The sequence below is a fragment of the Chelonoidis abingdonii genome, chromosome 14 (assembly GCF_003597395.2).
Source record: "Chelonoidis abingdonii isolate Lonesome George chromosome 14, CheloAbing_2.0, whole genome shotgun sequence".
Lineage (NCBI taxonomy): Eukaryota > Metazoa > Chordata > Testudines > Testudinidae > Chelonoidis > Chelonoidis abingdonii.
Genome location: NC_133782.1, coordinates 38,322,090 through 38,391,935, shown reverse-complemented (window position 1 = coordinate 38,391,935; position 69,846 = coordinate 38,322,090). Strand labels below are relative to the sequence as shown.

At 49.2% G+C, this 69,846-nt stretch overlaps 3 protein-coding genes, 1 long non-coding RNA gene and 1 pseudogene across 5 annotated transcripts; 1 reads left to right on the top strand and 4 right to left on the bottom strand.

Moving 5' to 3' along the window:
- Positions 1–11,993: 11,993 nt before the first annotated feature.
- Positions 11,994–17,430, bottom strand: LOC116821544 (major histocompatibility complex class I-related gene protein-like). Its single transcript, XM_032774862.2, has 6 exons — positions 16,910–17,430; positions 16,195–16,470; positions 15,615–15,884; positions 15,147–15,434; positions 14,475–14,579; positions 11,994–14,141 (listed from the first exon to the last, which is right to left on the bottom strand). The coding sequence occupies exons 1-6, from the start codon at positions 16,977–16,979 to the stop codon at positions 14,014–14,016; spliced, it is 1,137 nt and encodes a 378-aa protein (XP_032630753.1). The 5' UTR covers positions 16,980–17,430; the 3' UTR covers positions 11,994–14,013.
- A 382-nt stretch (positions 17,431–17,812) lies between these two features.
- Positions 17,813–19,606, top strand: LOC142047744 (uncharacterized). The gene is made up of 2 exons (XR_012657020.1): positions 17,813–17,948; positions 18,501–19,606. It is a non-coding gene; the product is annotated as an uncharacterized LOC142047744 (long non-coding RNA).
- A 6,803-nt stretch (positions 19,607–26,409) lies between these two features.
- LOC116821543 (H-2 class II histocompatibility antigen, E-S beta chain-like) lies at positions 26,410–31,190 on the bottom strand. Of its 2 annotated transcripts, none has more exons than XM_032774861.2 (6): positions 30,694–31,105; positions 30,273–30,548; positions 29,568–29,837; positions 29,195–29,482; positions 28,650–28,754; positions 26,410–28,075 (listed from the first exon to the last, which is right to left on the bottom strand). In XM_032774861.2, exons 1-6 carry the CDS (start codon positions 30,761–30,763, stop codon positions 27,948–27,950), a joined length of 1,137 nt encoding a protein of 378 aa, XP_032630752.1. In that variant the 5' UTR covers positions 30,764–31,105; the 3' UTR covers positions 26,410–27,947. The 2 variants fall into 2 exon arrangements, with proteins under 2 accessions (XP_032630752.1, XP_074928487.1); XM_075072386.1 differs by having other exon boundaries at positions 28,065–28,144; positions 30,694–31,190.
- Positions 31,191–48,403: 17,213 nt separating this feature from the next.
- LOC116821541 (H-2 class II histocompatibility antigen, E-S beta chain-like) lies at positions 48,404–52,891 on the bottom strand. Its single transcript, XM_032774860.2, has 6 exons — positions 52,493–52,891; positions 52,071–52,346; positions 51,491–51,760; positions 51,110–51,397; positions 50,583–50,687; positions 48,404–50,228 (listed from the first exon to the last, which is right to left on the bottom strand). The coding sequence occupies exons 1-6, from the start codon at positions 52,560–52,562 to the stop codon at positions 50,101–50,103; spliced, it is 1,137 nt and encodes a 378-aa protein (XP_032630751.1). The 5' UTR covers positions 52,563–52,891; the 3' UTR covers positions 48,404–50,100.
- A 7,783-nt stretch (positions 52,892–60,674) lies between these two features.
- Positions 60,675–69,047, bottom strand: LOC116821546 (DLA class II histocompatibility antigen, DR-1 beta chain-like; annotated as a pseudogene).
- Between the last annotated feature and the right edge of the window lie 799 nt (positions 69,048–69,846).

The following is a 69,846-nucleotide window of genomic DNA, read 5'->3' as shown; positions in this document are numbered from 1 at the left end:
TCCAAGTCAATGGCCTAAGAGAACCTCCTACAAGAACTTTAAGTAACTGCTTTTGATAGTTAAACTGATCCCTTTTATTAACTAGGAGACCATGCAGGCAGAAGCCCAGCAGCAGAGTGGGGGCTATCCAGTTTATTGTGCTGAGTGCAGCATTTATGATTACCTGCCCTGTGGACGGGTGGCGTATGTGTGCAGTCGATGAAGGAGCTCCTGATCCTCGGAGACCACATACGGGCTTTGGAGGCAGAGTGGCAGAACTGAAAGAGCTAAGGGAGGCAGAGAGGTATGTTAATGAGGCTTTTCCGGACACTGTAGAATTGTCCCACCTCCGGTCAGACAGCCCCTGCGCTGTTGAGGAGAATGAAAGGCCCAGGGAAGCAGAGCAGTCAATGGGAGCAGAGGGAAACCTTCCCATAATTGGGACCCTCCTTCCAGATGGTGCTGGGGTTGCCTCTCGCACTAAGGTTACCTCTCCGGGGGAGGGAACTCCAGTCACTAGGAAAAGGCAGATGTTAGTAATGGGAGTTTCGATCATTAGAAACATAGATAGCTGGGTTTGTGATGACCGAGAGAACCGTATGGTGACTTGCCTACCTGATGCAAAGGTTGCGGATCTCTCGAGGCATCTAGACAGACTTATGTGTAGTGCTGGGGAGGAGCCAGTGGTCGTGGTACATGTAGGTACCAGTGACATAGTGAAGGGTAAGAGAGATGTCCTGGAGGCCAAATTTAGGCTACTAGGAAAGAGACTGAAATCCAGGACTCCATGGTGGCATTCTCAGAAATGCTCCCAGTTCCACGCGCAGGGCCAGGTAGGCAGGCAGAGCTTCAGAGTCTTAATGCGTGGATGAGACGATGGTGTAGAGAGGAGGGGTTTACGTTCATTAGGAACTGGGGAAACTTTTAGGATGGGGGGAGCCTATACAGGAGAGATGGGCTCCACCTAAACCAAAGTGGAACCAGACTGCTGGAAGTAAACATTAAAAAGGTTGCAGAAGAGTTTTTAAACTAGGAGATGGGGGAAAGCCGACTGCTGCAGAGGAGCACGTGGATCGGACAGAGACTTCTCTAAGAGAAGAGTCTATTGATAGAGATTCTCTGAGTTATAGTCAGCAGCAGAGGATGGAAGAGGATAATGTAAGGGTCAGATCAGATGAGAAACATTCACATAAAGAATCGGACACATCAGGAAAGGGCAGACAAATAAAGAGTGACAAGTTTTTAAAGTGCTTGTACACAAATGCTAGAAGTCTAAAGATGGATGAACTAGAGTGCCTCGTGATAAAGGAGGATATTGATATAATAGACATCACAGAAACCTGGTGGATTGAGAGCAATCAATGGGACACAATCATACCGGAGTACAAAATATATCAGAAGGACAGAACAGGTCGTGCAGGTGGGAGGAGGGAGTGGCACTAGGTTTGAAAGAAAATGTAGACTCAAATGAAGTAAAATCTTAAGTGAATCCACATGTTCCATAGAATCTCTATGGATAGTAATTTCATGCTCTAATAAGAATATAACATTAGGGATCTATTATCGACCACCTGACCAGGACAGTGATAGTGATGATGAAATGCTAAGGGAAATTAGAGAGGCTATCAAAATTAAGAACTCAATAATAGTGGGGGCTTTCAGTTATCCCCATATTGACTGGGAACATGTCACCTCAGGACGAAATGCAGAGACAAAATTTCTCGATACCTTAAATGACTGCTTCTTGGAGCAGCTGGTACAGGAATCCACAAGGGGAGAGGCAACTCTAGATTTAGTCCTGAGTGGAGCACAGGAGCTGGTCCAGGAGTTAATAATAACAGGACCACTTGAAAACAGTGACCATAGTATAATAACTTTTAACATCTCTGTGGTGGGAAGAACATCCCAATGGCCCAACACTGTGGCATTTAATTTCAAAAAGAGGAACTATGCAAAAATGAGGGGGTTAGTTAGACAGAAGTTAAAAGGTACAGTGACTAAAGTGAAATCCCTGAAAGCTGCATGGGCCCTTTTTAAAGACACCATAATAGAGGCCCAACTTCAATGTATACCCCAAATTAAGAAACACAGTAAAAAAACTGAAAAAGAGCCACTGTGGCTTAACAACCATATAAAAGAAGCAGTGAGAGCTAAAAAGTCTTCCTATAAAAAGTGGAAGTCAAATCCTAGTGAGGTAAATAGAAAGGAGCACAAACACTGCCAGCTTAAGTGTAAAAGTGTAATAAGAAAAGCCAAAGAGGAGTTTGAAGAACAGCTAGCCAAAAACTCCAAAGGTAATAAAAGAGGTTTTTAAGTACATCAGAAGCAGGAAGCCTGCTAAACAACCAGTGGAGCCCCTTGATGATCTAGATACAAAGGCACCGCTTAAAGACAATAAAGTCATTGCAGAGAAACTAAATGGATTTTTTGCTTCAGTCTTTATGGCTGAGGATATTAGGGAGATTCCCAAACCTGAACCAGCTTTGGTAGGTGACAAATCTGAGGAACTGTCACAGATTGAAGTGTCACTAGAAGAGGTTTTGGAATTAATTAATAAACTTAACATTAACAAGTCACCGGGACCGGATGGCATTCACCCAAGAGTTCTGAAAGAACTCAAATGTGAAGTTGCGGAACTATTAACTAGGGTTTGTAATCTGTCCTTTAAATCAGCCTCTGTACCCAATGCCTGGAAGATAGCTAATGTAACACCAATATTTAAAAAGGGATCTAGAGGTGATCCCGGCAATTACAAACCGGTAAGTCTAATGTTGCTACCGGGCATATTAGTTGAAACAACAGTAAAGAATAAAATTGTCAGACACATAGAAGAACATAAATTGTTGGGCAAAAGTCAACATGGTTTTTCTAAACGGAAATCGTGTCTTACTAATCTATTAGAGTTCTTTGAAGGAGACAAAAAACATGGACAAGGGGGGATCCGGTGGATATAATATACTTAGATTTCCAGAAAGCCTTTGACAAGGTCCCTCACCAAAGGTTCTTATGTAAATTAAGTTGTCATGGAATAAGAGGGAAGGTTCTTTCATGGACTGAAAACTAGTTAAAAGACAGGGAACAAAGGGTAGAGATTAATGGTAAATTCTCAGAACGGAGAGGGGCAACTAGAGGTGTTCCCCAAGGGTCAATCCAAGGACCAATCCTATTCAACTTATTCATAAATGATCTGGAGAAAAGGGTAAACAGTGAGGTGGCAAAGTTTGCAGATGATACTAAACTGCTCAAGATAGTTAAGACCAAAGCAGACTGTGAAGAATTTCAAAAAGATCTCACAAAACTAAGTGACTGGGCAACAAAATGGCAAATGAAATTTAATGTGGATAAATGTAAAGTAATGCACATTGGAAAAAATAACCCCAACTATACATACAATATGATGGGGGCTAATTTAGCTACAGCAAATCAGGAAAAGTATCTTGGAGTCATCATCGATAGTTCCTGAAGATGTCCACACAATGTGCAGTGGCAGTCAAAAAAGCAAACAGGATATTAGGAATCATTAAAAAGGGGACAGAGAATAAGAAGGAGAATATATTATTGCTCTTATATAAATCTATGGTACGCCCACATCTTGAATACTGCATACAGATGTGGTCTCCTCATCTCAAAAAAGATATACTGGCAATAGAAAAGGTTCAGAGAAGGGCAACTAAAATGATTAGGGGTTTGGATTAGGGGTTTGGAGAGATTAAAGAGGCTAGGACTTTTCATCTTGGAAAAGAGGAGACTAAGGAGGAATATGATAGAGGTATATAAAATCATGAGTGATGTGGAGAAAGTGGATAAGGAAAAGTTATTTACTTATTTCCATAATACAAGAACTAGGAGTCACCAGACAAAATTAATGGGCAGCAGGTTTAAAACAAATAAAAGGAAGTTCTTCTTTACACAGTGCACAGTCAACTTGTGGAACTCCTTGCCTGAGGAGGTTGTGAAGGCTAGGACTATAACAGCATTTAAAAGAGAACTGGATAAATTCATGGAGGTTAAGTTCATTAATGGCTATTAGCCAGGACGGGTAAGGAATGGTGTCCCTAGCCTCTGTTTGTCAGAGGGTGGAGATGGATGGAGGAGAGAGATCACTTGATCATTGTCTGTTAGGTTCACTCCCTCTGGGGCAGCTGGCATTGGCCGCTGTCGGTAGACAGGATACTGGTCTAGATGGACCTTTGGTCTGACCCAGTAAGGCCGTTCTTATGTTCTTATGTAAGGGGTTACTAGAGAACTAATTGGGTTCAGCTGGTTCCAACTGCTTGAGACCTTTTTAAACCCTCCCCTGTGTGGAACAAGGGAGAGCGAGAGAGTGAAAGAAGCAGGAAGCTGCCTAGGTTGGGTGCAGCAAGACACCAAAACCTCCCAGGAAGGAAGGCTACACTCCTTCCCCAGAAGGGAAGGAAATCTAGCACAAGGGACTGACTGAGGAAAGGAATAGCCAGACCCGGTGCTACCTGGAAGGATTTGCCATGCCCAAGCCTGTGTCAGGACTGAGCCTGCTGAGGAGAAGAAGGTACTTTGCCAAACATGGTGTCAGGGATGGGATGTGGTGAGTGAGTGAGTGAGGAGCTGTGGCAAGCCATCTCAGGGCAGGGTAAATCACACACACACACACACACACACAAAAATGGAGGATGTAGCGAAGGCGTTGATACAGGCCACTGCAGTCCAGCAAGAGGCTACCAGGGTACAGAGACTGCCCAGCAACAGTCAGTATGCGTCCAACAGGAGACAACCCAATTACTGATGAACCAGTCAGCCCAAGATCAAGCCACCCTGAATGAAGTAGTGAACCAGCTGAAAGCCCTGACGCACTGGCCCCAGGGAACCTGGTCACTGTGGGCAAGCAACTATTTACAGAAAATGACAACGGACAACAATATAGTGGCATATCTCTTCGCGTTCGAGAGGACGGCACTGCGGGAAGCCTGGCTCCATTTCTGTGTGAGGAGGCCCAGAAGGGCTATTTTGATAGGACCACAGAAACAGTTCTGGTTTACCCCCAGATGAAGGCAGAAATCCTGGCAAGGTCAGGCATGACACCTGCCATAAGGGCCCAGCACTTCCACGAGTGGAAATACCAGGACAAGAATAAAGCACCGAGGTCCCAGCTATTTGACTTAATCCAGCTCGCCCAGAAATGGCTCCACCCCGAGACCCATGGGCCAGAGAAGGTAGTGGAAATCCTAGAGTTGGACAGGTACGTGAGGGAATTGCCGCCGGCCATATGAGGGTGGGTCTGCCAAAATGATCCCTCCTCCTATGATGAACTAGTTGCCCTCATAGAGAGACACTTAGCAGCCCAAGAACTTTCTTGGACCACCGGGGAAGGAAGGCACCAGAATCAGAGACAAGTCTCTGCGCTGAGGTCCCAGTTTGCTCTAGCCCCAGACTGGACTATGGAGGGGAGGAAAGAGGCAGAAGAGCAGCTGGCGGTCCTGGAGAGACTTGAGGACTGGGGGAGAAAGACTCGGGGGAGAAAGCCCAGCAGCCTGAAAAATAGGGGGCTGCCCCGAGTGGAGTACCAATGTTATGCCTCTGGCGAATTGGGGCATATCGCTGCCCAATTCCGAATCTAGAAAAGCCCATGCAATGTGAACTGGGAGATATAGGGGGACCATGTCATCTAATAAGTCTAGTCGGGGTTGCGATGGTCCCTCATAGATACACTAGGCCTGACCAAAATTAAGATGAATGGTATAGAGACCACAGCGTTAGTAGACTCAGGAAGTGCGATCACGTTGGTCTCAGGGAAGCTGGTCAGGCTGGACTAACTATCCTGGGCCAAGCACTCAGGAATATCCTGTGTGCATGGGGATGTCAACTATTATCCAACCATCCCTGTAAAAATAGAAGTTCTCGGAAACCTCACTAAGGTGACCATGGGAGTAGTTCCGAATCTCCCCTACCCAGTCCTTATCAGACGAGACTTCCCGGGATTTGATAGCCAACTCATCGGGGATGAGGCAGAAGAAAATAAAGATCCTGGAACCCAGGGGATGGCCCAGATAGTTAACGCCTCCCTCTCCCACCGCGGCCTTCCATAAATTTGGTCAGGATTTGTTCTCCCTGCTGGGGAAAATTAAGAAGACTCAGAGAGAATGGAGGGAGGATAAAAGGAGGAGGACAAGGATCCTGATCCAGTACCAGAAGTCTATGCTTGTAGGGGAAAGAGGTGGCTCAACAGACAGTGGGACTGGGCCAGTGAACAACAACCCTGTTGTTGGACCTGGTTCCCTCGGGACTTTCCCTGAGGGGGAGATGGAGGTAAACACCCCTGAGTTTGGACAAATGGGGACCGCACTTGGGAATTTTGGTCAGGATCAGGCCAATGATCCAATATACAACAATATTCATAAAGAAGTAATCAAGGCAAATGGGGTTCCCATGGAGGGGAGAGTTAAGAACCCGGGGCCATATTATGTGATTAAGAAAGATCTGCTATACAGCGTAGTCCGGATTCAAGAGCAGGTCGTAGAACAACTCGTGGTCCCACAGAAGCATCGGAGGGGCGTGATGGATCTGGCCCACAGCCATCTGTTCGGGGGCCATGTAGGGGTAAAGAAGATCCTTGATCAGATTCTACAGAGGATTTCTTGGCCTGGCATTTATGCAGTGGTCCGGCGATATTGTACATTCTGTCCAGAATGCCAGATACATGGCCCTGACCACACTTAAGGGCCCCTTTGGTACCTCTGCCAATTATTGGGATCCCATTTGAGTGAATAGCTATGGACCTAGTAGGGCCATTGGAGAAATCAGCCCAGGGCCATCAGTACATTCTGGTAGTACTAGATTATGCCACCTGATACTCTGAGGGCGTATCCCTATGGAACACCATGTCCAAGACCATAGCCAAATAATTAGTCCAGATTTTTTCCAGAGTAGGGATACCTAAAGAGATCCTGACACACGAAGGGACCCCCTTTGTGTCTAAGCTGATGAAGGACCTATATACAATGCTCCACATATGGACCCTCAAGTCATCGGTCTACCATCCGCAGACTAATGGCCTTGTCGAATGCTTTAATAGGACATTGAAGAACAAGTTATGGAAAGTGGTTAGTCGCGACGGGAAAGACTGGGACGCCCTGCTGCCTTACATGCTGTTTGCCATATGGGAGGTTCCTCAGGCTTCCACTGGATTCTCCCTCTTCGAGCTGTTATATGGTCACCACCCCAGGGCATACTGTACGTGGCCAAAGAAGGCTGGGAAGAACAGACGAACCCAGGGAGAAACGTTGTTGAACATGAGTTGCAGATGAAAGACAGGATAGCCCGAGTCACCCTCTTGTGCGCAAACACATGGAGAAGGCAAAGGGGGTGCAACAGACATACTACAATCGCCAAGCAATGACCCGGAAGTTCCAGGTGGGAGACCGGGTAATGCTGCTCATACGCATGGAGAAGAGCAAGCTCCTGGCCAGGTGGCAGAGGCCATATGAGATAATGGAAACTACAGGAGAAGTCGACTATAAGGTACGACAGCCGGGTTGCCGGAAGCTGGAGCAGAGCTATCATATAAATCTGAAATCATGGCAGGATAGAGAAGCTCCTGTGGTGGCCCTAGGGGCACCATCCCCTAAAAGCAACCAGCCCGACCAGGTGGGAATATCCCTGGAGTTGACTCTGGAACAACGATTGGAAGTGATCAGACTGATCAAATGTAACCAGGATGTGTTCTCAGAAAAGCCAGGCAGGACTACTGAGGTTCACCATCACATCCTCACAGAGCCTGGAGTGAAGGTGAATGTCAAGTCATACCGGATCCCGGAGGGCAAAAGAGAAGAGATCAGGACAGAGGTCAGGAAAATGCTAAACTTAGGAGTCATCAAAGAATCTCATAGCCAATGGTCAAGTCCCATGGTTTTAGTGCCTAAGCCAGACAGCAGTACGAGTCTGCAGTGACTTCCGCAAACAGAATGAGGTCTCCCAGTTTGACGCGTACCCTATACCCCGGATAGATGAGCTAATTGACAGACAGGGAAAAGCACGGTTTATGTCTACCCTTCACCTGACCAAGGGCTATTGGGTGATCCCTCTGGCCAAGGCCGACAAAGAGAGGACGGATTTTGCAGCTCCAGAAGGTCTGTATGAGTACACCATCCTCCCCTTTGGGTTGCATGGGGCCCCCGCTACATTCCAATGGCTCATGGACAAACTGTTGCAACCACAAGGCAAGTACGCAGCTGCCTATCTCGATGACGTCATTATACATAGCCCAGACTGGGAGACGCAGTAATGCTCACCTGACTCTGAAGTGGGGGGCAAAGCCAAGTAGGAAGAAAGGACATGATAAAAGGGAGAAACATTTGCCAGGCTCTCTCTCTTCCACTTACATCTACAGACACCACCACCACCAAGCGGCTGAAACGCTGATCAAAGGAGAGTGCCTGTATGAAGAGCAGCCAGCCTGTGGTGAGAAGCATCTAAGTTTGTAAGGACATTGAAAGTGTTAAGATCAGCTTAGAATGCATTTTGCTTTTATTTCATTTGACCAAATCTGACTTGTTATACTTTGACTTATAATCACTTAAAATCTACCTTTATAGTTAATAAATCTGTTTGTTTATTCTACCTGAAGCAATGTGTTTGGTTTGAAGCATGTCAGAGACTCCTCTTGGGATAACAAGCCTGGTACATATCAATTTCTTTGTTAAATAGATGAAATCATATGAGCTTGCAGCTTCCAGTGGGCATAACTGGACACTGCAAGATGGAGATTCCTAGGGTTGTGTCTGGGACCGGAGATATTGGCTAGTGTCATTCAGTTGCACAATCCAAGGAGGAGCTTACATGCCAGAGGCTGTGCGTGAACAGCCCAGGAGTGGGGGTTCTGACAGCAGAGCAGGGTAAGGCTGGTTCCCAGAGTCAAGGATTGGAGTGACCTAGCAGATCACTGGTCCAGAGAACACCAGAGGGGAACGTCACCTCTCTTTCTCTCTTGGTAAAGCCTTCTGGCCCTGACTCGTGTGATCAGTTATCTTTTTCCAAACTTGACTTTTTAAATCAATTTAAGTTAGATTTAATAGTATAAGTGTTTTGTTTGTATGGCTACCACATTACCTGGCAATAAATAACATTCATGGTTAAACTGGTTCTTTCCCCTCCCCTCCTTTCCCCCTTGTGGGTGTTTTTGGCTTCCCCATTTGCTCTGCAGCAACGCTCCTAATACCTAAGCTAAAGATCCCTGCAGCACCCCAAAATCCTGGGCTATTACTAGAATGATTGTAACGTGAAAGGGGGGATAGGGATGTGCTGAACATGGGGCATATGAGGGTGACAGCTTGGAGGTGCTGCTCGACCCACCCTACTGAGTCCAGGGACTTATAAGGGCTTAGCTTGGGAGCACTGATTAAGCCAGTCCTCTCAGACATGCTGTTAATGTGTTTGTGTGTGTGTGTTCATCTGATTCTGGGACTGGAAGAACCCAGCCCTGGGGAAACTAGGTCTTGCAGGACAACTTCATTGGGAGGGAACTTGCAGCAGGGAGAAGTCGAGCTCCATATGAGAACACAAGTGACAGCAGCAGAACATTGATAGAATTACAGAACACCCTCCCCTGCCTCCTAGAAGAGTAACCCTAATAAATGAAACAAAAGAATTCTGTGGCACGTTATAGACCTGTATTCACCTATGCATCTGATGAAGTGGGTATTCAACCACGAAAGCTTATGCTCTAATACATGTGTTAGTCTATAAGGTGCCACAGGACTCTGTCGCTTTTTACAGATCCAGACTAACACAGCTACCCCTCTGATACCTAATAAATGAGCATTCCCCAAAGTAACAGGCAAATCTGGTAACAGAGTCAGAGTTGTTGTGCAGGGTCATGATACACTTGCAGCCTCTGGACAGGTGCCCTTGGTGAAGGTCAGGCCCCCAGGGAAGAAGTTGAGCACCTCCAGTGGACGGAGTAGAAGGAGATCAGTTTGGGGTATCTCTTATCCTGGTTACAGTGGAATTAAACCCCCTTTTCTTGTCTACCTCGATCAGGGTTAGGAATAGCTGGATCTTGAGTCAGTAGAATCCCTTGCAGCATTCGGGGCAGGGGGGAGTCACAGCTGACTTCATCTGTTCTCAAAGCCATGATACAGCAGACTATGTCCCAATCTTCGAAGAAGATGCTCAGTGTCCCACCACAGTTCACCTTCTGGTCCCCACATGGCACCTGAAAGGCAACTCATAGATCTTGGCTCTCTCATCTGTGCTCAGGCCGTTCATCACCTCTGTAAGAGCAGGAAACCTGGGGCATAGCTGCCGAAAGAAGGAACTGTGACACAGGTAGCTGATATTTGACATCCAGGTGAGTGACGGACACTGATGTATCGCCTTTTATTATATCTTTAATTTTTGTTATTTCTTTTTCTTTCCAAATTATTTCAACTGTGGTGTTGGCCTCGATATTAAGGTATGGATTATCCCATAGTGGTGCAAGGAGAGAATTAGTAAAATATGACGCTGTAATCATCTTAACACACTTCAGGATGCCCCCTGTAGATGCAAGTTTGGATTTTTTTCCTTAAGGGTGAGGGTAGCATCTTAAGATATATGAAATAAGAGAGGGAACCAAATGGCATAGCTAAGCTTTTTTCACTCTCAAACCAAGTTGGTGTGTACACAGAGCTACTGGAGGAGAGTGAACTTACAGTAGGATCCATTTGGCATGCTAGATAATATAGGCACAATTCTGACAGTCCCATACCTCCAGTTGCCCAGGATTTTTTAAATGTCTTTTGTGACAAGCAAGGTTCTTTTTTATCCTATATAAATGGGATGATAAGCCTCTTTATTTGAGCAAAAGCAAAAAGGAGACCTTGAAAGGTCTGATGATATAAGACACTCTTGCCCAGATATTCATTATGACTGTTTCTGTACTCTCCAGTAAGGATAGCGGGGGGAGATGCCACCTCTGTACAGCCTTGGAAATTTCTTTGAATATATAGTCCATACTTATAGAAACAATTCTGGGAAGATTAGGATTAATTTTAAGGCCTCAGTAACATTTCCTTGCATATTTGCAATGGAAAATGCTGAAACTGAGAAGGAGAGATCTTTTGGATATATTCATAACTTTTAATTTATTCCAGTTAAGGCAAAAATCAGAAATGTTTCCAAAAGAGATCATCAGCTACGTTCAATAGCAATCAGATTTATAAGGAGGCATTCTTCAATAGTACAAAAATGCCATTAGCATATAAACTGATTTTGTGTTCTTTCCTGTTTATACAAACACCTTCAATGGCTGAGTGCTGATGTATGTAGCTTGTCAATGAGTTCAAGAGTGAGATTAAAAAGGAGGAGTGAGAGGGGAGAGCCTTGTCTTGGTGCTCTTTTTAGCAGAAAAGTGGGAGAAATAATTCCCATTAGTTGAAGTGAAGTGCAGGGAGAGTTGTGTAAGACATTGACCCAATTCAGGAATATGGAAAATGCTGAAAGTCTGTATTTTTTAAAGACTGCCATTAGATAAGGCCACTCAACCCTATCAAATGCTTTCTCTGCATTTAGGGATAAGTCTATGGAGGGTACATCTGACATCTGAGTTTGTTGGATCAAGTGAGTGATTTTTCTCATATTATCAGCAGCCCTATCTTCCTTTAATGAAACCAAGCTCATCTGTGTGTATAATTCATGGGATAATGGTGTTCAGTTGTGTCACTAATATTTTTGCAATTATTTGGCAATATGTGTTCAATAGAAATATGAAATGGAAGGCACTACAGTTGAAATCGTCTTTGTTCCTTGTCAAGGTTCTTTCCCCACTCTGAACTTTAGGGTACAGATGTGGGGACCTGCATGGACACTTCTAAGCTTAATTACTAGCTTAGTTCTGGGTAGTCTTGAGGCACTTCACCAAATCCCTGGTGAACACAGATCCAAACCCCTTGGATCTTTAAACAAGGAGAAATTAACCATCTCCCCTCCTTTCCCCCCACCAATCCCTGGTGAGTCCAGATCCAATCCCTTTGGATCTAAAAAACAAGGAAAAATCAATCAGGTATTAAGAAAAAAGGCTTTTAATTAAAGAAAAGAAAGGTAAAAGAAAACCCTCTGGGAGAGATTAGCATACCAGCTACTCTCACAGGCAACAGATTCAAAACACAAAGGATGTTCCCCTGGGCACAAATTTAGTTACACACACAAAAAAAATACTCAAATACCCAATTTGATTCTACCTCAATTTGCATAAGACAGGCTACAAAGAAATAAACAGAAACCTATTTATCCCTTTCTAAAACTTCCTACGCTTATCAGAGGCTGGTTCCTTGATCTTTTTCACTCCGGCTGAAACTATAACTCTCGAACAAAGGAAAAACTTCCCTCCTTCCTTTTGAAACGTCTTGTTCTCCCATTGGTTCCTCTGGTCAGGTGTCAGCTAGGCTAAGTGAACTTTTTAACCCTTTACAGGTAAAAGAGGCATTAAGCCTTAACCATCTGTTTATGACGTTCCTCTTTAATATTCAAGTAATTAATTAAAGCAGTTCTCGTATCATGAGGCATGGTTCCTTTTTGGAATGTTTCAGTGAAGACCTTTCTACTGGTAAGTAGCAAACTGGCAGACACAAAAATAGAGGAGCCACGTGCCGGGGTGTGGGGCCAGGGGGAACGCCTGTAATTCAGAGCATAGCCCAGCAATAAGGTAACGGGGGGCACCTGCTGCAACACAGACCCCGGGTCTGGGGCATGCCCCCAAAGCTGCAAACCTAACTGAAAACAGCTCAGCAGGCTACTTCTCTCCAGCACCCAGACACACAGTTCCCTATGGGATCCAAACCCCAACTAAATCCGTTTTACTCTGTATAAAGCTTCAGTTGTTCACCCTCTATATCACTGATAGAGAGATATGCACAGCTGTTTGCTCCCCCAAGTATTAATCATTTACTCTATGTTTATTAATAATCTAAAGTGATTTTATTAAGTATAAAAAGTAGGATTAATGTTTCAAGTAATAACAGATTTAGGTTTCGAGTAATAACAGAACAAAGTGAGTCACCAAGCAAAATAAAGGAAAAACACGCAAGTCTAAGCCCAATACATTAAGAAACTGATTGCAGGTAATATCTCACTCTCAGAGATGTTCCAATAAGCTTCTTTCACAGACTAGACTCCTTCCTAGTCTGGGTGCAATCCTTTCCCCTCGTACAGTCCTTGCTAGTTCCAGCAGACATCTCAGGTGGTAAGCAGGGGTTTTCTATTGACTGGCGGCCCCCTTTCTCCTGTTCCACCCTCTTTTATAACTTTGGCACAAGTGGGGAATCTTTTGTCTGTGCTTGGTCCCCACCACCGCCTCATCAGTGGAAAAGTACGAAGACTAAGCTGAATTCCGGTATCATGTGACATGGTCACATGTCAGTGTAAGAGGCAGAGGAGAGGAATAGTTCAGTGGCTTGAGTATTGGCCTGCTAAACCCAGTGTTGGGAGCTCAATCCTTGAGGGGGCCATTTAGGGATGTGGGGCAAATATCTGGGGATTGGTTCCACTTTGAGCAGGGGACTGGACTAGATAACGTCCTGAAGTCCCTTCCAACTATGATTCTAAGACCCCAGTCTCCATTCTTCCTGGGTTAGCCCACACACACAAAAGGCTTGCAGATAAATAAACGATTTACAACCAATTGTCCTAGTCAATGGGACCTATCAAGTTCCTAATGCCTCATTGACAGTCCTCACTGGTGTGACTACAACAGCAATACAAGTTTATATCTTATTCTCCTAACTCCACATATAGGAATAATATATGCAAACAAATAGGATGAACACATTTAGTAGATTACAAGCTTCCTAAGGACACGATACAAGGTACCATTTGCATAAAGCATATTCCATTTACATCATATTCACATTCAGAAGCATATTTCCATAAAACATATGTAGTGCAACATCACGCTTCCCACCCTGTACTTCAGGGATTTTGGTCTTATTCGTTACCCCCCACCCACTGCACCTCCCCTTTGCCAGGGATGGACCATGTGGCTCCAGTCTGCGGTGATGGCCATTGCGCAGCCGGCTCTGTGTCTGGTCACTCAGTGACATCTGGGAGAGAAAGTGCTGTGGATGAGGAACCTCCTGCTGGCTTAGCAGTGGCTGGAGCAGAGTCGACAGTCTCTGGCTGTGTCTGTGCTGGGTGATACGGCCCCTTCTGGGCCCCTGAAACAATTGACTCATCTGGAGACCCTGCTTCCTGGGAACAAGGGTGTGTGTGTGTGTGTGGACAATGGGGACCACAGCTGGGGGGCAGCTTCCCACAGCCATTCCCCCTTTATCCAGCCAGGGTCCAGCACAGAGCCCCTCGGATCTGATGCTAAGCAGGGCCAGGCTGGCTTGGTACTTGGCTGGGAGACCAAGTGCTGCAGAGTAGGGGTTCAGCAGGGGGCGCCCTCCCCCACCAGTCAGTGCTGACCCCATTATCCCAGTGTGGCTCTAGGGAACACTGTGCTGCAGGGCACGAGCTGTGCTGCAGGGAAGGGGGGCGTCACTCACCTGGCTTCCTCCTCAGGTACCAGCCCAGGGCCCCAATTCCCAGCAGCGCAAGGATGCAGACAGAAACAATCACCAGGATACCAGGTTGGCCTGTGGCCTGGGAATCTGGAAATGTCCCGAGACAGACTGAGCCATGGTGCCCCAAAGTCCTTTTGCCTCTCACTTCCCCTGGGTCCTGCCCCTGCACCTGCCTGATAACTCTGGGCTAGTGCCTCCATCCCCTGGTTGAACTGGCCCTCCCCGCCACCCATCCCCCATGTGTCTGCCCTGCATCTAGACAGGCCTTTCTGTCCTTCCCCTCCCAGTCTGTGAGCCCCACTCTCTCATTTTCCCTCCCCTCCGTGTCCCACTATAAACCCTTCTCTGCATCGCCCTCATTATTTGCCAGCTGCCCAAAACACTCTGTGCTTTCCCCTCATCTCTGAATGCCCCATTGTGCTCCTCTACCTGCCCTTCCCCTTTGAACCCCCCAAAACACGTCTCTACCTACCCCTAGTACCTCTCTCTGCCTACCCATATCCTGGTACCCCACAAAATGGTCCCTCTGCACTTCCCAACTCCCTTTTCCCCTGTCCCTTGTTTCCATCTCCTCCCTTAGTAGGAGTGGCCCCATTCCTAGCTTCTCCCTACTGCTCCGCCTGTTCTTCCCACCCCCCACCCCCCCGTACTCACCCCAGGTCATCCTCAGAGGGGCATCCCCCAGGCTGCTGTGTCTCACTACACACACATGCTCTGCGGGGCTGACCCCCTCCTGCCCCAGCTCGATGGACACCTGGATCTGGAAAGTGGGGTCCCCATTTGGTCGGATCCCGCTGGTCAGCTGCTCCCCCAGGGCCACCTGGCCCCCCCGCTCCCAGGTCACCTCGATATCACGGGGATAGAACCCCGTCACGTGGCAGATGAGGCGCTGCTGCCGGTCCTGGGTCTCTGGGACGAAGACCACATGCACTGAGGGCTGGGCTGGGAGGAGGGCGAGGAAGCAATATTAGTCACAGGGAATGGGATAGCAGGCGACTGCAAGTCAAGACTGAGGGGCACTGGCAGGGGCTGGGAGGAGGGCGAGGAAGCAATATTAGTCACAGGGAATGGGATAGCAGGCGACTGCAAGTCAAGACTGAGGGGCACTGGCAGAGCTGTCACCTGTCTTCTGAGTGGTGAACGGCACAGACCTCTCCATCCAGAATCTGCATTGCTGCAGTGGGAGGTGGTTCAGCATAGCAGAAGTCTCCCCTCCGCGGTTCCAGCGCTCTGCCACTCGCCAGGCTGCTGGGTGCACTGAGAACCAGCGGTTCTGATCAGTCTGATGCTGCAGCAGGTCCTCCCCATTGAGGGAATATCTGGTGACAGCTCGGACAGCACCAGTGGCATCGTCCAGCTCACAGGTCTTTAGGATTTGCATGTAGTAGGGCTCTGGGGGAAGAACGGCTTTGTGAGCAACTGAGCATGGAGCTGCCACCAGGGGACAGTGTGGGGGAGAAATTTTCCCATGCACAGAACTCAGGATTCCTGACTCCCAGCACTCCCCACCCTGCAATCCACCAAGCCCCACTCCTCTCCCAGAGCTGGGAAAAGAATTGAGAAGTCCTGGATCCCAGCCTCCCTCCCTGACTCTAACCACTATGTATCAGGAAAGTCACTCCCCTCTCATGCCCTCCCTCAGCTCCCTCCCACCTCCTTTGAGTTGCCCAACTATTCCTAGTTCTGAGGAATGGGAACTCACCCGCCTTTGGGGAGCTGGCGTTCATCTCCCGCACCAGGCCCTGGTACTCGGTCTCCACCCAGGAGTCCCAAGCCAGGCACCCAGCCGTGCGTGCATTCCAGAACTGCTGGCTTTCCTGGTTCCCTGGGATGTACCCATTGCGGGGAGCTTGCCTGCGTGTGTTGCTGTCATAGACTGAGAGCACCAGGTCATTCACCCTCATCACTTGCAGTCGCTTGGGCAGACCAGAGGCTGCCTGCGGGGAGATGAGCTGGAGATAGGACATATGGTGAACCCCTGTAGGAAGGAGAAAGTCTGGGATGGGAACGGGACCTAGGTATGTAAGACACGAACCCAAGGGGACCCTGCAGCACCCAGCCCTGGGGAAAATGACTGGGATAGGAAATGGGACTGAGGTTGGACTTGCAGAATTCTGATGTTTTGTTTAACTCATTTATGTCAAACAACATGCCAGATGTACCCAGGAATCCATTGCTTGAATTGTGCTGTCTGTCATATTTGATAGTGTTCTTCCTGTTCACAGGGATGAACGATCAGGGGGATAGCTCAGTGGTTTGAGCATTAGCCTCCTAAACCCAAGATTGTGAGTTCAATCCCTGAGGGGGCCACTTAGGGATGTGGGGCAAAAATCTGGGGATTGGTCCTACTTTGAGCAGGGGGTTGGACTAGATACCTCCTGAGGTCTCTTCCGATTCTATGAACAGGGGTCACTTACCAGCCAGGGTGATGGAGCAGAGAGACAGGAGCCAGAAGGAGACCAAGGTGGGCTTGGTCCAAGGAGCCATCACCGTGGAGGGGGTAGGACTCCAGCTGTACAGGGTGGTGTCTGGGGCCAGGACCCAGAGAATAGGAGAGGGCACGGCTGTCCCTCCCTATGCTGAGCTTTCTGCTGCTCTGACAGGAAACACAAGAGAGGAAATCCAGCCCCACAGGCCGAGCAAACTTCAAGACAGACAAATCAACCTGTACTTCTTGCTGCGTCACAGGAAGCCTCACTCTCCAACAAGACCATAAAGCTTGAATAACTCCTGCTGTTTGTTCCTAGTTGTCTCTATTATAACATGTTTACTTTATGGGGAGGTTTTCTGTGAGCACAGCAGCAGAGTGGTCAGGTGAGCTAACCCACAGCAGTTGAAATGGGTAGGGAATATCCAGAGACAAAAGACTTGTGGGTGGTGTGGCTAAGTGTAGAAGGCTGGAATGTCACGCTGTTCAGGCTGCTGGAGCTGTGCCAGCTGCTCGGTTCTTCTATCCCGGAAGTTCCAGTGTTATCAACAAGGGAACGGCCCTCATTCAAATAGAAAATTGCCTGTCCCATACTCAGTCAGTAGGGGATGCTGTTTCTCCTCTAGTTCAACAGCAGAGGATCAGTACAGGAGTGCATCTTTCCACACTGCTTCGGACCCTGGCCCTTCAGTGCTGGGCAGGGAAAGCAGACTGGATCATGCTCAAGCCCCTGAGTGCAGCCCCATCTGTTTTCCCTGTGCAAGTGGATGGAACTGAGTGCCCTGGGGCTGCGCTGAAGGGCCAGGGTCAAGAAGGGGCTCTGTCTGGCCGGGGCGTAAGTAGTCCCAGAGTATAACCTCCCTGCTCACAGAGTCTCTGTCCATATCCCAGCAGAGGAGCATAACTGCTGGTTGGTGGCTGCTGCAGCTGTAGCCTGGGGGAATGAGACGGGTAGGGAGCTGGTCCTGGCAGCCAAGACCACCATCTGTGCTACAAAAACCAGCAAGAAACACCCCTGGTGGATGTAGGTGAGTCCTGCTTGATATTATTAATGATAATGATATCAGGAGGAGGGGTGAAGCAGGGGTGCTAAGAAAACCATCCCTTATGTTTTAAAAACAATGTTAGCAACCCTAATAGCTCATAAAAAAAGACGATAGGCACAGTATGGTGACAAAGGCACGCGGCCAGGTGCATTGCCTTCGAGGCACAGTCCTAACACCCTGGCTCCATGGTGACAGGTAAACTAACACACAAGTGCCCGATGACAAGGAGCGGTTCAGTCAGCAGTGGGAGTCTCTGTTGTCCCTTGGCCACACATAGGGATAAGGCAAAGTGCCCCAATATTCATTGACCGAGACAAACAACTTACATACCACCTGATGTGTTTCATGATATCTGCTTGTTACCTTCCCTTGTTCCTGATATCTTTGACAAAATATCCCTATACATTGTTCCATCAAACCATCTTAGCTTTTACTAGATTGGGGTGTATCTGTACTAGCCTTCTGAAATGTCTTTACATAAATATCCAGCATATTATTATTTTGCCATTTACATTATATTACTCTGGTTCACAGCCTTTGGTTCAGGCCTCAGGCCCTGCGCCAGGCCCCATGCTTCAAGGTTTTTCGCTCTCTACTATATTTGGATGTGGAGGATGTGGGTGAGGGGCACAGGTATAGGGAGAAAGGTTGTGGCTGTGGATGAGGTGTGGATTGCAAATGAGAACTGGTGGCTGGCAAGCCTTCCGTTGGTTGTTTGTGAAAAATCTGTATTTTACTAGCTGATGTGGAGGCAAATGAATGCGGTGCTCTCAAAGACATGCAGCATGCAGGTTTGAAGCTGATCACCGTAGGATAAGAAACCGGTGGAATCTGGCCATTTCCTGGATCACAATGTGACGTTGTACCCCATATTTTTATAAAAATATGTTTATAAGGGTGGATATAACTGGAATATGCTTTATGCAAAAGGTTTCTTGTAAGGTATCATTACAAAGCTTGTAATCTACTGAGTGTGATCATCCTATTTGTATGAATGTATCATTCTTGTATCTGAAACTAGGACTATGAAGTATAATTCTCAGGTCCCATTGTAATTATGCAAAGTGTGGGCTATTAATGGTGGTTTGGAATCTTGATGGTTCCCATTAACCAGGACAATTGGTAGTAAATGGCTCTGGTTACATGTAAGACTTCTTGTATTCGTGTGTGCCAGCAAGTGGGTAATGAAGTCTCCCAGGACATGTGATCATGTCACCTGAACTGGAATCCAGCTTTAACCTGGTGCTTTTCCATTGAGAAGGAGGAGTGGGAACCCAGAGAGAGACAAGGGATTCCCGCCTTCTTCCAAAGCTATTAAAGGGGGTGGAACCGAACAAAGAAGGTCCCAGTAATGTGGAATCCCCTGCTTTTCATCTAAGATGCCTGCTGGAACTGACAAGGTCTGTATCATGGGAAAGGATTGGGCCCAAAATAAGAAGACGTCTAGTATGTGAAAGAAGCTAATTGGAACATCTTTGAGGGTGAGATTTACCTGCATTCCGTTTCTTAATGTATTAAGCTTAGACTTGCGCGTTTTGTTTTATTTTGCTTGGTAACTTACTTTGTTCTGTCTGTTATTACTGGAACCACCTAAATCCTACTTTTTATACTTAATAAAATCACTTTTGTTTATTAATTAACCCAGAGTAAGTGATTAATACCTGGGGGAGCAAACAGCTGTGCATATCTCCCTGGAGACAGCAGTTATTCTCAGTGAAGTCTGCAGTTTTAGGGGCATGGTTCAGACTCTGGGACTGTGCTGCAGCAGGCTTGCGTTTCCGGCTCAACAAGGCAGGGTTCTGGAGGCCCAAACTGGCAGAGAAAAGGAACTCAGATGTAGTCTTAGCACATCAGGTAACACTCCCAAGGGGGTCTCTGTGACTGAACCCATCACACACAAGGTACCATAAGCTTGCAGAAGAGGAAGGAGTGGGCCATGAGAAGGGGATTCCTGATGACAGGCTGATCTGCATGGAGAGAGGTAGCCTGTGCTGGCGTCACATTTCGCCCATCCTGCAGCATCTAAGTGGTTAGGTTGTGATCTATATATAAAAGAAGAGAGGGAACCAAATGCCATAGCTAAGCTTTTTCAATCTTAAACCTGGCCAGTGTATATACGGTGCTAGTGGAGGGAAGCCATATTACAATTGGGTGTATTAGGAATGCTGGATAATATAGATACAAATCTGGCAATTCCATATTTCCAGTTGCCCAGTGTTTTTTAAAGGTCTTGTATGACAAGCGAAGCTGCCTTTTCTCTCATGCAATTGCATGAGAAGCCTATTTGTTTGAGCAAAGAGTAAGGGAGTGACCTTGAAAGGCAATAGGCATGAGATAGGTCGTTCTTGGACAGATATTCATTCTGACTGTGTTATCCGGGGTTCTTTCAACCCAAAGCTCTTGGTAACTTTTACTCGGTGCGAGGTGGTGTCAGGAAATAAATCAGGGGAGACACGGCCATCCAACCGATAGATGGCTTGCACAAACAGGACAACACAAGAGTGCTTTCACTTAAAGCTAAACTTAGTCTCAAGCACTTACACATGTCCGCAACAGGTTAGTAAAACGCCCCCAACCCTCAATAATTACCAAAGCTGAGTGTGGCTCTAGAGTGGCACAGCGGCAGCCCGTCTGCCGGTGCAGAACACAAGATGCATCCAGAGGAAGAGACCAGTCCAACCACCTCAAACTTTTTCCCCTTATTTATACATTGAGTAATATAATGACATGTCACTTAAAGAAACCTTGTTAAGCAAGCAGTTTCAACAGTCAAGCAAGAGGTTCCTTCTGATTATTGATTAACCAGGTGTGGGTTTTTCCAGAGTTTGCAGCCTTAAGGCCCTAAAAGACATTCCTGGGGGCACATCCTGCTCTTCTAAAATGCATGTATCAGCAACTTCAGCACAATTCTTATCAGGAAGGAGGCGGAGTCAAGCTGCCCTTTCTGGGGCACCCAAACCCCCCTCCACTCCTGCCTTGGTCAAGCTGAGGCTGCTGCATGGCCACTTTATGGCCTGCTTAGTTGGCTGCTTTTAGCAATAAGCAATCGTGGTTTCAGGCACTTTACTGGTTTGCCAAAATCTCTCCATACAACTGCTTCTATTATCCCCAAAAGGCTAAAGGAAGAAGATACTACCTCTCTATATCTCTGTAAATTTCTTTTAATATATAGGACAAATTTTAACACATCAGCAAAATATTTCCTTGCATACTTGTAATGGAAAACGCTGAAACTAAGAAGTATCTGGTCTTTGGGATATATCCATAGCTTTTGATTTGTTCTAGTTAATACAAAAATGAGAGATCTTTCCAAAAATATCAACTACATTCAGTAACGATAGGATTGATGAGGATGGATTCTTCAACAGTACAAAAACATTACTGGCATATACACTGATTTTCTATTCTTTCCTATTTATAGTCACACAGCTGAGTGCTGATGTATGTACATTGCCAGTGGTTCAAGAGTGAGATTAAAACAGAGGAGTGAGAGGGGACAGCCCAGTCATGTCCCTCTCTTTCGGTGAAATGTGGGAGAAATAATTGTGTTGATAGTGCTGGGCAAAGAGAGTTTTATAATACTGTGACCCAGGTCAGGAATATTGGTCCAAATCTGAATTTTTTAGTACAGCCATTCGATAAGGCCACTCGACCCTATCAAATGCTTTCCCTGTATTGAGAGATAAGGTTATGAAGGGTACATGGGAGATCTGAATTTGCTGGATCAGGTGAGCAATTTTTCTAGTATCATCAGCAGCCAAACTTCTTTCAATAAAACCAACCTGATCTGTTAATAATAGGTGGTATGATGATATTCAGTCATGTCACTAAATGTTTTGCAATTATTTTACTATCTGTATTCAACAGGGATATGGGGCACAGTTGCAGCCATCTTTGTTCATCATTAAGATTAAAGTAATTAAAGCAGTCCTCATGCCAAGAGTAAGGAGTAAGAGGAAAGTGGAACTGCACAAACAGAAATGTTAATAGCATGATGCCTTAAGGTATGTCTCTAAGTGATCAGACAATCACTTTGATATGGATATATGGAAAAACTATAAGCCCAAAACAACAGTTACACTTCATGTGAAAATGAATATGGTTTAACCCTTCTGCCAGTTGGAGTCAGCAGCAACAAGGGCCAGGTTCAATATCTAGGAGTTTGTTTTCAACAATACAACACAAAACTGGCTTGAACCCTCACTGAGTACCCAAGGACAGTTATGCACCCTCCACTGGGTGTCTATAGAGGCAATACTTTACCTGTTGCAAGAACAGAGTCTGATTGTAGAAAATAAAATTTTAAATAAAAGGTGGAAGATAACTTGGCATTAACTTGGGGGAATGCCGCAAGCAGGAGTTGTAAGCATAAAATCATGAGCAAAACACCTACCCTAGAGTACGCTGGACAGTGTCCTTTTGCCTCAAGTTCTTAAGTCCAGCAACCAAAACTTCCTTTAACATGTCCCTCTCTTCTTCCTCCAGTGCATCTCACCCACAGTTGTTGTTCTTGATCAGTGAAGACCCAGACTTCAGAGGTGCATCTGCAGAACCTTCCTCCTACCCTGGCAGCGGGCGGGCACCTTGCTTCCTCAGCTGTCCAGGGCTCTCTCCAGTATTAGCCGTTCTTCTGGCTGCTCACTGCTCCACTCTGCCGGCTCCCCTGCCATCCACTCACCTCTGTGCTCCACTGGCCAGCCTGCTGGTCACTCACCGCTGCACTCTGCTCGGCCGGCCGCCCTACCAGCCACTCACCACTTCCCCGGCTGCCCTGATGGTCCTTTGTGACCCTGACAGCTGCCCTGATGGCTACTCACCACTCTGCTCTGCACCCTTTGGGATGTGTTGATGTCCCACCATGTAACAGAGCTCTCAGTTGTTTCAGCTGTTAGCGGGGGAGTCTCATGGCTAGTGCAGGCTGGGCAGTCTCTTGCATCAAAGACACTGTCCCAAGGCAGGTCTAATGCTTAGGCCTGGTTATCAGTGATTTCAGCCCTATTGGTCTGCAACAAGGCTGGAAACAGGAAGGGTCAAAGGATGTCTAGGACCCTTAGGGAGGGCCCACACCACGAAGTACAAGTATTTGTCCCCACCCTCTTTCAACTCCACTGGGCTTTGGCACCCATGCCCCCTGAACTAGCAAATGTAGTTCAGTTGAGATTTCGTCCTTAGTCAGAGTGTGATGGCGTCCCCTGGGTGCACCCTGTATTGTGGGACTGCTGAGCCCTCCAAATCCAACAACCTGGGCTGTCTCTCACACTGTGATGCTGATGTAAAGGTACAATCCTCTGGTAGGTACTTCACTTACACAGCCACCTAAGGGACACATCCAACTAAGGACACAACCAACTAAGTTATATGAATGATCTCCCAGCCACTCATGAAACAATAATAGAGAGCTTTCAGCCAGTTTCCTCCAGCTCACCAATCTTGCACCGCAGAACTGACCCATCTTGCACTGGTCAGACACCTGGTCAGGGTAAGTTCATTACCTAGTTCACCACTTCATCAAAGGAAGTGGACATACAATTTTTCTCATATTATCAGCAACCAATCTTCCTTTAATAAAACCAACCTCATGTGTGTACGATTGATGGGATGGTGATGTTTAATCGTGTTGCTAAATTTTCTGCAATTATAATTAGAATCATAGAATATCAGGGTTGGAAGGGACCTCAGGAGGTCATCTGGTCCAACCCCCTGCTCAAAGCAGGACCAATCACCAACTAAATCATCCCAGCCAGGGCTTTGTCAAGCCTGACCTTAAATACTTCTAAGGAAGGAGATTCCACCACCTCCCTAGGTAACCCATTCCAATGCTTAACCACACTCCTAGTGAAAAAGTTTATAATAATATCCAACCTAAACCTCCCACACTGCAAAATGAGACCATTACTCCTTGTTCTGTCAATCTGTATTCAATTGCAATATGGGGCGGAAGTTGCCACAGATGACACCATCTTTGTTCCTCTTTAACATCAAGTAATTAAAGCAGTTCTCATGTCATGAGACATGGTTCCTTTTCGGAAAGTTTCAGTGAAAACCTTTCTACCAGTAAGGAGTAACTGCAAGGTGAGGGGCACAAAAATAGAAATGTTAAGAACATGAAGCCTTAAGATGGCTCGGTGTGACCAGGCAATCACTTTGATGGGGTTACATGGAAAAACTATAAGCACATAATAACCAGTTACACTTTGTGTGAAAATGAATATGGCTAACATGATTTTATGGTACATAAGGGGTAAGGGTTGCACTATGGAGGTAAGATGCCTTCCCATGAAACATGGAGTGTTTATCGCAAATGGACCAAACAACTCTCAATAAGACATGCTATTTAATTTAAAACCCATAGAAGCTCCAACAAGGAGCCATGATAGGTTTCATTTTCTTTTTCAGACTGCTGTGTGCTTCAGATGCAAAAACCTACCCAGCACCAAGACAGATCAGTGAACATAAGAATAGAGCTTAACCATTAACACTCTTATCCAAAAGTTCTGTTTAGTCATGACGTAAAGTTATCACTGTTAGAAAGTACAAACCCATATGGCAGTTTTTTGTAAATGGAAAAAGAATAATTGCATTAAAACTAAGCAATTATATAAAACATTGTAAACCCCTTGATTAAAAACAAATCCAACAAGTAGCTTAGGGTTATATCTACTGAAATTATCATTGAGTAATATTTAGTTTATTAGTAGGCAAAGTGTTACATTTCGCCAGTCTGTAGTCAGCGGTGTTTGGTCAAAAATGGTTACAAAACAATTAAAGATGTTATGCACAAAAAAGAAAACTTTTAAATGCATGAGTCTGCCAAGGTGGGGCAGCAGTGAAACCAAAGGCAGCTTGGTGGAATTGGAAGGGGAGTCAAGATGTCTGGGACTGGTGTGTCGCTCAGAAAGCAAACTGACAGAGATGCTGTGGGAACATGACCAAGCATTTCAACAGAAGCTAGCAGCAGAACTACTTGATCCATTTCATGAGGAAGGCTTTCAGCCAGAATTAACATCAAAAGTACCATATTATGTGATAGTATATAGGCTTGTTTGTTAGCCTGAGATAGAATTTGGGGTTTCACTTTTTGATACTTTTATATTTTATACTAACGTGTGTGAAGAACAAAAGTCAAAGACACTTTGGCTACGTCTACACTACAGGATAAATTCGAATTAGCTTAAACCGATTTTATAAAACATATTATAAAGTCGATTGTGCGCGTCCACACTAGGCACATTAATTCGGTGGTGTGCATCCATGGTCCGAGGCTAGCATCGATTTCTGGAGCGGTGCACTGTGGGTAGCTACTGTAAAATAATGAGGCCAATAATGTCAATTTCCGTCCACACTAACACTATTCCAATATAGTAATTTCGATTTTAGCATTACTCCTCTCGTTTTGTAGGAGTACAGAAATCGATTTAAAGAGCCCTTTAAATCGATATAAAGAGCAGTGCAGTGTGGACGGGTACAGCGTTAAATCGATTTAACGCTGTTAAAATCGGTTTAACAGCGTAGTGTAGACCAGGCCTTTGTGTTACACCTGCCCACGAGGAGATGGGTGAAAAGAGAGAAGAGGTGGAACTAAAGTGTCACAGGGTATGGTGGGAGTGTGATATGTGGGTATATACTGGAAAGCTGCCTGGCAAGGTTAAGCAACCAGTTAGGAGGGGCAAGGGGAATGGGGATCAGGCATAAGAACACTAAAAGCCAAAGCCTGGCCTTGGCCAGAGCACAACCTCACTCCTTACCCCTCTCATGGGATACAAAAGAGGTGAGATGAAGACCCCAGACCCTCGACCCCCGAAATGGAACATGACCATAAGTTGTAAGGGGTGTCACTAGGGGTGTGCACTGAGAGTATATTTGGGCCTGCTATAGAGGAGGAGGTAGGAATGGGGACAGGGGAATGGGGACACAGGCCAGGCTCTGTGGCATCAGAGCTGGGAACAGAACACTGGGGAACAGACTCTCCTGGCATGTAAAGCTGTGGATCTGCTTGCTTGGAACTAACCCCAATAAACATCCCATGGCCCATACTTTGGATTTCTGTCTTCTGCTTTCTGTCTGCACGACAAGAACCAGGGGAGAGGGTGAAGGGAAAACCTTCTAACATTATGAAAGGCAACAAATTAAAAATTATTAATAAAGCGCTTTTAACTATATATACCATCCCCTATCCACCCAGTTACCTCCTTTAGTGACAATCCCCTTATAGATTTTGATGTACAAGCCTAGAGTCTTCTGGATCCCACTTCCAACTCACCAGGGTGTAACTTCATTATTTTCTTCCCATATGAATTTATATGACCATGCCTCCAACCCCTTGCTCCTTCTTGGCAGGGTCACCAGGGCAGCTTGGGAAGAAAATTCTAACCACAGGATAACCCCCATTTACTTGCCAGATAATTGGAGACTCCCCAGAAATAACACAGACACATACAGTATATCAAATATAGTAATTATATTAAACAGGAGATAGAACATAACGTAATATAACAGGATAAAACATTAGTCTCAGGACCACCAGTGCCCACACTGATAATACCCTTGAATTTTCCCAGTCATGTGACCTGATACAGCAAATGTAAAATTAGTGTCCAGTTGCTCCACATACTTTGTAGGGGCCCTTGATGACCTGTGACCATGGTACCTTCTGTGCCGCAGTTGGCATCTTGGCTGACTGGGTTTAGTAGAGCCCAAAAAACTCACACCTGTATAAGATGATAAGTCCCTCCATTGTTTTAATAGGCAGCAGGTAATAAAATCCCCAAACCCTGACCCTCTGCCTTCAGGGCAACAGTTCAGGAAGTAGGGAGTCTCCTACACAACTTCCCTGACCAGCTAACTAAAACACGGCGTACTCACAACGCTGAAAATGATCCTCAGGTTCAGAGATGATGATGATCCTCAGGGGACTGATGATCACTACTGGCAGGTGTCCCCTTTGTGCAGGAATCAGGCTGCTTCTGATCCCAGGATTTCCTCTGGCCTCAAAGGGGTGCAAAGCTCAAGGTGCAGGTTACAAAACTATACTAAAAATCCAAACTTTAGTGTCCTACCTTAGCGCTCAGACAGACTCACAGCTGGTGGGAGCAGAGCTTGCCATGTGGTGACGGATCTCACCTAGTTAACTGGAGCTAACTCAGTCTGGCTGGGGGAAGTTTTACCAGCAAAGCTCTGCTAACTGGGAGTAACTTGAAGAGTGAAAGCACCAAGTTGAGGAATCGCGACCCAGGTCTCCAGAAGCCAGTTCTCAGAGGAAACCCTACATGCAGGCCTTGAACCAACCCAGTCACCACACACCCAGACTTTCCATAATGGCTTCCCTGACCCCCTCCCCGAGCTCCCGGGGAGGGCATCTCACTCCCTATTGGTCAGGCTTGTTCTTCTTCCCGCACTTTCACTTCTCAACCATTTAACTCTGCCCCCTCCTCTGAGAAGGCTGCCTGCTACCCTCCTGCAAGTCAACAGTAGCCCGTCATCCTAAACTGCATCTCTCCTCTCTCCCTCTTAGTTGTCCAGCAGACTCAGTCTTGCCTCAGCTTCCCTTCCTCCCAGGGACAGTGTACTTATCCCTAAGTTACATGCACACAGAGCCTCAGGGACCTAGGTAAGTTCCTTGGAGGTTTATATATATGACATGAATCTGATAAAAAAAACTTTCTGAAAGTGAAACTTGTACTGATGAGTGATGTATCAAAATGTGCCACGAATTCGCAAGTGGAGAATGACTGAGGGGCCGCTTGGCTGAGGACAAAGAATGGAAACTAGGGGTGGTTTTAGGGGGCCTGGGATCTATGGGGCACAGAGGTGATTGGAGGGTGGGGAACAGCACAGGACGGAGGTTCAGCAGAGGTACATCCCATCCCACTCTGTAACCTCAGGGATATTGGCCTTATCCTTGACCACCCAGCACCTCCTCTATGCCAGAGATGGTCCATGTGGCTCAGATGATAGCCCTGGCACAGCCAGCTTCGCATCTGGTCACTCGGTGGCATCCAGGAGAGAAAATGTCGTGGAAAAGGCGCCTCCTGCTGGCTTAGCCATGGCTGGAGCAGAGTCGATGGTCCATGGCTGTGTCTGCGCCTGGTGATATGGCCCCTTATTGTCCCCTGCAGGAGAAGCCCAACCAGGAATTTACTCATCTGGAGACCCTGCCACCTGGGGCTTGCTCCTGTCCCCTGGAGTGAGGGTGCATGTGGATAGGGGTATGATCTGGTATACAAACCCCATGCTGGGGTGGAAGGGGTTAAAAGACTATACTGGGCCCAGCTAGCCCCACCCCTCCAACCCTGCAAGCATGTTCCAATTGGAGACAGCGTTGAAAAGGGAGCAGCCCAGCTTGGAAGGGGAAGGTTGCAAGGAGCAGACCTACCCTGCAGCCTCCTGCAAAGGAGTCAGAAATGCCTCCCAGGAGGCGGGGATGCTCTTCATTAGACCACCCAGCCCAACCAGGGACAGGGGGCAATGGGGATTACATTGCTGGGGGGTTTCCCACAGCCATGACCCTTATATCCAGCCAGGCCTCTGCACAGAGCCCTGGGATCACAAGGAAAGCAGGGCCAGGCTGGCTTGGTACTTGACTGGGAGACCAAGTGCTGCAGGATAGGAGCTCAGTCCTAGGGGGTGCTATGCTGCACAGGGTGGGGAGGGGGGCTCAGGAGCGGTACTGGTGGCATCACTCACCTTTCCTCCTGCTCAGGTACCAGCCCAGGGCCCCGGCGCCCAACACAGTGAGGATGCAGCCAGCAATGATCAATGGGACATGAGCTTGGCCCATGGTCTGGGAATCTGGAAATGCCCCAAGACACACTGAGCCATGGGCCCCCAAAATCCCTTCCACCTTTCCCCTCCCCTGGGGCCTGCCCACCCACTCCATGCCCAAGAATCCTAAGCTAGCAACCTCCCTTCCCCACCCAGTCTGCCCAGCTCAGCCACCCATCCCCCATATGGCTGTCCTGCAGCTAGAAACCCCATTCACTGCCTCCCCTGCCTCTCTGTGAGCGCCCCCCCTTACTCCCTCTCTGGTTTTCCCTCCCCTCTGAGTCCCTCAAAACATGTCTCCACCTCCCATAAGAACTTTCTCTGTCTAACCATCCCCTGGTGACCCACAAAACTCCAGCTCTGCATTACCTGCCTCCCTCATCACCCACACTCCTCCACCATGCCCTCCCCTCAATAGGAGGCATCCCATTCCAAGCCTCTTCCCACTCTTCCCCCCCAGTACTCACCCCAGGTCATCCTCAGGGGGTCACCCCCAAGGCTGATGTGTCTCACCACACACACATGCTCAGTGGGGCCGACCCCTTTCTGCCCCAGCTCAATGGACACCTGGATCTGGAAGGTGGGGTCTCCATTTGGCTGGATCCCGCCGGTCAGCTGCTCCCCCTGGGCTAACTGGCCTCCCCGCTCCCAGACCACCTCAATGTCACGGGGATAGAACCCTGTCACATGGCAGATGAGGCGGCACGGCTGGTCCTGAGTTCCTGGGACAAGAGCCACACGCACTATGGGCTGGGCTGGGGGCAGGAGGAAAAAAATGTTATTAATCACAAGGAATGGGGCTGCAGGTCAGTAATTGAGGGTCATTGGCAGAGATGTCACCTGTTTTCTGAGCAATGAATGGCACAGAACTTTCAATCCAGAGCCTGCATCGCTGGGGTGTGAACAGTTTCATCACACCAAAAGTCTCCCCTTCGAGGCTCCAGCGCTCCGCCACTCGCCAGGCAGCTGGGTGCACCGAGAACCAGCGATTCTGGTCGGCCTGGTACCGCAGCACGTCCTCCCCATTGAGGGAATATCTGGTGACAGCTTGGACAGCACCAGTGGCATCGTCCAGCTCACAGGTCTTCAGGACCTGCGTGTAGAAAGGCTCTGGGGGCAGAGTTGGAGTTGTAGGATTTTATTAATTAATTTAGAATAAAGGATAAAGAATAATAATGTAGCATGTATTAAATGTAGTGGTGTCTGATTTGAGCATATCCTGCCAGGCACCCTTTTTGAATAGCAGAAAGGAATGGCCTAATGGGCCGTTGGTAGAGATATATCAGCCAGAATTTGTGTCTGGACTGACCACCAGAGCACTCCCCTCCCAGGGCTGGAACAGAGACCAGGAGTCCCGGCTCCCAGCTTGCCCTGCTCTAACTACTCCTCTGGGAGAGAACCCCAGAGTCCTAGTACCCCTTCAACCACTATGTATCAGGGAATCACTCCCCTCTGGTGTCCTCTCCCAATTCCCTTCCACCTCCTTTGAGCCGCCCAACCATCCCCTTCCTGGGTCAAGTGGAATGCTGAGGCTCAAGGACTCACCTGCTTTTGGGGAGCTGGTGTTCACTTCACGCACCAGGCCCTGGTACTCGGTCTCCACCCAGGAGTCCCAGACTGGGCACCAAGCACTGCGCACGGTCCAGAGCTGGTGACTGTTCTTGTCCCCTGGGGTGTAGCCGTTGCGGGGAGCCATCCTGCCGGTGTTGCTGTCATAGACTGAGAGCACCAGGTCGTTCATCATCTCCACACTCAGCCGCCTGGGCAGCCCAGGGGCCCCCTCCGGGGAGATGAGCTGGAGATAGGAGAGGCGGTGAACCCCTGTAGTAAGGAGAGCAACTGCAATGGGAATGGGATCCAGATATGTGGGACACAATCCCAAGAGACCCCTGCAGCACCCAGCCCTGGGGAAGAGAGACTGAGATGGGGAATGGATCCCAGGCGTAGGCAGAAGAGGGTCACTTACCAGCCAAGGCAATGGAGCAGAGACACATGAGCCAGAAGGGCACTGTGATAGGTTTGGCCTGAGGTGCCATCACCCTGATGGGGACAGAACGGAGCTCTGCAGGTTAAGCCTGGGGCCAAGACCCAGAGAACTGGGTAGGGCACAGACGCTCCTTCCTGTGCTGAGCTCTCTGCTGCTCTGACAGGAAACACAAGAGGGGAAACTCAGACCCACAAGCCTAGCAAAATTCAACAGAAACAAATCAGCCTTCCCTTCCCCGCATTATTCGCTGTGTCACAGGAAGCCTCGCTCCCCAATAGGACTGTGAAGATTACATAACTCCTGTTGCTTGTTCCAGTTGTCTCAATTATAATGTCTGTTTACTTTATGGGGAGGTTTTCTGTGAGCACAGCAGCAGAGTGGTCAGGTGAGCTAACCCACAGCAGTTGAAATGGGTAGGGAATATCCAGAGACAAAAGACTTGTGGGTGGTGTGGCTAAGTGTAGAAGGCTGGAATGTCACGCTGTTCAGGCTGCTGGAGCTGTGCCAGCTGCTCGGTTCTTCTATCCCGGAAGTTCCAGTGTTATCAACAAGGGAACGGCCCTCATTCAAATAGAAAATTGCCTGTCCCATACTCTATCAGTATGGGATGTCTTTTATCCTATATTTCAATGGCAAAGAGCCACTACACATGGGTGCATCTTTCCACTCCCCTCCAGACCCTGGCCCTTCAGTGCTGTGCCAGAAAAGCAGATGGGGCCATGCTCAAGCCCGAGTGCAGCGCCATCTGCTTTCTGTGCACAGGTTCTGTATGGCGGGGCGAGTGGACGGGGCTGTGCATCCTGGAGCTACACTGAAGGACCAGGGTCAGGAAAGGGATCTGTCTGACAGAGGCATCAGCCTTCCCAGGGTGTAGCTTCCCCACTCCCAGAGTCTGTGCCCCAGGGGCCATCGCAGGGGCCGCAGGGAGGTGCCCACCACTTCTGGGAGCAGTGGGGAGCCAGGACAGGTAAGCCTGTTCCCCAGCATGCTGGAGGCATGCCTGGGAGGAAAAAGGGGTGAGTTTCCCCAGCAGTGGAATGTAATTTCTGGTTGGTGGCTGCTGCAGCTTCAGCCTGGGGGAGCAAGATGGGCAGGGAGCCTGGTCCTGGCAGCCAAGACCACCTTCAGTGCTGCAAAAACCAGCAAGAAACACCCCTGGCAAATGTAGATAAGTACGGCATAGTATTAATAATGATAATGATATTGGGAGGAGGGGTGGGACGGGGGTGCTAACAGAACAGTTCCTTATTTTTGAAATACAATGCTGTCACACCTATCACAAGCAGATAAGGCAGCCTGCTAATTCAGCAGACCTCAATGTTGCTCGTAAAGAAAGAGCATAGGCACGGTTCAGTGACAAAGACATTCAGCCAGCTCTGTTTCCCTCAAGGCACAGTCCGGGTGCCCTAGCTCTGTGGTGACAGGTACATTAACACATGGGTGCCCAGTGGCAAGGAGGGGCTCAGTCAGTGGCAGGAGTCTCTGCTGTCCCCTAGGCCACACAAAGAGGTAAGTTGAGGTACCCCAACATTTACAGCGTGAGACAAGCAACTTACATACGTTGCATGACATCTGCTTGTTACCTCCCCATATTCCTGATATCTTTGACAAAACATCCCTATTCCTTGTTCCATCAAACTATCCTGTCTTGTACTAGGTTGTGGTGTATTTTTATGAGCCTTCTAAAGTGTATTTACATAAATAGCGAGTAAATCAGCGGTTCTCAAACTTCAGCAACCCAAGGACCCCTATTTTGATTTTAAAAAATTTGGGGACCCCCAAACCCCCCTGCTCAGCCCTTGCCCCATCTCCTTCTCTGGGGCCATGCCCCTTCCCCACCCCTTCTACGAGACCCTACCCCCCACTCATTCCATCCCCCGTCACTCCATTGCTCGTTCTCCCCCACCCTCACTCATTTTCACCAGGCTGGGGCTGGGGGTTGGGGTGCAGGAGGGGGTGCAGGATTCAGGCTCTGGGAGGGAATTTGGGTGCAGGAGGGGTTGAGGGGTGCAGGCTCTGGGCTGGGGCAGCAGGTTGGGGTGCAGGAGGGGGTGCAGGGTGTGGGCTATGGGCTGGGGTTTGGGGTGCAGGAGGGAGTGAGGGGGATGGCACGTACATCAGGCAGCCCCCAAAAGCAACCAGCACATCCCTCTGGCAGCAGCTTCTAGGCAGGGAGGCCGGGGATCTCTGCGCACTGCCCGTCCCTGCCAGGAGGCACCGGACCTACAGCTCCCATTGGCCACAGTTCCCAGTCAATGGGAGCTGCAGAATCAGCACTTAGGGTGGGGGCTGCGCACTGAGACCCCCTGGCCTTCCCATCCCAGTGGCTGCAGGGACATGGGAGTGTCCCTTCTCGGAGTGGCGGGGAGCCAGGGCAGGTAAGCCTCTTCCCCAGCATGCTGGAGACATGCCTTGGAGGGAAGGGGATGAGTTTCTCAGCTGGACCTCTAGACCCCCTGGGGTCCCCCAAGGGTCCACAGACCCCAGTTTGAGAAACACTGTAGTATATTATTTTGCCAAGGCCAGGCCTGCTCTGGTTCACAGCCTTTGGTTCAGGCCTCAGGTCCTGCACCAGGCCCCATGCTCCAGGCTCTTTCTCTCTGCTACAGTTGGGTGCGGAGGGTGGAGATGGGGAGGCACAGGTATAGGGAGAGGGGTTGTGGCTGTGGAAGAGGTGTGGGTGGAAAATGAGGACAGGTGGTTGGCAAGCCTTGCATTGGTCATTTGTGAAAAATCTGTATTTTACTAGCTGATGTAGAGGCAGATGAATGTGGTGCTTTCAAAGACATGCAGCATGGCAGTTTGGTGTTGACAGGAAAGGAAGGAGTGGGCCACAAGAAGGGGATTCCTGATGACAGGCTGATCTGCGTGGAGAGAGACGGCCTGCACGGGCAACACATTTCACCCACCCTGCACCATCTAGTGGTTAGATTACGATCTATATATGTAAGCAGAGTCAGGATGAGCTCTACCCTCACATCTGGTGGTGAATTATGGGAAGTGTGGAAAGAAAGTCAGGAGGTCAGATATTTGCATGGGCACACCAGCAAGGCAGCCTGGGATGGTTATTTTGACAGATCTGGGATCCCCAATTTCTTTGTATTGGGGCAGGATAAATAAAGTGTTGCCACCTGATTATGTGAATGAGGAACTACGAGACTGCTTTATGACAGAGATGTCTCATATCAATTGAATGACACTTGCTAGACAAGGGACATGGGTTCCAAAACCTAGTGAATTGAGAGAGGTTGGGGATTGGTGTGTGTGTGCCTGCCTGATGGTATGGGCTGCTTTTGAGGGTTTAGAACACCAATTGCCCAGTCTTCTCTCTCCACTGTTAAAGACTAAAGCTACTTTTGATTCTGTTAGGAGTCTATCTAGAGACTACTGAGCTGAATTCGTGTTGGGCCAATGGTGCACCAGCACCAGGGTTCCCCTACTAAGAGCTGAGCTGAGATCACTGAGTGCTGTGTTAACTAGTGGGGGAGCCTGAAGACCTATCGTTAAGCGACTGGCAGAGCAGAGCAGTTTGCAGCACGTTGGAGCAGCCCATGGAACAGTGAGTGAGCGGAGTGAAGCGTAGTGAACCGGTTTTCAGGGACAGCTGGAGGAGCAGCGGCACAGCTGGTGTTGGTGGAAGCTGGTCGTGGTGAAGGCTTGCAGCAGAACGTCCACTGGAGAGGTGGAGGCAGTTGGCCCTGGCCCCACGTAAGGTGCCCCTTTAACACCCTGTGTGGACTTCCCCCCACCCATAATCCACCAGGCTGGGCGGGGTAAAAACTCCTGCACGATAAACTCTTGAATTCTGGGGTGGCACTGACCGAGACTTTTAGGTTGTTGGACTTTGGGGTGATTGGACTTAAGACCCTAAGGGGGAAAGGACATTGCCAAACGTACTTGGAGGTGGGATTTTGTTTATGGTTTGTGTTATAATCCTGTTTGTGGTGTTTCTCCAGTGGGATGCCGCATTGTTTCCTTCCTTTATTAAAGGCTTTTGCTACACTCAGACTCTGTGCTTGCAAGAGGGGAAGTATTGCCTCCTAGAGGTGCCCAGGGGGGGGTGGTATGTAAGTGTCCCAGGTCACTGGGTGGGGGCTCGAGCCGGTTATGCCTTGTGTTATTGAAACGGAACCCCTGGATACTGAACCCGGCCCTTGTTGCTGCCAATTCAGAGGGGCAGAAGGGTTACATGTATAAAAGAAGAGAGGGAACCAAATGCCATAGCTAAGCTTTTTTCAACCTCAAACCTGGCCAGTGTGTCTATGGAGCTACTGGAGGGGAATCATATTACAATAAAGTTGTCAGGGTTTCCTCCCGACTTTGAACTCTCGGGTACAGATGTGGGGACCCGCATGAAAGATATCTTAAACTTATTTCTACCAGCTTAGATTAAAAACTCCCCAAGGCACAAATGCTCCCTCGTACCTTGGATTAGGTAATGCTGCCACCACCAAGTGATTAAACAAAACTCAGGGAAAGGACCACTTGGAGTTGCTACTTCCCCCTAATATCACCCCAAACCCTACACCCCCTTTCATGAGGAGGCTTGGGAATAAACAAGATGAGCACAGACCAAACTTGGGGTTTTTTTAGGACACTAAAAAAACCAATCAGATTCTTCAAGAAACAGAACTTTATTAGAAAGAAAAAGGGTAAAAGAAGCACCTGTGTAAAATTAGAATGGAAGATAATCTCACAGGGCAATCAGATTCAAAACCCAGAGGATTTCCCTATGGGCAAAACTTCAAAGGTACAAAAAGAAAACCAGGAATGCACCTCCAGCTCAGCACAGAGAAAATCACAAGCCAAAATAAAAGTAAGCTAACACATTCCCTTGCTAGTACTTACTAATTCTACTGGAGTTGGATTGCTTGCTTTCTTGATCTGTGTCCAGCAAGCGCACCGAGCAGACAGACAATCCCCACCCCCTGATTTGAAAGTATCTTGTCCCCTTATTGGTCCTTTGGGTCAGGTGCCAGCCAGGTTACCTGAGCTTCTTAACCCTTTATAGGTAAGAGGATTTTGTTCCTCTGGCCAGGAGGGACTTTATAGTACTGTACACAGAAAGGTTGTTACCCTTCCCTTTATATTTATGACAAAGGTGCACTAAGAATGCTAGATAATAGAGACGCAAATCTGGCCACCCCATACCTCCAGTTGCCCAGTATTTTTAAACAGTCTTCTTTGATAAGAGAGGCTGTCTTATACCAATTCCATCAGAGGCTGTCATAAACAGATAAGAAAAGTTAATAGCACAGAAGTACTTGGTATCTCCTTGACTGTAAAGGATTAACAAGTTCAGTAAGCCTGGCTGTCACCTGACCAGAGAACCGATCAGAGACAGATACTCAATCTGATGAGAGTAAGTTTGCTGTGTGGCTGTTAGAATTTGGTTGTGTCACTACTGGGGCTCAGAGGAACCAGACGAGCAACCAGCTTTCTCTCCAATCTCCCTGATACAGGTTCTTATAGATTCCAAATAGTAAGTACTAGATAGATAAAGCGAGTAGGCTTATGTTTGTTTTCTTTATCTGCAAATGTGCATTTGTGCTGGAAGGAGTTAATTGTGCATTTGGCTGGAAGGAGTTCAAATTTGTATTTTGCTGAAAGGATTTTAATTTGTACTTGAATACTTAGGCTCGGAGGGTATGTCCAGTGGCTATTACTACAAAACCCTGTACCTATTCATGTTAAATTTACCAAGATAATTTTTACTATTTTTCTCTCTTTTAATTAAAGTTTCTTGTTTAAGACCTATTGTTTTTTTATTCTGGTGAGACCCCAGAGATGGGCGTGTGATTCACAGGGAATTGTGGGGAGAAAGGAGGGAAGGGGAGAGAGAGGCTAATTTCTCTCCGGTGTCAGGATTTACTTTCTCTCTTAGGGAAGTCTGGGAGGGGGAAAGAGAAGGAGGGAGGAAGGTGAATGTTCTCTCTCTGTTTTGTGATCAAGGAGTTTGAATCACACAGTGATCTTCCAGGGTAAACCCAGGGAGGGAAGCCTGGAGAGGCAACCAGTGGGGTAATAGGGTTTACTTCCTTTGTGGAAGATCCAAGGGGTCTGTGGTCTTGAATGGTTCCCCGGGCAAGGTTTTGGGGGGACCAGAGTGTACCAGGCACTGGAATTCCTGGTTGGTGGCACCACTACAGGTTCTAAGCTGGTGATTAAGCTTAGAGGAATACATGCTGGTACCCCATATCTTGGACGCTAAGGTTCAGAGTGGGGATTGTACCATGACAGAGGTCCATTTTTTGTGCAAAGGACAGACCTTCAAAGGCAACAGGCTGAGATAAATTATTCTTGAACAGATATTCATGTTGACTGTTTCTATTCTCCCCGGTAGGTAGAAAAGGAGGAGATACCACCTCTCTACATCTTTGGAAATGTCTTTTAATATATGAGACAACTTTTAACACATCAGCAAGTTATTTCCTTGCATACTTGCAATAGAAAATGCTGAAACTAAGAAGGATCTGGTCTTTTGGATATATCCATAGCTTTTGATTTGTTCTAGTTAATACAAAAATGAGAGATCTTTCCAAAAATATCAACTACATTCAATAATGATAGGATTGATGAGGATGGATTCTTCAATAGTACAAAAAATGTTATTGGCATATAAACTGATTTTGTATTCTTTCCTCTTTATAGTCATACCTTCAGTGACTGAGAGCTGAGGTATGTGCAATGCCAGTAGTTCAAGAGTGAGATTAAAATGGAGGAGTGAGAGGGGACAGCCTTGTCGTGTCCCTCTCTCTAGTTGAAATGTGAGAGAAATAATTGTGTTGATAGTGATGTGCAGGGAGAGTTGTATAATGCATGTTGTATAATGAATGTTGATGAAGTGGGTATTCACCCACGAAAGCTCATGCTCCAAAACATCTGTTAGTCTATAAGGTGCCACAGGATTCTTTGCTGCTTGTATAATACTGTAACCCAACTCAGGAACATTGGTCCTAATCTGAATTTTTTAGGACAGCCATTCAATAAGGCCACTCAACCCTATCAAATGCTTTCTCTGTATCTAGAGATAAGGTTATAAAGGGTACATGTGACATCTGAGTTTGCTGGATCAAGTGAGCAATTCTTCTAGTCTCATCAGCTGCCAATTTTTTTTTAAAGAAACCAACCTGATCTTAGTCGTGTCACTAAAATTTTTGCAATTATTTTGCTATCTGTATTCAATAGAGATATGGGGTAGAGGTTGCCACAGTTGCAACCATCTTTGTTCATCTGTAAGATTAAAGTAATTAAAGCAGTCCTCATACACAAGACATGGTTCATTTTTGGAAAGTTTCAGTGAAGACCTTCCTACTAGTAAGGAGTATGAGCAAAGTGAGATTGCACAAATAGAAATGTTAATAGCATGAAGCCTTAAGGTGTGTCTCTAAGTGATCAGGAAATCAGTTTGATAGAGGTTTATGGAAAAACTATAAGCACAAAACAGTTACACTTTATGTGAACATGAAAATGGTATAACCCTTCTGCCAGTTGGAGTCAGCAGTGACAGAGCCAGGTTCAATACCTAGGGTTTCCTTTTCAACAATACAACACAAAACCAGCTTGAACCCCCACCAAGTAACCTGGGACTATTACACACCAGCCATTCAGTGCCTATAGAGGTAATACTTCCCCTCTTGCAAGAAGAGAGTCTGATTGTAGAAAATAAACTTTTAAATAAAAAGGTGGAAGATAACTTGGCATTAACTTGGGGAAATGCCACAAGCAGGAGTTGTAAGCGTAAAACCATGAGCAAATCACCCACTCTACAGTACGTTGGGCAGTGTCCTTTTGCCTCAGGTTCTTATGTGCAGCAACCAAATGTTCTTTTAATGTGTCCCTCCACTCACAGTTGTTGTCCTTGGTCAATGAAGTCCCAAAGTTCAGAGGTGCCTCTGTAGAGTTCACCTCCTACCCTGGTGGGGGGGCACCTTGATTGCTCCACTGTCCAGGGAATCACTCCAGTATTAGCCATCCTGCCAGATGCTCACTGCTTAGCCCCACTGGTTGCCCTACCAGTCACTTGCCGCTGCACTCCACTCCGCCAACCACCCTGCCAGCCACTCACCACTCCACCAGCTGGCCTGCTGGTCCCTTGCCTCCCTGCCAGCTACTAATCGCTTTGTTCTGCTTTGCATCCTCTGGATGTATTGATGTCCCACCATGTAACAGAGCTCTCAGTAATTTCAGGTGTTAGTGGGGCAGTCTCATGGCTAGAGCAGGCTGGGCAGTCTCTTGCATCAGAGACACTGCCCCAAAGCCAGTCTAATGCTTAGGCCTGGTTATCAGTGATTTCAGCTCTATTGGTCTGCAACAAGACTCTCCATTAAGTCTCAATCAGCTCTGTCATTACAGAAACAGGAAGGGTCAAATGATGTCTAGGACCCTTAGGAACAGCCCACACCACCAGATACAAGTACTTGTTCCCACCCTCTCTCAACTCCCCTGGCAGTTGGCACCCATGTACCCTCCCTAGTGAGTGTAATTTAGTTGAGGGTGAGTCCTTCAGTCAGGGTGTGACAGCATCCCCCAGGTACAGCCTGGATTTAGGACTGCTGAGGCATCCAAACCCAACAACCTGAGCTGCCTCTGACACTGTGATGCTGATATCAAGCAACAAACCTCTGGCAGGCCCTGCACTTACACAGACATTCACAGGCAGGGACACACCCAACTGAGTTACATGAATGTTTCTCCCAGCCACTCATGAACCATTGTACAACGGTTTGCCGGGGCTCAACCCTCTCCAGGGCGGCGGGGAACCACACCAGCTCCCTACACACAGTTGATGTTCGGGGGAATTAGTCTGGCCATGGGGGCTTCGTCAGCAGCCCTTGCGGTACTGGAGCAAACACAGTCAGCCCAGGCCCTGGGTCAGGGCTGGGCAATAATGAGTCAGGGCTCAGGCCCTCAGGCAGGGCTGGGCAACAACAGTAGGTCCAAGTCTCCAAAAGGCCGGGGAGAGGGGGAGCCTGCCCCCTGCGAGTTGGGTGGCAGGGGGGACACAGGCCCTCCCACTCCACTGCGTCCCATCCTGGGGCCCTAGCAGCGGCAGAGGACCCGCTGCTGAGTCAGTGGGGATCTTGGCCGCAACACACTGACCTGGGCTCTGGCAGTGCTGCAGCCAGACTAGAGTTGGCTGCCCCCGGGCTACTTCCAGACTCCCCCTCGGGTCATACCTGGGTCGCGGTGGTGTCCTCTGGTGGGTTCAGCACCGTGGGTTCTTCGGGGAAGGGGGCGAGCGGCGGGCCCGGCAACTCCTCCGGGGGCAGTCCTGGCCTGCAGCTTGGGCCGTGGGGGTTTCCCAGTCGCGGGCTAGACTGGAGGCATCTGGTCTCTCCAGCGGCTGGAGTCTTACTGAGCTCTGAGGTTGAGCCTTTATACTTCCACGTCGCCACCTGACCCTCTGAGGGGCAGGCTCAGAGCTCCCCAGCTCTGCCCACTCCTGCCTCCAGATGAGCCCGACCCCCTCCATGGCGGTGGGGAGCCACACCGCCTCACTACAACCATTAATAGAGAGGATTCAGCCAGTTTCCCCCAGCTCACCAGTCTCACACCCCAGAACTGTACCCTCAGACACAAGCCTGACACAAGCCTGGCCAGGGTAAGCTCATTACCTAGTTCACCACTTCGTCAACAGAAGTGGACATGCACCAGCCTTTGTAACCTGAGCTGAGATTTTCCCCAAGCACTTCAACCAAAACACACTGTTTTAGGTAAAATATAAAACAGATTAATTAACTACAGAAAGATAGACTTTAAACCATTATAAGTCACAAGCATAGCGATCACAGTTGGTTACCTAAGAAACAAAATTAAAAGAGCAGCCTAATGCTAATTTAAAGATACTAAGCAAGATTTGACCCAAGCACCCTAACAGATGGTACAAGCAGGTTACATTCCCTCAATACACAGGCTAGGACAACCTTCCAACCTGGGACCAAGCATCCCCAGTTCAAAGTCTGTGTCTTCCAGATGTGCTTCCAGGTGCTAAGATGGGGGTGGCAGGAGAGAGAGGCCAAATGATGATGGAAAAGGTCTTTTCTGTGGCTTGGGTTAGTCCATCCCCATGGCATACATTTATCATAAACAGACAGTTAAGGGTTAAGAAGTTCACCTAGCCTAGCTGACACCTGACCAGAGGAACTAATGGGGGGACAAGGTGTTTCAAGAGGAAGGAGGGAAGTTCTTCCTTTGTCCTTTTCATTAAGTTCTGTGCCAGAGTGAAAAGATCCAGGAATCAACTAGAGAATATTACAGAAGGAATGAATTAGCTGATGTTTATTTCCTTTTGTGTCTTTGTCTTTTTGCATTAGAGGGATAATCAAATTGGGTTTTCTTTTGTGTGACTAAGGTTTTTGCCCAGGGGAACAGCCTGTGTTTTGAATCTGTTGTCTGTGAGAGTAGCTTACATGCTAATCTCAGAGGTATTCCTTTCACCCCTTTTCCTTAGTTAAAAGTCTTCTTTTTAAGAACCTGATTGATTTTTCCCTTGTTTTAAGATCCAAGGGTTTGGATCGGTGTTCACCAGGAAATTGGTGGAGAAGTCTCTCAAGATTACCCAGGGAAGTGTTACAGTACTTGGGAGGAGGAGGTTTTGAGAGGGAAGACATAGTTTCCCAAATGACTCATAAACAGATGTTTTAAAAGATTTCGGTGGTAGCGGCATACTGATCTAAGCTGGTAATTAAGCTTAGGGGTTGTCATGCAGATCTCCACATCTGTACCCTAAAGTTCAAAGTGGGGGTGAAACCTATGACAACATGCCTTCTCTGAGAAGACTCTAGGAGAGTGAATTGGGTGTTGATAAGCCATTAACGCCCATCTGGCTGATGATGGCTACTCCTTTGTTGTAACTGAAAGGCTGGCTGTGGGTGTTCTCAACCTCACAACATATTTCAGTGACAAATAGAGCAATGCTTCATAACTCCACATACAATGATAGCACACACAATCCAACAGGATATTAATGTTCAACAGATCAAGACTTTTGAAATGATGCCTCACAAGGCACACTTTGTATGACACATATCATAATTATATGACAGTGGTGAATATGGGGGTTCCAGAGTGCTACTTTGAGATACAGAGCATCACAGAGGGTATGCCAAGCACAGTTCTACTGCCCTTTATTCACACAACAAAAAAACAACACTTTCATATCCCTGCCTCCAATAACAAAGTGACTTGTGATCCAAAACGAGACAAAAGTCATAATTTGGGCAAAGCAGCCCTGTCATGCTGATCACCTAGGCAGGGTAGGTGTGATCATGGAAACAAGGTTGACTCCTGAAGTCCTCTTCCACAGCTCACCACTAGATGGCAGGGGAGAGGTCATCCAGACCCTTCATCGGCTAACTGATTTTATGGCACACAAAAGATGAGAGTTGCTGTATGGAAGGAAGGTGCATTGACATGGAACATGGAGTGTTTATTGCAATGGACAAAACAAGAGTCAATAAGACATGCTATTTAATTAAAACCCAAAGAGGCTCCAACAAGGAGCCACAACAGCTTGTGTTTTCTTTTTCACATGGCTGTGTGCTTTGGACGCAAAAACCAACCCGGCGCCAAGACAGATCAGTGAATATAAGAAATGGAGCTTCACCATTAACACTCTTATCTAAAAGTTCTATTTAACTATGGTGACAAGTAAATGTCATTAACAAGAAAAAACCTATATGGTAGTGATATGAAAATGGAAAAAGAATAATTGTAGCAAAACTAAGTGATTGTATAAAAGATTGAAATGCCCTAAATTAAAAACAAATTCAACAAGTAGCTTAGGGTTACATTGTGACAGATTTATGTTACCAATGTGCCTAAGGCGTCAGGTCATTAGGTAGAGGCCACAGGATCATTAGGGGAGGGGATGAAGAAGCACACCAAGTGACTACATTTTAAAGCTTTATTAAGCAAATAACAGCGGTGAGCGCTGGGTTCTTCCCACGTTGCTCAAAGGAAGGAGCAACCTGTTGTGAAGGGTCACCACTTAGGTTTTTACCCTCCCTCTGACACGGTGGCCTCCTACACAAACAGCAATATAGCACAAACAAAATTGTTAGGGCAGCAACAATTGCATACACCAGCCAGTAGTGGCTTCTGGATTTATTAGTAACATAGCATAACACAGGTTATCTCAAACAGGGGTCACCGCTTGTGTAGGAAAAGCCCCTGGCAGGCCAGGCTGGTTTGTTTACCTGCCCCATCCTCGGGTCCGTCCAATCGCGGCTCCCACTGGCTGCGGATCACTGCCCCAGGCCAATGGGAGCTGCTGGAAGCAGCAGCCAGTAAGTACCTCAGCCCGCTCCGCTTCCAACAGCTCCCTTTGGCCTGGAGCAGCGAACCATGGCCAGTGGGAGCGGCGATCGGCCAGATCCACGTACAGGGCAGATAAACCGGTCTGGCCCACCAGGGGCTTTCCGTACACAAGCGGCGACCCTTGTTTGAGAAACCCTGGCATAACACCTCCCCTTGTTGGCATAGATGCCTCATCCGGATGGCTGTGGCAAAGGCAGCTTTCTCCAGATTAAACATGTGCTGCAACACTGTAAAGGAGGGGGCATCTGAAACACGGTCAGTTGTTCCCCGGTGTGCGTCAATGGAAGGAAAATATTGGGCGTGATCCATGAAAAATTAAACACAATATAGTTAGAAACATTAACACTACTTTGGATAACAATGGGTCAATGCACCGAAAAATTTTGCGCTTGAGATTGCAAATGCAAATGTAAGGGTAGGTGGTTCTCCACAAACACGCAGAGGTATTGGTGAACAAATGTGCCTTGCTGGGGGCATATCCCGATGCCTTCCCACCCCAGTAGATGTGTCGACTCACCTTGTAAAAGCGGCCTGGCATTGCTCTTTTTTTACACATCATTTGAGGGGATTCCATAGGCTATAGTTGCCAGGTGTTGCCCTTTGCAATCCATATGTGCTGATATTCAGCGGCTGCAGTCAGAACATACTGCTTAGCCATGTCTCTGGGGAGAGCCACCTCCCACACATTGCGATGGACTACCCATTCCCAGAGGCAGCCTTCCCAACATAAGCAGAGTCAGGATGAGCTCTACCCTGACATCTGGTGGTGAATTATGGGGAGTGTGGAAAAGAGCCCTCCACACCCACTCCACCTAGCATTGCCCACGGCAGCCTAAAATGGTTACTTTCACAGCTGTGGGATCCCCAATTTCTTTGTTATTGGGGCAGGAGGAATAAAGTGTTGTCACCCTGATTAAGTAAATGAGGAACTATGAAACTGTTTTATGATAAAGGGTTTCACTATCAACTAAATAGCACTTGCTAGACAAGGGACATGGGTTCCAAAACCCAGTGAATTGAGAGAGGCTAGGGACAGGTATCTGTACCTGGTGGTGTAGGTGCCTTATGTGAGCCAGAAGCACCAGTTCCACCTACTCCCCTCTCTCTACTGTGGAATATAAGAGTTGGTTTTTGATTCCCTTAGGAATCTAGATACGGGTTACTGAGCTGAACTCACTATGGGCTAATGGTGCACTAGCACTGGGGCTCCCCTGCTGTGAGCTGAGATCACTAAAGAGTTGGAATTGCTGAGCTATGAGTACTGTGCTAACTAGTGGGGGAGCCTGAAGCTATACTGCGGAGCAGAGCAGCTGGCAGAGTGGAGTGGAGCCGAGCAGTTTGCGGGGACGGTTGGAACAGATCACGGGACAGCTGGTAGAGCAGAGCAGCTGGCAGAGTGGAGCAGCTGTGGGATTGGTGGAGTGGCCCACGGAGCGAGCAGAGCCGAGCAGTTTGCGGGGACGGCTGGAGCGGATCACGGGATGGCTGTTGGAGCAAAGCAGTTGGCGGAGCGGAGCAGTTTGTGAGGACGGCTGGAGGAGCAGAGTGGAGTGGCTGGTGGAGCAGAGCAGTTCCTGAAGAAGCCGGAAGCAGAACCCCACGGAAAGGGAGGTAAGTTGGCCCCGGACCATGTAAGGTGGCCCTTTCTACCCAGGCTGGGGGAGGGGGACCTCTGCAGATAGACTCTCGAACTCTGGTGCTGCACTGACCCGGGACAGAGACTTTTGGGTTGCGGGACTTTTGGGACTGTGGGTGATCTTTGGGTTGCTGGACTCTAGGGACATTTGGGGTATTGGACTTTGGAGTCTTGGGGTGATTTGGGGGTTGCTGGACTCTAGAGTCCAGGAAAAAGGCCACGGCCCAATTTCCTGGGGTGGGTCTTTGCTCGCGGTTTGGTCTAGGAACTTTATAGTTGAGGTGTTTTCCCAATTTAATGCTTGTTGTTTATCTCATGTAATTAAACCTTTTCTGCTACACCGAGACTCTGTGCTTGCGAGAGAGGAAGTATTGCCTCTTCGAGGTGTTCAGGGGTGTGTGTAAGATTTTCCCAGGTCACTGGGTGGGGGCTCGAGCTGGTTTTGCATTACGTTGTAGGGAAAGGATCCCTATATATTGAACCGGGTCCTTGCTGCTATCAATTCGGCCTGGCAGAAGGGTTACACCAAAAGCCTGGTTGGATTTTTATAGCAGGGGCCTACACTTTTGTCATGGGGGCAAAGACCATGAAGGAGCAGGCTATGCCTGGGCACTTCCAATTAGTGAGCCTCCAGGAGTAGCGAAAAGGTCATTGTTCCCAGGAAATTCCTAGGTGGGAATGGATTTCCCCGGGACAGGCTTTATGGAGCACATCCTTCTGGATGCTGCGAATTTGCTGGGTTAAATATTGTTGGATTTAGGAACACACACAGAATCCCAAGCTAGTTCGTGTCTGGCCTCAATTATGGTTTTAATTAATTCCTGCAAGGTGTCCCATGTGTGGAGGGACAATTCAGCAGTATGTTTGAGGGTGGAGGTGGCCACTGTCGGATGGGTGAGATCCACACTTGTGACCAGCCCTATGGCCTTTTCCAATTCTTCCAACCGTTTGTCTTTTATGGCCCCTTGCTGAATATTCCAAATACTGACTGCCGAATTGGCCCCATCCCACAAGGAGCTTATTAAGGTCTGCCTTTTATGGGGGGACATCTGGGTAAGAAGGGCGAGACGGAGGGTGGCCCCCCTGGTACAATTGGGAAGGAAGGCTGGGGCTTGGAAGTGCTTCAGAGGCAAACAAATGTCTAAAGCTCCCAAGGTGGCATTGAGGAGCCAGTGTTGAGTGGCTGGTGGAATTTGCCACCATCACTGGTGTGGCAATGGGCCGTAACATTGTCTCCTGTGGTGCTGCCTGGTGGGGTATGGAGCTCTTCTGGATTAATCCCATTTGGGATCCAATTGGGGAGGGATACGCAGGGCCAGGGGACCTGGGGCTCTTGGCCGGATGCTGCCCTTGGAAAATACCCAGAAAACCATTGTATTACAATGAAGGATTCTGCAGGCCTGAAGCAGCAAGAGCGGTCCCACCACCACTGTTCGGGGTGTTCCTGGGCTCTCGCTATTACTGCCTGTCCTGTTAACAAAGCAAAAGGGCGGGGGGGAAAGAACAATGTAAACGCACCTATTGGGGAAATTGAGGCACATACAAAAACCATTTAAATTATTAGTCGTTCCATTACAGCCCTCCCTGGCTTCCATTGTGGATGTTGTTTGCCTAGTTGAGGAGGTCACAACAATAATATTTCATCCAGGGCTTAGGGACTACTATTGCTTTTCAAAGGGCCTCCCAGGCCACCACATGAGACACAGGGTTTGTCCCTCTGGGATCCAAGGGAGGTCTGGGGTAGCCAGACGGATCCCATGTGAAATATGGGGAGTGGGCTAGCTTTTCATATTTGTGCTTCCAGAGCCTGTTGGTGTGCAATTTTAACAATTTCCCCAATTAAAAGGTTTGGCCTTACTATGCTAGAAAAATACTGCATTAATTTGTACTGATAAGTATTAAACAGTGATCTTTTTCTTTGCTTTAGCAAGTGTATTAAAACATTAGTGTTTTTTGATATTATTTAAAACATTTTGTGTTCCAAGCAAGGTGACCAGACAGAAAATGTGAAAAATCGAGACGAGGGTGGGGGGGTAATAGGAACCTATGTAAGAAAAAGACCCAAAAATCGGGACTGTCCCTACAAAATCTGGACGTGTGGTCACCCTAGTTCCAAGGTGGACAAAGCAAGTATCTGCCTTTCAGTCAGGGCCGGCACTTCCATTTAGGTGGCCTAGGCAATTGCCTAGGGCGCCAGGATTATTGGTGGGCTGCATTTTGCTGGAGGGGGCGGCAGGTGGCTCCGGTGGAGCTGCCACAGTCGTGCCTGCGGACGGTCGGCTGCTCCCGCGGCTCTGGTGGACCTCCCGCAGGCACGACTGTGGCAGCTCCACCAGAGCCACGGGACCAGGGGACCCTCCGCAGGCCCGACTGCGGAAGCTCCACCGGAGCCGCAGGACCAGGGCGCGAGGCGGCGAAATTGCCGTGCGCCTAGGGTGCTAAAACCCCTAGCGCCGGTCCTGCTTTCAGTACATTCCATGTGCGATAGCAGTATGGTTATTTGTTTTTGTATTGGGCTGTCCTGCAGCTGGGACAGAGAGCTTAATTTATTTTTAATTACCTCCAGGTCTACACTATTTGTAATTCCTGCTTTAAAACCACTTTTTTCTAATATGGTGTCTGCTACCTGAGGATGTTTCCCTGCAGCATTTAATACACAACACTGCTAGCAACAAGACAAACCCCACAAAACAAAACAGAACACAAAACAATGTCTATTGTGACACTAGATTCATGGTATTTTGGGTTACTTTTCAGCTGATATCAGCTTTTTCTCTTTTTTTGAAAGACAAAACAAACATGTTTTTACCCCTTTGGGGGTGGCAGATTACTTCTTAAAATATATATATATTTTATAAATATCCTTGCTGATTGCAGGCAAAACAGAGGAATTACCCCCATATTTTCCTGTGTTTGTTCTATAAGCAGGCCAAGTTTCAATGGCTTTTACCTTTAATAGTTAGGTCATTTGCATTAACACAGACACTTTTCGGCTTGCTTTAAAGTCATTAGCAACTCAGAGACTCTATCTTAAAAGTGACACAATCAACTTTCACCAGAGTTTTGATAACTTTTAACTTTTAATTTTTGCTTTAAAACACACACAGATCTGAAAAAGAAAACACAACCTGTTGTGGCTACCTTTGGAGCCCTAACAGGATTCTAATTAAATAGTATGCTATATTTTTCATCTAAAAAAAATTTTTTTTTTACAATATACACTGCACACGTTCTGGGGAAAATGCACATTTTTTATATTTTAATTTGTACAACAATAGCTATATTAAATTTTGTAAAGCACCGAGTTACCCCTTAAGGGTTAAATGCCAAATACCAAAGCCAAACAGCACTTTAGTTTCCCGTGTTCAGCAAAAAAACATTTTTTGGTTCGGAACTTTGAATGAAAGATTTAAATGGATTTTAGTGGCATTATTTAAAAACAAAACCAATTTATTTTATTTTTTAACACCCCTTGCACTTCTTTAATTTTTACACAGCTGTATATAGATACATTTATATTTATTTGGGGGCAGTTAAGTTTTAAATAGACACTCATTTTTTTTAAGCAAATTTGACTAAATTGTTTATAGTCAAATGATTTAAATCAGATTGTTTTCTTGCCTGGCTTATTTACAGACTTTTTTTGGGAAAAGGCCCATTTTTTTTTAGAATGAGTGCAAAGAAACTAAGAATTTTTTTTAAATATTTGTATAATGTTTAATTGCTTAGGCATTTTTTTTGCATTTATAGCGTTAACTTTTTACTTTTTTTTTTAATTACTTGCTTATTTTTTAACATTACACCTTTATTAACTCAGATTTCACCTTTCCAAGTATTGTTCCAGGGATTTGAATTTCCCATGCCTGTATTTATTGCTTCCCTTACTCCTGTCACTATGCCCTCAGGGCTTTCAACCTGTTTTTTTTTTATTTTATTTTTTTATGGGCACAGGCTTCGTTCCGTTACCAATTTAGCAAGGAGGGCGGGTTTCGTAACTACCCTCCACCCTCCTGGTTTGTTTCCTTAAACAATATTACTTACAAAAATACTACACTGCCCAAATTCCTCTTTCTGTCCCGACAATGTTTGATAGCCCACATGGCCGCTGCAGTCCGTATTAATCCCAAGGCTGCCCCTAAGTTTTTACCCTTCTGCTTTTTATACTTGGCAGACAGGTCTAACAAATCCAGCCAAGTCTGCACCCTTTTCTGGAGCTCCGCCACTGACCCCAGGGATTGTATTCCACCTTGATGAAAGCCATCTCCTGCCGGGAGAGGTCCTCACCCCCCTTTGAAAGAGGCAGCAGGGTCCCGTCCCTTTTTGCTGCCTCCCCCGTGGCGGGGGCATCCAGTCCGCCAACCTAAAGTGACCCCAGCAGGCCGGGCAGCCGGATTCCCATGTCCATGCTCCCTAATGCCCATCCAGCCTTGAACCCATCGTTGATGCCATCGCCCAAGACTGTGACACTCCTGAGTCCACAGCTGTACCCTTCCGTTTCCTGAACATGTTGTTACAATCCCTTAGTACAATTCTTAAGGTCTTTCCAGTCACTTGAAATGTCACTCTGCCCACGCCGGAATCGGGGCTTACAATGTTCACCCCCCGGCTTCAGGGATGCAAGACTTTGTTTTCCCTCTTGCTGGCCTTCGCAGTCTCACTAGTTTTTGCAATTTTTTAGTCCTGCTCAGCTTAGTTCTTCTTCTTACGGCTGATCGGCATTGGAATCTAGGCTCCCGTCTTTCTTGGCTGGTAGACGAGAGTCAATTGTGTGCAGTGGCCATGGGCTGAAATCAGCCTTTTATTTTTGGACTGAGCTGAGGCATTAAGTTAACCCAATCTCTTCTCCCTCCCTCCCTCTTAGGCCTCTTGCAACCTGCAAAGGAACCATTCACTCCACACTTACACCTTTAACCCTTCTCGAAATACCTTGCAATGCCTGCAACGGCGTTAGCAACATACAGTGCTGGTTTGTCCCCTCAGGGGACCTGGGGAGGAGGCCATTGGGTTGTGACAACATCTATTGAAATATTGTTTCACAATATTTAGTTGGTTAACATGCCAAGTGTAAAATTTCACTAGTCTGCAGTTACTGGGGTTTGGTCAAAAACGGTTAAAAATTACTTGAAGGTTTTATGGTGGATGAAGAAGGAAACTTTTAAAATGCATGAGCCTGCCAAGGTGGAGCAGCAGTGAAACCGAAGGCAGCTTGGTGGAATCAGCAGGGGAGCCAAGGTGTGTCGCTCAGAAAGCAAACTGACAGAGAGATGCTGTGGGAACATGACTAAGCATTTGAACAGAAGCGAGCAGTACAAGTACTTGATCCATTAAATGAACAATATTTGATCCCCCAGGACACACCCTTCTCCAGGGATGTGCCATGTAGCTCCAGCCAAATCCGATGTCCCTGGCACAGCCGGCTCTGAGTCTGGTCACTCGGTGACATCTGAGCAAGAAGATGCTGTGGACGAGGAGTTTCCTGCTGGCTTAGCTGTGGCTGGAGCAGAGTTGAAAGTCCCTGGCTGTGTCTGTGCCAGGTGATATGGCCCCTTCTGGGCCCCTGCAGGGGAAGCCAAAGCAGGAATTGACTCATCTTGAGATTCTGCCACCCGGGGCTTGGCCTGACCCACTGCAGCGAAGGTGTGTGAGGTGGACAATGGGCATCACAGCTGGGGCAGCTCCCACAGCCACTTCCCCTGTATCCAGCGAGGCCTCAGCACGGGGCCCCTGTGATCTCCTGCTAAGCACGGCCAGGCTCATAGTGCAGGATGGGGACTCAGCAGGGGGGACCATCCCCTCCTGGTTCATGCTGGCCCCAGGGCAGCGCTAGGGGGATCCTTGCTGCAGGGAGAGGGACAGGAGCTTAGAAGGGAGAGCTGTGCTGCAGGGAGTGCTATGGGGGAGCATCACTCACCTTGCCTCCTCCTCAGGTACCAGCCCAAAGCCGCAACTACCAAGGCAGCGAGGATGCAGCCAGCAACGATCACCAGCAAACCAGCCTGGCCTGTGACCTGGGAATCTGGAAATGCACCGAGACAGACTGAGCCATGGGCCCTCCGAAGCCCCTGCCCCCTACCGCTCCCTGCCCAATAACCCTGGGCTAGCATCACCTTTCCCGCAGCCAGTTTGCCCCACCAGTCACCAGCCTCCTTTGTGTCTGCCCTGCAACTAGATATCCTTCTTTCTGCCTCCCAGTCTGTAAGCCCCCCAGTGACCCTTCTCTTCTTCCCCTCCCCTCTGAGCCCCAGCTCCCCTTAGTACCTCCCTCTGTCTACCCATTCCCTGGTGCCCCCCTTAAACTCCCTCTTTGCACTTCCCACCCACCTCTCTCCCCTACCCTTTGTGTCCACCTCCTCCATTCCCCTTCCCTCAGTTAGAGGTGCCCCATTTCCAGCTTCTCCCCACTGCTCCCCATATTCTGCCCCTCCCCCCAGTACTCACCCCAAGTCACCCTCAGCGGGTCGTGCCCCAGGCTGCTGTGTCTCACCACACATGCATGCTCTGCAGGGCCAACCCCCTCTTGCCCCAGTTCGATGGACACCTGGATCTGGAAAGTTAGATCTCCATTGGGCAGGATACCACTGGTCAGTTGCTCCCCCTGGGCCACTTGGCCTCCCCGCTCCCAGGTCACCTCGATGTCACGGGGATAGAACCCCGTCACATGGCAGACGAGCTGGCGCAGCTGGTCCTGGGTCCCTGGGACAAGGGCTAGATGCACTGTGGGCTGCGCTGTGGGGAGAGTGAGAAAGGGTTATTAGTCATCGGGAATGGGAAAGCAGGGGGCAGCGGATGGGGAGTGAGGGGCACCGGCAAAGCTGTCACCTGTCTTCTGAGCGATGAAAGGCAGAGTGAGTTCGATCAAGGACCTGCAGTGCTGGGGCAGGAAGAGGTTCCACATAGTGAAAGTATCCCCTTCACGGTTCCAGCGCTCTGCCACTCGCCAGGCTGCCGGGTGCTCCGAGAACCAGCGGTTCTGGTCAGACTGATACCGCAGCAGGTCTTCCCCATTGAGGGAATATCTGGTGATAGCTTGGATAGCACCGGTGGCATCATCCAGCTCACAAGTCTTCAGGATTTGCATGTAGTAGGGATCTGGGGGCAGAATGGCTGAGTGAGCAACTGAGCACAGAGCTGCCAGCGGGGGCCAGAGTGCGTGAGAAGTTCTCATCCGTAGAACCCAGGAGTCCTGACTCTCTGCATGCCCTGCTCTAACCCACTAGACTCTGCTGCCTCCTACACCCAGGAGTCCAGAATCCAAGCCCCCCTACCCCACTCTCAATACTAGGTATCAGAGAAGTCCCTCCTCTCTGGCGTCCCCTTCCCCAGCTCCCTCCTACCTCCTTTGAGCCACCCACACATCCCCTTCCAAAGCCGAGCCAAGTGTTGGGGCTCAGGGACTCACCTCTCTGTGGGGAGCTGGTGTTCACCTCCTGCACCAGGGCCTGGTACTTGGTCTCTACCCAGGAGTCCCAGGCCATGCATTCAGCATTGTCTGCACTCCAGAACTGAAGGGTTTCCTGGTCACCCAGGCTGTACCCGCTGAGGGGAACCACCCGGCCAGTGTTGCTGTCGTAGGCTGAGCGCACCAGGTCATTCACCTTTGTCACACTCAGCCGCTTGGGCAGATCGGGGGCTGCCTGTGGGGAGATGAGCTGGAAGCAGGAGACATGGTGAACCCCTGCAGGAAGGAGAGAGACTACAGTGGGAATGGGACCCAGACATCTGGGACAGCGACCCAAGGGGGCCCTGCAGCCCACAGCCCTGGGGGAGAGAGACTGGGATGGGAATGGGACCCAGGCCTCCGGGAGAGCAGGGGTCACTTACCAGCCAAGGTGACAGAGCAAAGGGACAAGAGCCAGAAAGACACCAAGATCGGTTTGGCCCCAGGAGCCATCGCCCTGGAGGGGACAGTACGGCAGCTCTGAGGGGTAGGGTCTGGGGTCTGGACCCAGAGACCTGCAGGGGGCACAGCCGCCCCTCCCTGCACTGAGCTCTCTCCTGCTTTGATACAGGAAACACAAGAGGGGAAACCCAGACCCACAAGCGCAGCAAAGTTGAAAGAGAAACTAATTGTCCCCTCACTCCCCTCCCCGGCTGCTCGCTGCGTCACGGGACAGTGAGTTACACGGACACGTGGTGCCAGGGCTCCACCAATGTTCGGGCCGAGTCTCTCCCCCGGCCCCGCCTGCCACCCCCGGGCTCCTCACCCTGCAGTCTCTGGCCGACTGCTCCAGTCGGCGGCTACAAGGGAGCAACGCTGGGGCAGGCTGCGGCGGCTGCTGCGGGAGAAGGGGAGGAGGCGCCTGGCAGCCCCATCCCCCTGGCAAGTGACTCTGGCTGGAGTCCCTGAGCAGCAGTCTGGCGGGGCTTGGGTGGGGGGTCGGGGTGAAGCCCCCTCCCCCAGAGCTCTCTGCTTCCACCCCAAATGCCTCATCCCTGGCCCAGCCTCTCTGCCCCGCACCACCCCCTATACCCCAACCCTCTGCCCCAGCCCAGAGCCTGCACCCAGCACCCAAACTCTGTCCAGAGCCCGCACCTCTCCCACACCCAAACTTCGTCCCAGAGCCTGCACCCAGCACCCAAACTCTGTCCCAGAGCCCGCACCTCTCCCACACCCAAACTTCGTCCCAGAGCCTGCACCCAGCACCCAAACGCTGTCCCAGAGCCTGCACTCCAAACCCCCTCCTGCACCCAAACTCCCTCCCAGATCGTGGGCAGAGGGGGGCAGGACTTGGATCCATTCTGGACATCACCAGATTATACAAATTATACAAACCTGCTGCCCCTGAGCAGAGCCCCAGGTGTGTGGTTGGCAGTGGGGATTCCCGGGCATGGGGAATCCCGGGCATAGGCCAACAGCTGGGATCCCTGAGCGCAGGGCCAGCAGTCAGGATCCCAGGAACACCAGAATGCCGGGTGGTAGTAGGACCTCAGGCACAAGCTGGCAGCCAGGACCCTGTGCAAGCAGGGATGCTGGATGGCCGCAGAGCGCCAGGTGCAGTGGCAGCAGGAACCCCTGGATTATACAAATTATACAAACCTGCTGCCCCAGCAGAGCCTCAGCCACGGGGCTGGCAGCGGGGATCCCCAGACAGGGCCAACAGCAGGGACCCTGGACATGGGGGCACCCTCCTGCACCCCTACGTCCCTGAGTAAATGTTTAACCATGTAACCAATAGAATTTTGATCTTTTACATGCTTACTGTTTTTACACAGTTTTTACATCCCTAGTTCAAAGTCTTTGTCTTCCACACCTGCTTCCAGGTGTTGAGATGGGGGCAGGGAGGGTGAGGGAGAAGAGGCCAAGTGATTATGTCACTCTCCCTCTTCTAGACTTTCTTCCAGCTGCTAAAAAGATCCTTGCTGTGAGGTGTGTGTTAGCCCCCAGGGCACATATGCCTTCTCTGAGAAGTCTCTGGCATAGTGGGTTGGGTGTTGATTAGCCATTAATGCCCGTTTGGCTATTGATGGCTACTCTTTCCTTGCAACTGAAAGACTGGTAGTGGGTGTTTCAAACTGCACAACATATTTCAGTAATACGTATAGCAAGGCTCCATAACTTCATATACAAGAATAGCACATCTAATGCAAGAGGATAATAATGGTCAAGAGATCAAGACTTCTAAAATGATACCTCACAAGGCATATTTTTACAACACATCGTAATTATATGACAGTGGTGAATATGAGGGTTTCAGGGTGCTACTTTGAGGTACAGAGTGTCACCCAGGGTGCAAGCACAGTTCTGCTGCCTTTGATTAGCACAACAAGGACAACAACCCTTTAGTACCCCTGCCTCAAATTAGAAAGTGACTTGTGATCCAACACCAGCCGAAAGTCGTCATATCCAGGGTCGGCTCTACAGTTGTCGCCGCCCCAAGCAGCGTGCCAAATTGCCGCAGTGGCAGCGGGAACAGTCCGTGTGACCTAGAGCAGCAGGCATGTTTCCGCTGCGGCAGCAATTTGTCGGCAGCTTCTATGTTTAGCTGAAGCCGCCGTGGGCAGCTAAACGTAGAAGCTGCCGCCGAACTGCTGCCACCGCGGAAATGCGCCTGTCGCCTTAAAGGCGCATGGACTGCCCTCGCTTTCCAAGGCGGCAATTCGGTGCGCTGCTTGGGGCAGCGAAAACACAGGGACTGCCGCCCCTTTCAGATTGCCGCCCCAAGCACCAGCTTGGAATGCTGGTGCCAGGCGCCGGTCCTGGTCATACCCCCATCATGCTGAGCACCTAGGCAGGGTGGGTGTACCCATGCAAACAAGGTTGGCTCCTGAAGGCCTCTTCCCCAGCTCACCACTAGAAGTCAGGGGAGAGCTCATCCAGACCCTACATCAGCTAACTGATTTTATGGGACATAAAGAGTAAGGGTTACTTTATGGAAGGAAGGTGAAAATGGAGTGTTTATTGCAATGGATAAAACAACTGTCAGTAATCAGAGGGGTAGCTATGTTAGTCTAGATCTGTAAAAGCAGCAGAGAATCCTGTGGCACCTTGTAGACTAACAGACGTTTTGGAGCATGAGCTTTCGTGAGTGAATACCCACTTCGTCAGACATATGTAGTGGAAATTTCCAGGGGCAGGTATATATATGCTAGCAAGCAAGCTAGAGATAACGAGATTAGTTCAATCAGGGAGGATGAGGCCCTGTTCTAGGCATGAGTGTGAAAACCAGGAGGAGAACTGGTTCTGTAGCTGGTAAGCCATTCACAGTCTTTGTTTAATCCTGAGCTGATGGTGTCAAATTTGCAGATGAACTGAAGCTCAGCATTTCTCTTTGAAGTCTGCGTCTGAGTTTTTGCTGCAGGATGGCCACCTAAGGTCTGCTATAGTGTGGCAGGGAGGTGAGTGCTCTCCTACAGTTTTTGTATTGCCATTTCCTGATATCTGATTTGTTGTCCATTTATCCTTTACGGATAAATTTGCAATTTGACACCATCAGCTCAGACTAAACAAATTGTGAATGGCTTGCCAATTACAGACCAGTTTCTCTCCTTGGTTTCACCTCAACTGCTAGAACAGGGGCTCATCCTCCCTGATTGAACTAACCTCGTTATCTCTAGCTTGCTTGCTAGCATATATATACCTGCCCCTGGAAATTTCCACTACATGCGTCTGACAAAGTGAGTATTCACCCATGAAAGCTCATGCTCCAAAACGTCTGTTAGTCTATAAGGTGCCACAGGATTCTCTGCTACTTTAACTGTCATTAAGACATGCTATTTAATTAAAACCCAAAGAGGCTCGAAAAAGGAGCCACAATAGCTTGCGTTTTCTTTTTCACATGGCTGTGTGCTTCGGATGCGAAAACCTATTCGGCACCAAGACAGATCAGTGAGTATATAAATGGAGTGTCACCATTAACACTCTCATCCAAAGTTCTGTTTAGCCGTGGTGTCAAACAAATGTTGTTAGCAAGAAAAAACCTATATGATAGTGATTTGAAAATGGAAAAAGAATAATTCTATTAAAACTAAGCAATCGTATAAAAGATTGAAATGCCCTTGATGAAAAACAAATCCAACAAGTAGCGTAGAGTTACATCTATTGAAAAGATTGTTTCACAATGTTTAGTTTATTAACATGACCCAGTCAGTGGGGTTTGGACAAAAATGGTTCCAAGCTATTGAGAGACGTTATGGACAAATAAGGAAACTTTTAAATTGCGTGAACCTGCCAAGGTGGAGCAGCAACTAAATCAAAGGCAGTTTGGAGGAATCGGCTTGGAGGCTGAGATTTTTGGACTGGTGTGTCGCTCTGAAAGCAAGCTGACAGAGAGATGCTGTGGGAACATGACTAAGCATTTCAACAGAAGCGAACAGCAGAAGTATTCGATCCATTACATGAGCAAGGCTTTCAGCCAGAATTAGCATCTTAGGTATCATATTTTGTAAAGCAACAGCCCAGAATACGATTAATAAAGAGCTTTTCACTTTTGTATGTAGTGTCCCCACCCTCCACCCAGTTGCTTCCTTTATCACCAGTCTCCTTACATGTTTTGATGGACAGGCCTGGGTTGTTCTGGATCCTGATTCCCACTCAGCAGGATGTAACTTTTTTATTTTCTTCCCCTTTGAATTTATGTGGCAGTGCCTCCACCTCCCTCACTACTTCCTGGAAGCATCACCAGGGCAGCTTGGGAGAAAAATTCTAAGCTCAGGATAACTGCCACTTACTTGCCAGATAGTTGGACCCTCCTCAGAAATAACACAAACACACAATATATATTCAACACAGTAATTCTATTAAACAAGAGATAAATATAACATTACAAATCTGTATTCTCAGGGACACCAGTGCCCACACTGATAATACCCATGAATTTCCCATCACATGACCTGATATAGCAAATGTAAAATTAGTGTCCCGTTGTTATGCATACTTTGTAGGGGCCCTTGATGACCAGTGATCACAATATCTTAAGTGCACCAGCTGATGGGGTTCAGTAAGGTCCAAAAGACTCACAGGTAGGATAGTCACAAGGTGATAAGTCCCTCCACAGATTTAATAAGCAGCAGGTAATAAAATCCCCAAACCCCTGGGCCCTGAGTTGAAGACACAATTCTCAGACTAGGGGATCCCCAACAATTTCCCTGAAAATGAAAAATGTAATTATAGGTCAAGCATCATAAAGTGCCACAAATTCCCAAATGCAGAATGATTGAGATGCCGCCTGGTGGAGTGGGAGGAAAGAGAATGGAAACTGGGGGAGATCGTAGAGGGGGCTGGGAGCTCTGAGGGACAGGGGTGATTGGAGGGTGGGGAACAGCACAGGGTGGAAGTTCAACAGAGGTACACCCCACCCTGTGAACTAGTTATTGTGCCCTTATCCATGACCCATCCCCACATAAACTGCACATGGATTTTAACCCTTCAGTCTGCTTTGGTATATTTCGGGGGGCAGAAAGACATCCTGGAATCCTTCACCTGGGAAGTAAACAGACAGTGAATTTGCATCCCAAAAAGGGATCTCAAATGGGCTTGGTTGAAGAAGATGACTCTGGGGAAGGACCTCCTACCGACATTTTGCAGCTTGCTGTTTTGTTCCAAAAATGCTTCCTCCACTTTCTCTCCTTCATTTGGTGATCTATTGTAGACCCCCTACCATGACATTGCCCCTGTTTGTGTCCCTTTTATCTTTACCCAGAGACTTACACCTCATTTGCCTCTCCCCTTCTTTTGCGCCACAGAAGAAATGTATATATTTTCTGGATTCACCCCTGAGCTTTGCCCTTTCCACCTAACAATACAACTTGCTGAGCTTTCATGGACATGCTGGTTATCTGTGCTCTGGTCAAAGTCACAGACCTTGCTGTTTTTACCCCACATGCAGAACAGAATCCTGATGTGCCTGGCCAGCGGGTGGCTGGAGGGGCAGGAGCACGAGATTAGTTTTCTAGTGTGCTGGGCTGAGCTGTATTTGAAGTCTAGCAGTCCCCATGGAAATAAAGGGCTAAACAGTGAGTGGCTGTATGTGAACCATGAGGTCATTTCTGGCTCATGGGAGGTGAGAGGGAAGATAGGAGAGAGAAGGTCTGGGGGATGCAAGCCCAGAGGATTATGGGATAGCATTGGTGGACTGAACCTGGAAAGAAAGTTTCAGCCACATCCTCTGTCAGGTGTGTGGGTTGCATCGCATGCTGCAGCAGGATGTGGGCTCACACCCACCCCTTGGGTGAGGCAGCTGCCACATGTCCAGAAGGGGGTTAAAATGATTCTGCCCTTGTCACTGTAGGGCCCGATGTGCATCCCATGGAAAAAGGCCAGTTGATTTCAGGGGGGTGGGCAGCAGCATGGGCTAAAGCAAAGGGAACTGAGCTGAGATCCTGCCTTCACTGCTGCAACCACAAGGAAATGCTCCTTTCCAGGGAACCCACTGATTGTGTGGCCCATGGGAGGAGAAATATGGCCTCTGGGCCCTGCCCTGAATGTTGCCTCTTGTGCCATAGTTCATCATGAGTTGTGATGCCTGAGACCTGATGTTGAGCGTGGGTGGCCCCATGGGTCTCAGCAGGTCCTAGAGGATGCTGAGGCTGGAGGTCTTGGAGGTCCCTCAGCACTGGAAAGCGTGTGAGGAGTGAGAGGCCCAGGGGACCCAGGAGGCCTGTGAAGACCAAGAGGCCTATGAAGCCTCTTTCATTTGATCCTCTCCCAGAGCTCATGTCTCATTGTTTTACAGTATCAACTCCCCCCCCCCCCCCGTTTTCATGGTTCTTTTCTAGTTTCCCATCATCAGCTCCACAGAGACTCCAACTCCTAGGCACATCCCACCTCCTTCCTGCTTTCCTTCTTTTGGCTCCATTTTTTACCCCCTATAGACCCAAAACCAAGGAGAAAACCAAGGAAATTCAGTGCAAACAACTTGGCGAATGCTGCAAAATCAAATCTTTATTCAGGCTTGACAAATATTTTGCATTTTGGCAGCAGATTTGATCCCCAAATGATCCCAAAGCAGAATTCAGGCTGCAGGTTGTAATGAGAGAAGACAGGGAGATGTAATGAAATCATCTGCTTTGGTCACAAGGTTTGGAGACAAGCTGGGTATTAGGAAGTGGATGAGCTGGGTATGCAGAGGAAGGGGCATTGGGAAGGAGGTGGATGAAGGAGAATGGAAAAAGTAGAAGTGGTGGAAGAAGAAGTTTGGGCCAGCTGTGTGTCATCATCATCAAAGCTGGCTGAAGTATTGATTACGAGGGAAAATTGCATTGTTTTACACAAGGAAAATATTCCCAGCACGTGTTGACTTCCCTTGAAAACAGGGTCATTTTTTTGGTCAGAACTTGAAAATGCCTAGCTGCAAATAAAAAATATTTCAGTTTTCATGAAATATTGTTTTGGGACCATTTTGCCAATATTTTTTTTTCAGTTTTTATCACCTTTTTGGCAAATGTTTCAGGTTTCAGCAGCTTTTAGTCAATTTTGTTGTTGTTTTGGTTTTTCAATAGAGAATCCAAATTTTGCACAGGAAAATCAAACCCCATTTTCAGACCAGCTGTAAGAATAATAATAATAATAGGAAGGAAAGGACATTTAATGAAACCCTCTACATTGCAAACAAGATTTGGATAAAGCTGGGAACAGATCAAAAACAGGAGGAGGAATGTTGGTGATTCTGGGAGAAACTTTTGGCAGCTCAGGGAAAAATCTGAAGGAGCAGTACTTGGCCAAAGAAACTCACATCCAGAATATCATCATGGTGCTGGCATCCTCCATCCTCACAGATGCTCAGGTGACCAGAGACAGAGGGACGTGGTCGGGTGGGTTATTTTCTTTGGCGAACTGGATGTTCTTACAGAACAAGATGGGCTCCTGGCCTATGCCGAGGTGCTACAGCAAGATGTAGAGGTTCTGCTTGTGCTCCAGGTTCACCTGAACTGACTCCTCTTCTTCTCAGGCTTCAGTCCAGTCCTCCTGCCTTGTGCAGATACTTTTCCTGACATATTTATCCTTGAGGGAGAACTGGAACTGGGTGGTGAGCTTGGTGAACTCTCCAGCCCTGCAGGACATCTCAGCAGAAATGCTCCAGTTGCGCTCGATACTGGACATGTACTGCAGGGTGAAGCTCACCTTGAGGGTGACATTGGCAGACCAGGCGATAGGGGAGTCGGAGTCATTCTGCAGGGTCTTGATGCACTCCCAGCTCCCACAGGTGATGCCTTTGGTGAAGGTCAGCCCCCCGGGGAAGAAGCTGAGCACATCTGGGTAGATGGAATAAAAGGAGATCAGGCTGGCAGCGGAGCTCATGTCCTGGTACAGGTAGAACAGAGCCCCCCACTTCTCGTCCACCTTGATCAGGGTTAGGAATTGCTGGATCCTGAAGTAGTAGATCCCCTCGCAGCATTCGGGGGCCAAGCCGGAGTCAAACCCACCTTCCTCTGTCCTCAAATCCTCCACACTACAGACTATTCCCCAATCCTGGAACATGATGAAGAGCTTCCCACCACGCTTCAAGTAGTGTCTCCACCACAGCAATTGGGATGCAGCTCATAGACCTTGGCCTCCTCATCCGTGCTCAGGTCCTTCACCACCCGGTAGGAGCTGCCCTTGACGATGTAGCCATTGGGGTCACCCACACAGCCCAGGTAGTGGTCCCCTCCCTAGCATGAGGGATGCAGTCCCTGGATCTTCATGCTCTCAAGGAGCTCCATCTGTAGGTAGCAACCCAGGTCGGAGCGGACGATGCAGTCTCCATTGTCGTTGCGGAAGATCTCCGTGCCTAGGGATCCTTCCAAGGGACCAGTGATCCAGGGACTGGCCTGTAGGCCTGGTATGGGGACAGAGGGGCGGGGGAGAGAGGGGAGCAGTTGGCAAAAGGATCAAGGCAGTTTGAGAAGATCATGTGCACGTGGGGTTGGACTGGGAGACATCAGAGGACTTCTCTGTTTCTATCAAGGACAACATTTTCAGTAACACCAGGAGTGAATCCCTCAGGGCGACCACGACCCCTCTTCACTCACCCCAGTGGCACTACGGCCAATAGACAGCAGCTGGGAATCTGGCACTTTGACACCAATGGAGCTAGAGACATTGACCATAGCTTATCTGACCTTACATGAATTTTTGATGCTTGAAAACCCCCCAGTTCCAACAGTGACCAGGCACCTGGTATAGGAATGGGGCAGCCGTGGGAGGTGTTTGCACTGAAATCTCCTAGGTGTGCCCTGCAGCTCTATCTCTGGGGTGTGGTGTTGTCCTGAGGGAAGGAGAGGAAGGCAAAGCACACGCCTTCCCGGCAGGGTCACATGGCAATTTGGAAGAAAAATTCTAACCACAGAAGAACCCCCACTTACTTGCCAGATAGTTGGAGACTCCCAAGAAATAACACAAACACATACAATATATTCAACACAGTAACTATATTAAACAAGAGATAAATTTTAAATAACAAGGTAGAACACTGGTCTCAGGTCCCCAGTGCCCATGCTGATCATATCCATGAATTCCTCCAATCACTTGACCTGATCCAGCAAACATAAAAATTAGTGTCCCGTTGCGACGAACACTTTGTAGGGGCAGGGGTGGCATGTTTGTAGAAATTTTGGTGGTGCCCAGAACCCGTCCCCGCCCAAACTCCACTTGCCCAAACTCTGCCCCCCACCTGCCAAGGCTCTGGGAGGGAGTTTGGGTGAGGAAGGGGTACAGAGGGATGGGGTGCAGGGGTGAGGGCTGTGAGGTGTGGCTGCAGATGAGGGGTTTGGAGTGTGGGAGAGGCTCAGGGTGAGAGTAGGGCTGTAGGGGTGAGGGCTCTGGCTGAGACTGGGGATAAGGTGTTTGGGGTGCTGGAGGGGCTCAGGGCTAGTGCAGAGGGTTGGGGTGTGGGGGTGAAAGCTCTGACTGGGGGTGTGAGTTCTGGGGTGGGGCAGGGCTGGGGATGACTTTGGGGTGCAGGCAGGCTGCTCTGGGGGAGGAGCCCCCCTTTCCATACCACCCCGGTCCCCCAGCAGCACACTGTCACTGCATGCGCTCCTAGGGCCCCTCTCAAGTCCAGGAACCTCCATCGCCTCCCCTATGGTGGGTGCCAGGGGTGCTGTGGGCGCCTCCTTCCCTGCTGTTGCCCCTGACTGTACCCTCACTGGGGGGTGACGGATGGGGCTGACTCCTTGCCCAGCATGGGGCAGGAGCAGTGACTGTGGGTTGGGGGGGCCTCCCTGTGCTGCTAAAGGGTCTCGATGGAAAAGGGAAGGGTCTGAGAGGGAAGGGCAGGCTCAGAGTCAATCTGCCCCGGGGGCAGTGGAGAAGGGGGACACGAGGACCCCGCGGCAGCAGTTGCTGCAGGGAGACTGCATGGAGCTGCAGGGGACAGACAGAGCCGCTCTGCTCCCGGGCTGGAAAGGCTGGGGGGCAGGAGGGGGATGCAGCAAGTCAGGGCCGGGGGAGGCGGCAGGTGGGGCGACACCCAGTCCAAATATTGGTGGAGCTGGGCCCCTGGCTCGGAATATTGCTGGTGCCCGAGCACCACGTGGGTATAGACCTCGCCGCCTATGTGCAGGGGCCCTTGATGACCTGTGACCGCGATACCTTCACCGCCAGTAACCAGGGCTCCCAGGAGAAGTCATCTCACTCCCTATTGGTCAGACTAGCTCTTCTTCCCCAGCTTTCACTTGTCAACTTTTTTTTTCTCTGCTCCCTCCTCCAAGCAGGCACCTGCTGTCCTCCCTCAAGCCCACAGCAGCCCCTGTTGTCCTAAACTGTGTCTCTCCTCTCGCCCTCTGGGTTGCCCAGGAAACTCAGAGACTGGCCCTGGTTCCCCCTCCCTCCCAGGGACAATGTGCTTTGAGTTCCACGCAGAGAGGCCCCAGGGACCCAGGTGAGCTCCTTGGGGGTTGCACAGCTATATATCTGCAAGGGCAATTGAATGAGCTCTACCCACTCTCACAGACTCAAGAGCTGTGCAGAGGAAGCCCTGGGCAGCACCCCAGAACACCAGTGCATTGACATGGATCTGATAAAAAGCTTCATGAAGGTGCAAACTCTATTTGTGGGTCAAGCAACAAAAAGTACCACAAATTCCCAAATGCAGAAAAATTGAGGTGACGCCTGTTTGGGGACAGAGAATGGGGGTGTTTTGGGGCGGAGGGGGAAGCTATGGGTACAGTGGTGACTGGAGGGTGGGGAGGAACACAGAATGGAGGTTCACGCTACAACAGTGGTTCTGAAACTAGGGCCGCTGCTTGTTCAGGGAAAGCCCCTGGCGGGCTGGGCTGGTTTGTTTACCTGCCGTGTCTGCAGGTTCGGCCTGTCGCAGCTCCCACTGGTCATGGTTCATTGCTCCAAGCCAATGGGAGCTGCAGGAAGTGGCGTGGGCCAAAGGGCATACTGGCCACCACTTCCCGCAGCCCCCATTGGCCTGGAGTGGAGATCCGCGGCCAGTGGGAGCTGCAATCGGCCAAACCTGCGGACGCGGCAGGTAAACAGACAGGCCTGGCCTGCCAGGGACTTTCCCTGAACAAGTGACAGCCCTAGTTTGAGAACCTCTGCCCTACAATGTACCTCAGAGATTTTGGCCATATCCACAACCCCCCAGTATCTCCCCTTTCCAGGGACTCCATGTGGCTCCAGTCCGAGGTGATGGCCATTGCCAGACAGCTGCATGTCGGTGGCATCTGAGAGAGAAAGTGCCATGCACGAGGCGCCTCCTGCTGGCTAAGCTGTGCCTGGAGCACAGTCGAGGGTCCCTGGCTGTGTCTATGCTGGGCAATACAGCCCCTTACAGCCCCCTGCAGCGGAAGCCAAAGCAGGAATTGACTCATCGGGAGACCCTGCTACCTAGGCCTTGCTCCTGCCCCTCTGCAGTGAGAGTGTGTGTTGGGAGCAATGGGGATCACGTGTGGGGCAGCTTCTCAGGGCCGGTGCAAGGATGTTTCATGCCCTAGGCGAAACTTCCACCTTGCGCCCCCCCTCCACGCCCCTGCTCTGAGGCACCCCCTCCCCCGCGGTAGCTCCCCCTCTCCACGCTGAGGCAGCCCCCTTGCAGTCCTCCCCACACTCCCCTGCCCCAGCTCCCTCCGCCTGAATGCTGGCAGCAACCGGGGCAACCGAAGATCCAGCTGCAGCGGTCACTGCCAAAGAAAATGGTGCCCCCCAAATGCCAGCCCCCTAGGCGATCACCTAGGTCGCCTAAATGGTTGCACTGGCCCTGCAGCTTCTCACAGCCATTACCCCTAAGTCCAGCCAGGGCTCAGCAGGGAGCCCCTGGGATCTGATGCTAAGCATGGCCAGGCTGGCTTGGTACTTGCCTGGGAGCCCAAGTGCTGCAGGGTAGGGGTTCAGCAGGGGGCCCTTCCCCAGTCAGTGCTGACTCCAGTACCCCAGTGTGGATCTAGGGGGATCTGTGCTGCAGGGAGCAGGGTGAGGACTCGGCAGGGGGGGAAACACTGTGCTTCAGGGGGCATTGCTCACCTTGCCTCCTCCACAGGGTCCCTATTCCCAGGGCAGCAAGGATGCAGTCAGCAACAATCACCAGGACACCAGGCTGGTTTGTGGGCTGGGAATCTGGAAATGCCCCGAAACAAACTGAGCCATGAGCTGGCCAAACCCTTTTGCCTCTCACCCCCCACTACCTGCCCCATAGCTCTGGGCTAGTGCCTCCATCCCCCAGTTGGACTGTCCCTCTGAGCCACTCATCCCCCATGTATCTGCCCTACACCTAAACACCCCCTTTCTCTGCCTTCCCCTCTCTGTGATCCCCTAGATCCCCCTACTTTCCCCTCCCTCTGAGCCCCCAGAACCCCCTTTCTAGTTTCCCCTCCCCTCTGACACTCCCAGTATTTCCTTCTGCCTATCCCTCCCCTCTGCGCCCCCCCAAGAGTCCTCTCTACCTTCCTCTTCCCCTAGTACCTCTCTGTCTTCCCATCCCCTGCTGCCCCCCAAAACTGCCCCTCTCCATTTCCCACCTCCCTCTTCCCCTCACACCTTTTGTCCAGTTCCTCCATTCCCCTTCCCTCAGTAGGAGGCACCACATTCCTAGTATCTCCCAACTCCTCTCCCTACTCTGCCCCCCCCCTCCAGTACTCACCCTAGGTCACCCTCAGAGGGGCGTCCCCCAGGCTGTTGTGTCTCACCACACACACATGCTCTGCAGGGCTGAACCCCTCCTGTCCCAGCTTGATGGACATCTGGATCTGGAAGGTGGGGTCCCCATTTGGCCAGATCCCACTAGTCAGCTGCTCCCCCAGGGCCACTTGGCCTCCCCGCTTCCAGGTCCCCTCGATGTCTCGGGGATAGAACCCCGTCGCGTGGCAGATGAGGCAGTGTGGCCGGTCCTGGGTCCCTGGAACAAGGGCCACATGCACTGTGGGCTGGGCTGGGGGGGAGGGTGAGAAAGGGTTATTAGTCACTGGGAATGGAATAGCAGGAGGCTGCAGGTCGGGAATGAGGGGCACCAGTAGAGCTGTCACCTGTCTTCTTAGTGGTGAAGGGCATGGAGCTCTCAATCCAGAACCTGCATTGTTGCGGCGTGAGAAGGTTCATAAAAGCTAAAGTCTCCCCTTCACGGTTCCAGTGCTCCGCCACTTGCCAGGCCACTGGGTGCACCGAGAACCAGCGGTTCTGGTCAGACTGGTACCACAGCAGGTCCTCCCCATTGAGGGAATATCTGGTGACAGCTCGGACATCACCGGTGGCATCGTCCAGGTCACAGGTCTTCAGGACCTGCATGTAGTAGGGCTCTGGGGGCAGAATGGTTGAGTGAGCAACTGAGGATGGAGTTGCCACCAGGAGGCAGAGGGGGACAGACCCTCCAGACCCCACACTTTTCCCAGAGAAGGGACAGAACCTAAGCGTCCTGGCTCCCAGCCTTCTCCCACACTGGCCCTAACCGCTAGGTATGAGAGAAGTCCCTCCCCTCTGGTGTCCCGTCCCCCAGCTCCCTCCTATCTCTTTTGAGCTGCCCTCCCATCCCCTTTCTGAGCTGAGCCACATGCTGGGCCTCAGGGACTCACCCACCTTTGGGGAGCTGGCATTCATCTCCTGCACCAGGTCCTGGTACTCGGTCTCCACCCAGGAGTCCCAGGTCTGGCACTCAGAGCTGCCGGCTCTCCAGAACTGCTGGCTGTCCTGGTCACCGGTCTTTCAGGTGCTTGAGCAGACCGGGGGCCGCCTGCGGGGAGATGAGCTGGAGATAGGAGACATGGTGAACCCCTGTAGGAAGGAGAGAGACTGGGATGGGAACGGGACTCAGGCATCTGGGACAGCAACCCAAGGGAGCCCTGCATCCCTGGGGAAAGAGACTGAGATGGGGAATGGGACCCAGGCCTCAGGAAGAACAGGGGTCACTTTCCAGCCAAGGTGAAAACCCAAAGAGACAGAAGCCAAAAGAAGACGAAGACCAGTTTGGCCTGAGGAGGAGGGGACAGGATGGCTGTTCTATGGGGTGGGCTCTGGGACCAGGACCCAGAGAGCTGAGGAGGGCACAGCCACCCCTCCCTGCACTGAGCTCTTTGCTGCTCTGACAGGTGACACCTGAGAGGAAACCCAGACTCACATGCTGAGCAAAGTTCAGTAAAGACAAATCAACCGACCCTTCACCCCCCTGCTCACTGCGTCACAGGAAGCCTCGCTCCCCACTAGCACAATTAAGACTTAATAACTCCTGTTGATGTTTCCAAGTTGTTTCTGTTATAAGGTGGGGTTCCTTTGTGGGGAGGGTTTTTGTGAGCACAGCATAATAGTCCTCAGTCACTCCCACACACAGCTATTGCATTTGGTGGGGACTCTGCAGAAGGCTGGAATATCGTTGCCTCCGTAATGCTGTTCAGACTGCTGGAGCTCTGCCAGCTGCTTGGTGCTTTTATCTGAGAAGCTTCGGTGCTGGCTGGGGTTGCCAACAATCCTGCATTACCTGGAACGTCCCTTACTCAAATAGAAATGGCCTGTCCCATACTCAATCAGTGTAGGCCACTTTTTGTCCCATATTTCAAAAGCAGGAGGCCAGTACCCACAGGTGCATCTTTCCATTGACCTCCTGGCCTTTCGGTGCTGTGCAGGGAAATCAGATGGGGCTCCACTCAGGGGCCAGGGTTGCGAGTGAAGTGGAAAGATGCACCTGTGAGTACTGACCCCATGCTGGACAGGGCCTCCTGCTTACTCCTGCCCTTGAGCATGGCCCTTTCTGCTTTCCCTGTGCAGACTCTGTCTGGCAGGGTGAGTGGATGGGGCCATGTGCCCTGGAGCTGTGCCGAAGGGCCAGCGTTGGGAAGGGGCTGTGTCTGGCAGCAGGGTAAGTACTCCTAGGGCTTAGCCTCCCCACTCACAGAGTCTCTGCCAGCATCCCCAGCAGAGGAGCATAACTGCTGGCAGGTGGCTGCTGCAGCTTGGGGGGGTAAGATGAGCAGGGAGCCTGGTCCTGGCAGCTGAGACCATCGTCAGTGCGGCAAAAGGCAGGAAGAAACACCATGATGAGTGTTGGTGAGTCCTGCTTAGTGTTATTATTAGTAATAACAATGATAATATCAGGAGGAGGGGTGGGGCAGGAGATCCTGGCTCACAGTAATAGGAAGGGGGCCAGACTGAAGGCAGGGACACAGTGAAAGGACCAGGGGCCCTGGCTGAAACAGGGCTGCTGGGGCCCAGCTGATGTGTGGGGAACCTGGCTGGCTCAGTATGCAAGTTGCAGGACACAATATACAATGGCCTAGCTGACCGCTAACTCCTACCAACAACATCTCTTTTCCTGCTAAAAAAACCTAGGATATTAAATGGCCAAAAAAAGAAAATGTTCATACAGCCTGAAGTGGTATTTTCATCCCACGGCAGAACAAGGAGATGAGCATAACTCAAACTCTAGAAACCAAGAAAGGCCCAGGGAAGATTTCCCTATCCCACTGTCCCTCTACCCTTTTCAAGCAGTGTAAGGAATTTCCCATGCTTAAAATATAACCAAGTACTCTCTCCCCCTTGTTAAAACCAGATGACATGGAGCCAGAAGTTAATGAGCCAAAATTGGTGCGTTGGAATTTAGGCTTAATTCAGGGATCGGCAACCTTTCGCACACGGCTCGCCAGGGTAAGCACTCTGACGGGCCGGGCCAGTTTGTTTACCTGCAGCGTCCGCAGGTTCAGCCAGTCGCGGCTCCCACTGGCCGCAGTTTGCTGCTCCAGGCCAATGGGGCCTGCAGGAAGAGCAGCCAGCAGATCCCTCGGCCCGCGCCACTTCCCACAACCCCCGTTGGCCTGGAGTGGCGAACCGCAGCCAGTGGGAGCCACGATCGTCCAAACCTGTATAGGCTGCAGGTAAACAAACCAACCCCGCCCGCCAGAGTGCTTACCCTGGCAAGCCGCTTGCTAAAGGTTGCCGATCCCTGGCCTAATTGATGGACAAAATAGTAAGGGGATGGGCCACTCCACCCATCACTGCCCTTTGGGGTCTGTCAAGAAAGAGATTTTGTGAGAAAAAACTTAAGAAGAACAGTAGAGAAAGTGCAAGCCTGGAGCACTGGGCCTGGTGCAAGACCTGAGGCCTGAACCAAAGGCTGTGAACCAAAGACAGGCAAGGTATTAAAGCAGATGCTCATATAGGAACTTGGCAGAGGTTTTGCTAGTGTTTTAGAGATTAGATATTTTTGTAAATATATTTTAAGGCTCGCACTTTACATCCCTGTCCAGCACAAGATAAGATGGTTTGACAGAACAATGAATAGGGATGTTGTGTCTGAGATATCAGGAACAAGGGGAGTTAACAAACAGATGTCATGAAACACGTAAGGTGGTACATCAATTGTGTATCCCTGTTGTTTGTCTCAGTCTATAAATATAGGGGTACCTCACCTTAATTCTTGGTGTTACCTAGGGAACAGCAGAGACTCCCGCTGCTGACTGAGCCCTTCCTTGCCACTGGGCACCCACGTGTTAATGTACCTGTAACCAGCAACTGAAGCCTCTCTCCCATTCTCCTATTCTCCTCCCCCAACTCTCACATTCCCAACTATGAAGCCAGGGCACTAGGACTGTGCCTTGAGGGCAAGAAACCTGGCCAAGTGCTTTCATCCCCGAACTGTGCCTGTGGTCTTTCTTTATGGGTAATTTCAAAGTCTGCTGAATTAGCAGGCTGCCTGATCTGCTGTTAGTACTGATAAGGACAGAATAACTGAGCAGCGTTACCGAAGCAACTACCTTTCAGCCTTCAACACTTAACAAAAGGAAGCTGCTGGAGCGAGCTTTGCCATCATGGCTGCCACCCCCATCATCTCCTTGGACTCCAGACCTTCACCATCCTAATCCTGGTAGATGTACAGCTCCCAGAACAAGGGGGCCCCTGACAACATCATCACCCCTCCCAGCTCCAGCTGACTCCTAAACCCCATCTGGGATGAAACAGGATCTGACTTTAACAACAACAGAAACAGCTTCAGCTCATCTCAGCTAATTTCTCCTTCCCCCCAAAGGATGGTTATTACCATCTTTGATACTGTCTAAGTGTGGAAAGGGAACAAGGGATCTTGTTACAATGAAAGCCTCACTTAATACTTTACATTTCAAAGGCTTTAACTGTTTTTCCTTATTTCTTAACCTTTAATCAAAGGTTAAAAGGACATTTAATGGTGTGTTTGCCATGGCACTAAGCAGGCTGAGGTCTCTGTACACCAGACCCTGGACCTTTCAAACACTGTCTAATGTTGGACAGTGGCTGGGTTATGTTAACACCTATGGCCCATATTGTCCATCTAGATTAATACACCAGCTCCCAG

Excerpts from the sequence above, each read along its gene's own strand:
- LOC116821544 (XM_032774862.2), bottom strand. The coding sequence starts at position 16,979 with ATGGCTCCTTGGACCAAGCCCACCTTGGTCTCCTTCTGGCTCCTGTCT. Across the intron at positions 16,471-16,909 it reads CTGCTCCATCACCCTGGCTG|GGGTTCACCATATGTCCTAT; the intron begins GTAAGTGACCCC and ends TCCTTCCTACAG. Across the intron at positions 15,885-16,194 it reads CGCCAGCTCCCCAAAGGCGG|AGCCCTACTACATGCAAATC; the intron begins GTGAGTTCCCAT and ends TTCTTCCCCCAG.
- LOC116821543 (XM_032774861.2), bottom strand. The coding sequence starts at position 30,763 with ATGGCACCTCAGGCCAAACCTATCACAGTGCCCTTCTGGCTCATGTGT. Across the intron at positions 28,755-29,194 it reads CCCCCTGAGGATGACCTGGG|ATTCCCAGACCATGGGCCAA; the intron begins GTGAGTACTGGG and ends GGGCATTTCCAG. Across the intron at positions 28,076-28,649 it reads GTACCTGAGCAGGAGGAAAG|GGGACAATAAGGGGCCATAT; the intron begins GTGAGTGATGCC and ends CTTCTCCTGCAG.
- LOC116821541 (XM_032774860.2), bottom strand. The coding sequence starts at position 52,562 with ATGGCTCCTGGGGCCAAACCGATCTTGGTGTCTTTCTGGCTCTTGTCC. Across the intron at positions 52,347-52,492 it reads TTGCTCTGTCACCTTGGCTG|GGGTTCACCATGTCTCCTGC; the intron begins GTAAGTGACCCC and ends TCCTTCCTGCAG. Across the intron at positions 50,229-50,582 it reads GTACCTGAGGAGGAGGCAAG|GGGCCCAGAAGGGGCCATAT; the intron begins GTGAGTGATGCT and ends CTTCCCCTGCAG.